This window comes from Rattus norvegicus, chromosome 13 (genome assembly GCF_021556685.1).
Source record: "Rattus norvegicus strain SHRSP/BbbUtx chromosome 13, alternate assembly SHRSP_T2T, whole genome shotgun sequence".
NCBI lineage: Eukaryota > Metazoa > Chordata > Mammalia > Rodentia > Muridae > Rattus > Rattus norvegicus.
Window position 1 is genome coordinate 28,510,186 of NC_141546.1, and position 72,089 is coordinate 28,582,274.

The following is a 72,089-nucleotide window of genomic DNA, read 5'->3' on the forward strand; positions in this document are numbered from 1 at the left end:
GTCCTTCCTTATTTTCTTAATGACTTTTGGTTGAATTTTATTTGATATTAGAATGACAACTCCAGCTTGTTTCTTCATGCCATTTGCTTGGAAAGTTGTTTTCCAGCCATTTATTTGAGGTAGTATCTGTCTTTGTGTCTGGGGTGTGTTTCCTGCATGCAGCAAAATGCTATGTCCTCTTTAAGCATTGATTCTGTGAGTCTATGTCTTTTTATTGGGGAATTGAGTCCGTTGATGTTGAGAGATATTAAAGAATAGTGATTGTTGGTTCCTGTTATTTTCGTTGTTAGAGGTGGAATTATGTTTGTTTGTCTCTCTCTTGGTTTCATTGCAAGGAAATTATATTCTTCCTCTCTGTATGCTGCAGTTTCTTTCCTTGTGTTGGAGTTTTCCATTTATTGTCCTTTGTAGGACTGGATTTGTAGAAAGATATTGTGTAAATTTGGTTTTGTCATGGAATATCTTAGTTTCTCCATCACAGTTAATTGAAAGTTTTGCTGGATAAAGTAACTTGGGCTGGCATTCATATTCTCTTAGGGTGTGTATGACATCTGTCCAGGATCTTCTGGTTTTCACAGTCTCTGGTTAGAAGTCTGGTGTAATTCTTATAGGTCTGCCTTTATATGTCACTTGACATTTTTCACTTACTGCTCTAATATTCTTTTTTTGTTTTATACATTTGGTGTTTTGACTATTATGTGACAGGAGGAAATTCTCTTCTAGTTCAATCTATTTGGAGTTCTGTAGGCTTCTTGTATGTTTATAGGAATCTCTTTCTTTAGGTTATGATGTTTTCTTCACCAATTTTGTTAAATATGTTTACTGGCCCTTTAAGTTGGAAGTCTTCACTTTCTTCTATATCTATTATCCTTAGGTTTAATCTTCTCTTTGTTTCCTGGATTTCCTGTATATTTTGGGCTAGGAACTTTCTGTGTTTTTACATTAATTTGACAGTTGTGTCAAATAAGATTACTTATTTCCTTTCACCTCTTTGTTTCTTTGTTTTTCTTGCTTTTTTTTTAAAGAAAGGATTTATTCATTTCTTCTAATTGTGTTTTACTGGATTTCTTTATGGGATTTATCTTTTTCCTTTCTAAGAACCACTATTAGTTTTATAAAATGGGTTTTTAGGTAATTTGCTTGTGCTTCAGTTGAGTTGTAATATACAGGGCTTCCCACAGTAGGATAGCTTCCTCAGAAGTTTGGGGATTTATTTTACCTCAACATCCAGCTATAGCGTATGTTACTCTTTGGCATATATCTAATAGGTGCTCCGTCCTGCCACAAGAACACTTATTCAAATCTATTCCTTGTGGCAATCTATTCATAATAGCAAGAATGTAAAAACAATAAAAGCTAAGCTATCCTACTGTGGGAAGCCCTGTATATTACAACTCAACTCAAACAAAAGTAAATATGAAAAGCAACCAGTACCAAAAGATAACAAAAGAATCTTTACCTTATTCTCCATAAAAGGTAGGTAGAAGTATGAAATGTGAACTGTCATCTGACCTGGCTTCTTTTGTGGACTTATGCTTCACCTTGAGATGCTCCTAGAGATGCAAAGACACTGTTCAGGAAAGTATAATTTAGAAGACAATGTTCCGATTTTGCCACAAAAACTTGATTTTAAAAGCCAAATATTTCATTGTGATTGAGATGTTTCATGATGAAAAAATACACTAAACCATCAAGAACATAAAAAATCTTATGCTCTTTCCACCTTTTAAGTAACTCTCCATATTAGTGTCAATTTTAAACTAGCAAAGCTTTCTGTTGTTGCAAATAGAGAGATAAGAATTGACAAGATAAATGTTTTTAAAATAATTACAATGATATCTCACAGATTAGAAATATTATATAAAACATTTGACTAAATAGAAAGTAATAGCATATTTTTAAATTGATTTTTCATAAAAATATTTTTCTACAACATATTTTGATCATAATTGTTTCTTCTCAGATTACTTATATATCATGCCCAGATCACTAGAGAGCCAAATATACATGATTTTCTTCTCTTTATTTTTTGAAAACAAAGAAAGAAAACAATACTTGAGCAAATCATAATTTAAAACAAAGGAAACACATAAACTACATAAACACAAAACTAAAAACTTTAAAAACCCAACAAAATATACTAAACATACTAAACAACCAAAAGACTAAGAGAAAATAAAAATACTAAAGTGAAGCAATGAGACAAATATGTATAGTAGACTCTCTTGTTCATTTTGTGTTGGTTATCTTTCGTTGTGCCTGGGGCCCTACCGTTAAATGTGGTTAATATATCTAGTGATATTCCATTGGAGAAAACTATTTTCTTCCTTTGGAAGATGTTGTTACTTATAGATACCATTCTGAATCGACCTGGGAGCTCTGAGGAACTACATATGGCTTTGACTTAAACACTCCCTGTGGATCATTTCACAGTCTCTGTGAGTTCATGTGTGTGTCAGTCTTGTGTTTAGAAGAAACATTTTACTTGGTGTCATCTATCCTTTCTGGCTCTTAAAAGTTTTCTACCTCACTTTCTACATAATTTCTTAAGCTCAGAGGGGAGACATTCCATTTAGGATGGAGTGATCAAAAGTTACCCACTACTCTCTGTACATATTCCACTTGAGGACCTTTGTACTTGTTACAATCTACTACAGCAGGAAACTTTTCTGGATAATCCCAACAAAGACATTCATCTATGTGTATCAAAAAATAGAATTGTAAATAATTTTATTGCTATGTTTCTTGAAAAGAACAGTAGTATTTAATTCTTTTTAGGTCCACAGCCAATCCAATCTCAGATTCTTTACTGTTTAAGCTGACATAATAGTCAGTCACTGGTTATGGCTTATAAAGTAGACCTTATATCCAATTTTAGAATGATTAGTTAGATAAATATTTTTGCTGGTATTGTACCAGCATATCTTGCAGATAAGTTACCTACTATAGATTAAGACATTTGTAGCTGGGATGAATTACAATTTTCTTCTAAGACTATGTAGAATACCTCTAAGAAGCATAAACAGTACTAAGTAGATTTGAAACATCTATTAAGAAACTAGCTAGGCTTATCAATTTTTAATGAATTATGTCTTCATTGTCTCGAACAATAAAGTTTATGGAGTGCAAGGAATGGTTTTAGTAGTAGCCTGAAATGCTTCAGGGTTTCCTAAGAGTGTTGACCAACAAATCCAATATTGGTAATGTAGCACTCAATGTTTAATATGATAACAAAAAAGTCTAATTCTTGCATGGTCTTCCCCATATTTTAGTTATTCTACTTACTATATATATATATATATATATATATATATATATATATATATATATATATACAGAGATATGTACTCATTCATATTCATTGTTTCTTTACTGATAATAGCAAGAAGTTGAAAATAGACTAGATTCCCATACACTGAGGCATAGACAATGAAACTATGGTATCTTAACAAAATGAAACATCATTCAGCTAATGAAATTATGATAATTACAGAACTTATTACAAAAATGAATGGAAGTAGAAATAATCATTCTAATAAAGGGAACTCTGACCCAAATTGACAAGCATTGAATGTATTCTCTTAATTCATTGTTATGCTCTCTACAGTCTGTATAACAGAGCCTAGATATAGAATAAAGGACTAAAGGTGTGTGGGTTATTTCCCAAATAATAGAAAATAAAATATATAGTTATGGAATTATGGAGGAGAGTTAAATAAAAAGGGGAATATAAGACAGGAGTAAAAGGAATCAATATGAGAACTGACAGCCAATACTGAGGGATATTTAAAGGGTTACATAGGAAAATACTTCTGGAGAAGCATCTCAATATCATCTCTCAATGCTTCTGTGATAGTAAACACTATTGCCTCTGTGGTTAAAGATGCTTCATTCTTATTTAAAATCTATGATGTGGATGGTGATGGTAATGATGATAGTGATGATGACGACGACGATGATGATGATGAAGAAGAAGAAGAAGAAGAGGAAGAAGAAGAATTTAGTAGTAAAAAGTATCTTCTTTATACCAATAGTGAATTAACAAATACCAATTCCTTTTGTAAAATATGTTCAAATTTATTTTAAAAGCAAATATTCCCTGTTCAATGCACAGCCTGCAAAGTCAATTAGAAAGTATTTGAATGCTTTTAGTAAAACCTTCATGAGAAAGTATGTCTTTTCACCAAAATTTAATTGACATTGATCACTGGCAAATACCCTGTTATTACAGGGTCATAATATTGTTTTAGTATTCTTTTTATTTTTATATATGAAAGGAGTAAATAAATGAAAGTTCACATTTAGCCAACCTCACCAATCTTGAGGGTCAAATAACAAATTATTGAAAACTACATAAACACTATTATAAAGATTATTTCACTGTATCTTGATAGCTCCAGAGTTATTAAAAGTAAGGTTGTTATTATACAGGTACCTTCTCATATATCTGTTTTTGTTCTCTTTCAAATTCATGGCCTTGTTTTATATGAATTGTTCTTATGTGCATGCTTGTATAAACATAGATACACCTTAATATTCCTTAGCTCTTTGGTATAATATTACTTGTATGTATGTTGTCAAGGCTGATCATTGGTAAGTCCTACCATGATGAAGACTGTCACTTCTCTTAGCATTTCTTTCTTTCTTTCTTTCTTTCTTTCTTTCTTTCTTTCTTTCTTTCTTTCTTTCTTTCTTCCTTTTTTCTCTCTTTCTTTCTTTCTTTCTTTCTTTCTTTCTTTATTTATTTCTTTCTTTTTTTGACTACCATTCTTGATGAAATGTTGAAGTCCATTGTGGTTTTCTTCATTCGCTTTACAGGTTTGATTTGTTGGTCATTTTCATCTCTTATTTTGGTAGTCATGTTGGTGAGACTTTTGGGGCCTACTTTCTGATACTACTAGTAGCTATGATATCATAGTAAATTTCCTAATTCTGTAAGTCTTACAATATTCCTGCTCTAGTTAAAAAAAAGTTCCCAGTGTCTGAGATATGGAAGTTGTTTTGTAGGTGTATCCAATGGCACTGGGCTCCACAACTTTATTTTGATTTTCTGTGGTTTTCTTAATAATCTCTGCTTGATGCAAAAAAATCTGTTTTTATAAAATAAAAAAGGTAAATACAAAGATATAATATAGTACTAAAATGGATTGATAAGAGTGAGTTTCATTTTAATAAGCACACTTATTTTCCATAGTATAGAATGTAAAATCTGGGATTTGGAAAATATAGTTAACATTCTGTCACATTTGAACATCATCAATGGAAGCAACCATTGAAGGCAAACGTTTTGAACTGTTCACTTTTGTCTAATATGTTCTAATCGAGTATAAGAGCTCAGTATAGAGCACTTGCCAGGTACAAGTTTTATTTATCATCTACATTAGTAACCAATCCAAGATTCATTGGAATGCTCTCCTACATTTCAATTCTGTTACTTTTATGTTTTTTCTGTAATATATCTGTCAATTATTGTTTAACTAATTCTCTGAATTCCCCAACATTTATTTCCAAAATTTCTTGAAGATGAAATGTATTTTGCAAATGAGAAGTAGCCATATAATTTTAATTGTACATATTGGCATGATTTATATTAGATTACCTCTTATAGTTAGAAACTAGTTATACAAATATTAAAAGAAGTCAATTTATTCCTTCCTAGAATGTATTTTCTCATGAGTCTTCAGTTAAAAATTAATAATATTTATTTTCCTAAGGCTGTCATTCATTAACCATGTCGACAGAGCTAGGAAATTACAAAGAAAATAGACACTTTGCTCTTGCACTGGGGTTAGAACAACTTGATGGAAGACACAGATATGTGAGTAAGCCATTATAAGAGAGAATTGGAATAGGAATAGGAGATAGCTACTATCCACATACAAACACAATAGCATATGCACATTCATATTACCACTAAGGTCAGCAATAGCTTTAGAAGGAAATTGAATCTCAGTAATAAGAACCTTCAAGGAAAGCAAAAAATCCAACTCTGATTGCAAAAATAAGTGTTAAGTGAAAGCCCCAAATAATTTTGTTTAAAAGACATATGCTAAGCCAGCATGCTAAAAGGCATTGTGACACTCCTGTACACTATGAGACTCATATAAACTTATGTGGTTTACATGTAGATTATACATTAAAAGAAAGCAAAGTAAAGGCAGAGTGAAAAATAAACCAAGTTCACTGTGAGTAAAACATTAACATTAGCACCCATATTTTGAGTTGTCATGTGCTTCTCAGTATTAGGAAAGTTAGGAACCTGAATCTTTAGTCGGATGCTACAATGCAAATGTCTGTATTTATCTCAGGAAAGACATTCAAAGAAAGGGAGGACCACATATAAACAGGGGAAATGTTTGACCATGCCTACAGAGAACAAGTGGAAAGGACCTACATAATCCTATGTGAAGACACAAGAAAATCCAGGGATCAAGGTACACAAATTAAGTAAACAAATTGAGATATAAGGCAACTGAGAAGAAATTTTAGAACATAAGGAACAGAAAAAAAAACAATAACAAAGATCCAATAACTGAATAAAAAGATAATTTGTTTCCTTATATACTGCCATTTTAAGTTTATGTTTAACCATACAGTGTAGCCAAGAAGTATTTTCTGTGTTCATTCACTGCTTATTTTGGTCAGGGGCAACATCGTTTTATATGTTATTCTTGGAAGAACAGTAGTTTTGATGCTGCATACTGTGTTATATAGTCATATTTTATTGCAATATATGAAAAATTGTCTTCCACACATTAAAAAGCATATTTTTTATAAAAAGCAAAAATTGTTCACATATTTGAATATTGAAAGTTTGAGTATATATTAAAGTATTTTATTCTCCAAGCTTATGTATGGATTTCTCTTGATGAAAATCTATGTATAAATTATACAATTATGGCTGCATGTGTTATAAAATGTATGTAATACTAAAGTGCTCAAGAAAATAAATAAAATATATTTATGTGAAAATAAAGTTTGTATTTATGTGATGAATGTGCCAATTGATATTATTTTTAATATTTGAGATCAGAAATAAATAAAATGCAAAACTTCCTTTTTCTTTATTTCTTTCTGTCCCTGAGTCACTCTATTTTCTCCTTTTCTATCAGTCACAGACAAGCACAGACTCTCCCCTCCTCCCTTTCTCCCTCCCTCCCTCTCTCTCATTCTTTCTGTGTCTCTATCTTAAAATGCAAAATTTCCTAAGAAGTTTCAAGAGATAACATAGGTAAATTAATGGTTTGACATTGATTTAAAAAAATCATCTAAACTTTCTTAACAAAATAGTGGAATAAACTTTTGGAACCAGTTAAATTAGTCAGCAAATAACCTTCTGGAAAGAAGTCACTTGACCATTATTGGAAAACATTATTTTTCCCCAAACTTTCTAGCTCTTTTCACCTAAGGTCAATCACATCAAAGCAAAGGTTTTGCTGCTTTGAGTCTCAGAGGTTTTAGATATGAGTCATGCATGTGATCATACATGTCCCACCATGATGTCAGTTAGTCACTAAGGAATTATGACAGAACATTTTCCATTTTGCTAACTTTCATTGGGTTACAAAATGCTGAGTGTAGTTATCTCATTAAAATTATCAGAATGAATAAAATCTTTCCTTACAACAAACATTTCTTACTTAACCACTGTCAAAACCTTTCAGCTCCTCAGTTCTCACACTGGAATCACAAATTCTATTTCTGTAGATGCTGTGCTGTACTGCTTTTCAGGAGAACTTTAGAGTGGTTTGTCCCTAGGAGATGATACATATCTGTAATTTAGATGTCTGATTTCTGCCTCTAAAATAAGTTAAAATGGAGGACAAAAGCACTGGAAGCAAAACAGAAACCTGAACACTACATTTTGATATGTAAAGGCAAATAAATACAAAACCAGTAGGGTTATCCATATAAACAAAGGAAGAATAAACACTCTAGAAAGGAAATTGGAAATGTGCAAAGTTCAGTGATTAGTAACATTAAAGTCAGAAATTTGGGTAATATTTATTATTACAGAAAGAAGATAGATTTATTATTTATTTTAAAGAAACACAAAACTAGAAAAGTGTGGGGGGGGAACAAAAACAAAAAGACAAGGAGATACTTACTGAATTTTGAGTAAATAGTATCTGTTATTATAAAACCATAAATGGTCCAGGATGCTACACATGGGTAAATACATAAAATTTGATTGAATCTATGAATCATTTAAACATATTTTAAGAAAGAGACCTTAAAGGAAAACTAATCCTAGACACATAATTATCAAACTACTGAAAACAACTATAAAGCAAACTATCTTACCATAAATAAATGTGATAGAAGATATGCATCTCTCAAGAAGTCAACACATTTTAATCCTATAAGGTCTAATAATATAGCATAGTTACCAGTTTTCTGAATTGCAGAAAAAGACAAATTCATATAATGATGTTTAATATGAATCTTTTAACAATCACTAATCTGACATACAAAATCTGAAATGCTCTAAAATCTGACTCTAAGTTTTCATATGTACTAAAAAAAATCTTAACCTCAACCTTACATGATAAGTTATAATGAGCAAAACTCAAAACTAGTTTTAAAATATTGGGTAAAATTATCTCCAGGTTTTATCATACCTATTAACACTCTCATTATTGACTTCATACCCCAACAACAAAAAATATTTGATGAATATAAAAATTTCTCCCTCTCAAAACTCTGAAACATGAAGCACATTTCCCTGAACATTTAAAACAATAAATATTCAATCCATACAAAACCGTGTTTTATTTTAATTGGCTGTAGAAATAATAGATGAAAATTTCTTAGAGGAAACTGAAATACATAAAGTAAAAACGAAAGGTAATAATCTAATTTAAACTTCTGGGGAAAAGAAAGAATGTTGTGAAAGGTAGCAAATACGAATAGTTGAACAGTATGTTTTTGTTCATTCACTGTTTGAATACTTCAGAGAGCAATAAATTTATCTGTAGACTTACAAAGTGCTTTACTGTTACAGAAATATAGCAAAGGAAAAGATTTCATTCATTGTAGGAAAATCAAGTTATTATGCATTACCCATTGTGCATCTCTTAAATGTCAGACAATAGATCACACATTATTATATACAAATTTTATCAACCAAAGGATTATCTTTGTCTTTTACATACTACTTCAGGTTATCATTTAAACGTTTTTTAGTATATACTATAGGAATTGTTAATAAGGGACATCAATTTGTCATTGTTTTTGAATTCCTCAAATTCTTTACTAAACCTTTAAAGTTATTACTAAGAATAAATTTGCATAGGTACTAAAGGACAAATGCTCAAATAGAATCTTGATTAATATAATATCAATGGTATTTTTATTGTTTATAAATGCCATGCATCTATCTCATTGCATATGTTTTATATGTATTTAAACCTTTTTTTAATCTCCTATATCTCTCTGTCTACTGCTACATTCAGTAGAGACCATTCTATTTCATCCCCAATGTATTACTTGTTCTATGTCCTTGCCACCATTTGCCGTCATTTGTGCCATTAATTATAGCCTTTCTGAAAGGGGTAAAATGGAATCTCACAGTAATTTTGATTTTCATTTCTTCAACTGCTAAAGATGTTGAAGATTTCTTTAAATGGTTCCCTTCCACTTGCAATTCTTTCATTGAAAATTCTACATTTAGTTTTATATCCTCCTTTTTTAATTTGATTACTTGGATTGTTATTGTTTAGTTATGGTGTAGAATTAGTAAAAAAAAACATATTTTACCATTCTCGAGACTATAGTTTTCTCCTGTTGATGTTGCCCCTTGCTTTATTTTGCATTACTGATTAAGTCCAAATTTGTACAACCATATAGAAATCAATATGTAGTTCCTTAGAAACTGCTAGTCAATCTATCTCAGAATCCAAGACACCAATCTGTCCTACAAAGATGTTTGCTCAACTATATTTTCATAGTCTTTATTCATAGTAGCCAGAATCTGAAAATAAGCTTAATGTCTCTCAACTGAAAAATGGATAAAGGAAGTGTGGTATATTACACAACGGAGTATTATACAACTTTTAAAATGACATCTTGAAATTTGCAGGCACGTGAATAAAAAAATCAAATCAAATCAAAACAAAGCAAAACAAGACAAAACCAAACCATCCTGAGGGAGGTAACCAAGACTCAGAAAGATAAGCATGTTATATAAGTAGATGTTAACTCTTAATTAAGTAGTAGTTGTACAAAGATCCACAGACCCAGAAAGGCTAAGCAACAACGAGGTCTGTAGGGTGAAAGAGACATGGAATAGTTCTTGTGTATGGATTGTGGGTCAGTGTTGGTTGGAATGGGAAGAGAATAGGTTGCACAGGGACTACTGGAATTGGAGGCAATTTGTTGGGCAATATCGATATCTAATGCAGTAGAAACTCCCAGAATTTTATGTGGCTAGTCTTAGTGAAGATTGCTAGTGATGGAAGATAGGGGGCCTAAACTGGCTACCTTCTAAAAATAGGCTACTTCTAGTGGCAGAACTGTGTCATCAACACATCTTTAAAACACTCATCCTCTAATCTACCTTGCTTGTAAGACGAGCAGGAGCAATGTAGGTACAGAACTTGTAAGAGTGGTCAACAAATGACTGATCTAATTTGAGGCTCATGCCATAAAAAGGAGACAATACTAAACACTTCCTGGATAATCAAGAGACATAGCCTAAATAGTCCAGAGAACTGGGATGAAGAAAATTACTGAAATAATTCTTAATGATATTTGACTATACACATAAATCAATGTCAAGCTCAATTGTTAAGAGAGAGGTGTCCTCCAACAGCTAATAAAAGCAGATACAGAGACTTAGATCCAAAGATTAAGAGGAGAGAGAGTCCAAATTGGAGGATTCTCTTAGTTTATTCCCGTAGGAGTTTGAAAAACATAGTGAACGCTAGAAGAAGTACACCTCACCAGAAGAGGAGACACCAGGAGAATATGCCCCAGAGAAACAACTAAATAGCACTCCCAGGATCACCAAGATACCCTAATGGATATCACATGGAGTTGAGCTAAGTTCACCACATTCAAGATATGATTCTGTGGCTTGATGTTTTTTGTGGGACTACTAACAGTAGGAGTCTTTGTCTCCTTTGGCTGGAATTGGTGCCCTTTTCCTACATACTGGTTTTCCTCACCCATTCCTAGTACATATATGGTAATTTTAATATAATATAAATCTATTGTACTGGCTGCTTTTGCGTGTCAACTTGATACAAGCTGGAGTTATCACAGCAAAAGAAGCTTCAATTGAGAAAATGCCTCCATGAGACATGTTGTAAGGCATTTTCTCAACTAATGATCAAGGGAGAAGGACACAGCCCATTGTGAGTGGTGCCATGTATGGGCTAGTAGTCTTGGGTTCTATAACAGAGCAAACTGAACAAGCCAGGGGAAACAAGGCAGTAAGTAACATCCCTCCATGGCTTCAGGAAGCACCTGCTTCCTGACCTGCTTGAGTTCCAGTCCTGACTTCCTTTGATGATGAAAAACAATGTGGAAGTGTAAGCTGCATAAACCCTTTCCTCCCCAACAGACTTCTTGGTCATGATGTTTGTGTAGGAATAGAAACCCCGACTAAGGCACCTATATAGTAAATTAATATAATAGCTGTTCTTTTGCCTATTTCCTCAATAATGACACAGAAAGAGCAAGATTTCACTTTTCGACAATACTTGGGTGCGAATCCAGTGCCTGGGACTCTCCACATCGATCTCCAGCCCAGCTAGGTTCTTGGGTTCAGGTGAAGGGGAGAGAACTGAGGCAGGGAGGGCTACCTGTTTCTGCTGCCTCAGCATGCCGGTCCTGCTTCAGTCCTGCTTCAGTTGGTCAGGCTGACTGAGCCAGCAGGAAACTGATCAGCCAGCAAGGGGTGCAGCGGAGTTTCTGGTGGTGATTTCGGGAGAGCAGATCTTTTCCTTAAGCCACCGCTTAAGGAACAACTCTTATGACAGAAATTGTCAGACGATGGAATAATTCCTGCACACTTTTAATTTTGAACATGACTCTTAAATATAGTTTTTTTTTTTTTTTTGGATGACTTAGTGTCTGACAGCAGGTATTTACTATTGGTATGGCCTGAGAGCTTCCGAAGACCTCATCTACATATTTGGGGTGTGGTCCTGCTTCTATGTCTGATCTGTTTTGAGTCTATGACCTGTGGTCACATCCTCATCTGTGGAGGAGGGGCTTGGGGCATTGCCCTACGTGATTGGGCAGTCTCTAACCTCTATACAGAGGTTTATGGAGAGCTTCAGCTAGTGAGGCCTTGATCTTGGAGGCTGGGAATGTACCTACAGTCCCTATTAGGGTTTCAGGGAATATGACCTGTCTCGATCAGGAATCAGGGTCCCTTTTACAGCTTGTCACCTCACAAACACCCCTTTTACCTTTTTAAGGGGAGGTGTTATTTCTAGTGAAAAATTTGGGGTGGAATTGAAATATCAAAAGAAAACACTAAATAGGCCAGAGGGGTAGGGCAAATAAGCTAGAGTGATAACAAGGGATGAAGGTGGGGGTTGGGAGGACAAAGGATCTTTGAACCAAATAATTGTTCCATGGGTTGAGGGTATTAATTAGCATTGGTATTAAACAACATTAGATTCATCTAGCTAGACATCATGTTTTCCTTACTATCATGTAACTTTCCCCAGGGAGCCATTTGAATTTGGCAAGAGAGTTCATCTGTAGCTGGAAGGCACAAGTCTGTGGGCCTCAGCTGTCATCTGTGGATCTCAGCAAGTATCTCAGGAGTTGCCAGTCAGTTGAGGTGCCTGGAGAAAGGCAGCTTTGTTGTCCCAGGCAGGTCTAAGGAGATGGTGTTCAGTCTTAGCTGGATCTGTGGGACCAGCACTGTAGAAAAACATGTAGGGTGATCACAGCAGAGGAATAGAACCCCAGCAAAGGGTTGTATGCCTAGGGTGGGTAGTGTGTGTTAAGCGTGTGATGGTTTGCCTGGGAGCACATCATGGTCTGTTGTTTTGATTCTAAAAAGCAAGGGTATTTGAGGAGTTTAGTCAGGCCAGGCATCCTTTAACTCTGTGTTGGATGGTTGAGGAAGAAAACATGTTAATTATGTATCTTGGATAGCCAGTAACAGTTTGTCGGTGAAAGAAAACTTGTTGTTAATTAAAGAATGGTTATCAGTATAGTTTGTTTGATCTGTGGGAGTGTATTAGATGACTTTTAAACCTAAGAGAATATAGTGGAGGAGGGGGCCTACTCTGCCAGGCTGTGGCTTCAGTGGTTGTGTGCGCTAAGCAGACTGATCTCTGTTTTCTCCCTTTGTTTTTCCTTGACTGGCAAATCCTAAATGTAGATTGGAAGGAGATGAAAAGGCCAATTTGAAAGAAAGGTCAAAGGAAAAGTAGTGCAGAGGAAGTGAGAAGCAGTTGTTGGTTAATGGTTGGGTAGGGGGTCCTGCTGCCTGCTCTGCTGCAGAGCATGGCTAGGGGTCTGTGTCTGCCAGCAGGTACTTCCTATTGATATGACCTGAGAGCTTGGGAAGTCCTCATCTACATATTTTGGGTGTATTTAAAAAATTACATTTCATGATATTGATAGAGGACGTTAAGAAAGATATAAATAACTCCCTTAAATAAATAAAGGACAACTGAAGTTAAAAAAAAAAAGTAGAAGACCTTAAAGAGGAACCACAAAAATTTCTTAAAGAATCAGGTGAAGGAATTGAACCAAAAACATCCAGAATCTAAAAATGAAAACAGAAACAAGAAAGAAATCCAAAGGCAGACAACCCTGGAGATAGAAAACTGAGGGAAGAGATCAGGAGTCATAGATACAAGCAGAATCGACAGAATACATGAGATAGAAGAGAGATTCTCAGGAGCAGAAGATATCATAGAAAACATTGAGACAACTATCAAAGATAATGTAATACAGAGAAAAAAAACTAACACAAAACATCAAGGAACTCCAGGACACAATAAGATCAATCCTAAGGATAATAGGCATAAAAGAGAGTGAAAATTGCCAACATAAAGGGCTAGTAAGTATCTTAAACAAAAATATAGAAGAAACTCCTCTAACCTTAAGAAAGAGATACCCATAAATGTATAAGACAACTATAGAACTCCAAATAGATTAGACAAGAAAATAAATTCCTCCCATCACATAATAGTCAAAACACCAAATGCACAAAACAAAGAAAGCATATTTAAAGCAGTAAGAGAATAAGTCAAGTAAAATATAAAGGCAGACCTGTAAGAATTACACCAGACTTTTAACCAGAGTCGTTGAAAGCCAGAAGATCCTGGACAGATATTATACAGACTCTGAGAAAGCACAAATGCCAACCCAGACAACTTTATCCAGCAAATCTCTCAATTAACATAGATGGAGAAACCAAGAAATTCCATGTGAAACTAAATTCACACAATATATTTTCACAAATCCAGCCCTACAAAGGATAGTAGATGGAAAACTCCAAGAGAAGGAGGGAAACTACACCTTAGTTAAAGCAAAATAAAATAAAAAATTGTAAGAAACCCAAAAGAAAAGTGACAAATATAATTCCACCTCTAATAGCAAAAATAACAGGAAACAACTATCACTATTCCTTAATATCTCTTAACAATAGTGGACTCAATCCCTTACTACAAAGACATAGACTAACAGACTAGATATTTAAAGAGGACCCGAACCGCGGATCTCGGCCCGCAGCAGCTCTCTGCTCCCAGACCCGGTGAGAGAGAGACCCAACCGCCTGGTCAGGTGGGCACTCCTGAGGCTGCAGAGCGGAAGAGACCACCAACACTGCTCACCCCTGCCCACATCCCTGGCACAAGAGGAAACTGTATAAGGCCTCTGGGCTCCCGTGGGGGAGGGCCCAGGAGCAGCAGGACCCCTGCCAGAGACACCGCCGGAACCTGAAAGAAACAGACCGGATAAACAGTTCTCTGCACCCAAATCCCGTGGGAGGGAGAGCTAAACCTTCAGAGAGGCAGACAGGCCTGGGAAACCAGAAGAGACTGCTCCCTGCACACACATCTCGGACGCCAGAGGAAAAAGCCAAAGACCATCTGGAACCCTGGTGCACTGAAGCTCCCGGAAGGGGCGGCACAGGTCTTCCTGGTTGCTGCCGCTGCAGAGAGCCCCTGGACAGCACCCCACGAGCAAACCTGAGCCTCGGGACCACAGGTAAGACCAAATTTTCTGCTGCAAGAAAGCTGCCTGGTGAACTCAAGACACAGGCCCACAGGAACAGCTGAAGACCTGTAGAGAGGAAAAACTACACGCCCGAAAGCAGAACACTCTGTCCCCATAACTGACTGAAAGAGAGGAAAACAGGTCTACAGCACTCCTGACACACAGGCTTATAGGACAGTCTAGCCACTGTCAGAAATAGGAGAACAAAGTAACACTAGAGATAATCTGATGGCGAGAGGCAAGCGCAGGAACCCAAGCAACAGAAACCAAGACTACATGCCATCATCGGAGCCCAATTCTCCCACCAAAACAAACATGGAATATCCAAACACACCAGAAAAGCAAGATCTAGTTTCAAAATCATATTTGATCATGATGCTGGAGGACTTCAGGAAAGACCTGAACACACTTAGGGAAGCACAGGAAAACATTAATAAACAAGTAAAAGCCTACAGAGAGGAATCGCAAAAATCCCTGAAAGAATTCCAGGAAAACACAATCAAACAGTTGAAGGAATTAAAAATGGAAATAGAAGCAATCAAGAAAGAACACATGGAAACAACCCTGGATATAGAAAACCAAAAGAAGAGACAAGGAGCTGTAGATACAAGCTTCACCAACAGAATACAAGAGATGGAAGAGAGAATCTCAGGAGAAGAAGATTCCATAGAAATCATTGACTCAACTGTCAAAGATAATGTAAAGCGGAAAAAGCTACTGGTCCAAAACATACAGGAAATCCAGGATTCAATGAGAAGATCAAACCTAAGGATAATAGGTATAGAAGAGAGTGAAGACTCCCAGCTCAAAGGACCAGTAAATATCTTCAACAAAATCATAGAAGAAAACTTCCCTAACCTAAAAAAAGAGATACCCATAGACATACAGGAAGCCTACAGAACTCCAAATAGATTGGACCAGAAAAGAAACACCTCCCGTCACATAATTGTCAAAACACCAAACGCACAAAATAAAGAAAGAATATTAAAAGCAGTAAGGGAAAAAGGTCAAGTAACATATAAAGGGAGACCTATCAGAATCACACCAGACTTCTCGCCAGAAACTATGAAGGCCAGAAGATCCTGGACTGATGTTATACAGACCCTAAGAGAACACAAATGCCAGCCCAGGTTACTGTATCCAGCAAAACTCTCAATTAACATTGATGGAGAAACCAAGATATTCCATGACAAAACCAAATTTACACAATATCTTTCTACAAATCCAGCACTACAAAGGATAATAAATGGTAAAGCCCAACATAAGGAGGCAAGCTATACCCTAGAAGAAGCAAGAAACTAATCGTCTTGGCAACAAAACAAAGAGAATGAAAGCACACAAACATAACCTCACATCAAATATGAATATAACGGGAAGCAATAATCACTATTCCTTAATATCTCTCAATATCAATGGCCTCAACTCCCCAATAAAAAGACATAGATTAACAAACTGGATACGCAACGAGGACCCTGCATTCTGCTGCCTACAGGAAACACACCTCAGAGACAAAGACAGACACTACCTCAGAGTGAAAGGCTGGAAAACAACTTTCCAAGCAAATGGTCAGAAGAAGCAAGCTGGAGTAGCCATTCTAATATCAAATAAAATCAATTTCCAACTAAAAGTCATCAAAAAAGATAAGGAAGGACACTTCATATTCATCAAAGGAAAAATCAAACAAGATGAACTCTCAATCCTAAATATCTATGCCCCAAATACAAGGGCACCTACATATGTAAAAGAAACCTAACTAAAGCTCAAAACACACATTGCACCTCACACAATAATAGTGGGAGATTTAAACACCCCACTCTCATCAATGGACAGATCATGGAAACAGAAATTAAACAGTGATGTAGACAGACTAAGAGAAGTCATGAGCCAAATGGACTTAACGGATATTTATAGAACATTCTATCCTAAAGCAAAAGGATATACCTTCTTCTCAGCTCCTCATGGTACTTTCTCCAAAATTGACCATATAATTGGTCAAAAAACGGTCCTCAACAGGTACAGAAAGATAGAAATAATCCCATGCGTGCTATCGGACCACCACGGCCTAAAACTGGTCTTCAATAACAATAAGGGAAGAATGCCCACATATACGTGGAAATTGAACAATGCTCTACTCAATGATAACCTGGTCAAGGAAGAAATAAAGAAAGAAATTAAAAACTTTTTAGAATTTAATGAAAATGAAGATACAACATACTCAAACTTATGGGACACAATGAAAGCTGTGCTAAGAGGAAAACTCATAGCGCTGAGTGCCTGCAGAAAGAAACAGGAAAGAGCATATGTCAGCAGCTTGACAGCACACCTAAAAGCTCTAGAACAAAAAGAAGCAAATACACCCAGAAGGAGTAGAAGGCAGGAAATAATCAAACTCAGAGCTGAAATCAACCAAGTAGAAACAAAAAGGACCATAGAAAGAATCAACAGAACCAAAAGTTGGTTCTTTGAGAAAATCAACAAGATAGATAAACCCTTAGCCAGACTAACGAGAGGACACAGAGAGTGTGTCCAAATTAACAAAATCAGAAATGAAAAGGGAGACATAACTACAGATTCGGAGGAAATTCAAAAAATCATCAGATCTTACTATAAAAACCTATATTCAACAAAATTTGAAAATCTTCAGGAAATGGACAATTTCCTAGACAGATACCAGGTATCGAAGTTAAATCAGGAACAGATAAACCAGTTAAACAACCCCATAACTCCTAAGGAAATAGAAGCAGTCATTAAAGGTCTCCCAACCAAAAAGAGCCCAGGTCCAGACGGGTTTAGTGCAGAATTCTATCAAACCTTCATAGAAGACCTCATACCAATATTATCCAAACTATTCCACAAAATTGAAACAGATGGAGCCCTACCGAATTCCTTCTACGAAGCCACAATTACTCTTAAACCTAAACCACACAAAGACACAACAAAGAAAGAGAACTTCAGACCAATTTCCCTTATGAATATCGACGCAAAAATACTCAATAAAATTCTGGCAAACCGAATTCAAGAGCACATCAAAACAATCATCCACCATGATCAAGTAGGCTTCATCCCAGGCATGCAGGGATGGTTTAATATACGGAAAACCATCAACGTGGTCCATTATATAAACAAACTGAAAGAACAGAACCACATGATCATTTCATTAGATGCTGAGAAAGCATTTGACAAAATTCAACACCCCTTCATGATAAAAGTCCTGGAAAGAATAGGAATTCAAGGCCCATACCTAAACATAGTAAAAGCCATATACAGCAAACCAGTTGCTAACATTAAACTAAATGGAGAGAAACTTGAAGCAATCCCACTAAAATCAGGGACTAGACAAGGCTGCCCACTCTCTCCCTACTTATTCAATATAGTTCTTGAAGTTCTAGCCAGAGCAATCAGACAACAAAAGGAGATCAAAGGGATACAGATCGGAAAAGAAGAGGTCAAAATATCACTATTTGCAGATGACATGATAGTATATTTAAGTGATCCCAAAAGTTCCACCAGAGAACTACTAAAGCTGATAAACAACTTCAGCAAAGTGGCTGGGTATAAAATTAACTCAAATAAATCAGTTGCCTTCCTCTATACAAAAGAGAAACAAGCCGAGAAAGAAATTAGGGAAACGACACCCTTCATAATAGACCCAAATAATATAAAGTACCTCGGTGTGACTTTAACCAAGCAAGTAAAAGATCTGTACAATAAGAACTTCAAGACACTGAGGAAAGAAATTGAAGAAGACCTCAGAAGATGGAAAGATCTCCCATGCTCATGGATTGGCAGGATTAATATGGTAAAAATGGCCATTTTACCAAAAGCAATCTACAGATTCAATGCAATCCCCATCAAAATACCAATCCAATTCTTCAAAGTGTTAGACAGAACAATTTGCAAATTCATCTGGAATAACAAAAAACCCAGGATAGCTAAAGCTATCCTCAACAATAAAAGGACTTCAGGGGGAATCACTATCCCTGAACTCAAGCAGTATTACAGAGCAATAGTGATAAAAACTGCATGGTATTGGTACAGAGACAGACAGATAGACCAATGGAATAGAATTGAAGACCCAGAAATGAACCCACACACCTATGGTCACTTGATTTTTGACAAAGGAGCCAAAACCATCCAATGGAAAAAAGATAGCATTTTCAGCAAATGGTGCTGGTTCAACTGGAGGGCAACATGTAGAAGAATGCAGATCGATCCATCCTTATCACCCTGTACAAAGCTTAAGTCCAAGTGGATCAAGGACCTCCACATCAAACCAGACACACTCAAACTAATAGAAGAAAAACTAGGGAAGGATCTGGAACACATGGGCACTGGAAAAAATTTCCTGAACAAAACACCAATGGCTTATGCTCTAAGATCAAGAATCGACAAATGGGATCTCATAAAACTGCAAAGCTTCTGTAAGGCAAAGGACACTGTGGTTAGGACAAAACGGCAACCAACAGATTGGGAAAAGATCTTTACCAATCCTACAACAGATAGAGGCCTTATTTCCAAAATATACAAAGAACTCAAGAAGTTAGACCGCAGGGAAACAAATAACCCTATTAAAAAATGGGGTTCAGAGCTAAACAAAGAATTCACAGCTGAGGAATGCCGAATGGCTGAGAAACACCTAAAGAAATGTTCAACATCTTTAGTCATAAGGGAGATGCAAATCAAAACAACCCTGAGATTTCACCTCACACCAGTGCGATTGGCTAAGATCAAAAACTCAGGTGACAGCAGATGCTGGCGAGGATGTGGAGAAAGAGGAACACTCCTCCATTGTTGGTGGGATTGCAGACTGGTAAAACCATTCTGGAAATCAGTCTGGAGGTTCCTCAGAAAATTGGACATTGAACTGCCTGAGGATCCAGCTATACCTCTCTTGGGCATATACCCAAAAGATGCCTCAACATATAAAAGAGACACGTGCTCCACTATGTTCATCGCAGCCTTATTTATAATAGCCAGAAAATGGAAAGAACCCAGATGCCCTTCAACAGAGGAATGGATACAGAAAATGTGGTACATCTACACAATGGAATATTACTCAGCTATCAAAAACAACGAGTTTATGAAATTCGTAGGCAAATGTTTGGAACTGGAAAATATCATCCTGAGTGAGCTAACCCAATCACAGAAAGACATACATGGTATGCACTCATTGATAAGTGGCTATTAGCCCAAATGCTTGAATTACCCTAGATCCCTAGAACAAACGAAACTCAAGACGGATGATCAAAATGTGAATGCTTCACTCCTTCTTTAAATGAGCAAAAAGAATACCCTTGGCAGGGAAGGGAGAGGCAAAGATTAAAACAGAGACTGAAGGAACACCCATTCAGAGCCTGCCCCACAGGTGGCCCATACATATACAGCCACCCAATTAGACAAGATGGATGAAGCAAAGAAGTGCAGACCGACAGGAGCCGGATGTAGATCGCTCCTGAGAGACACAGCCAGAATACAGCAAATATAGAGGCGAATGCCAGCAGCAAACCACTGAACTGAGAATAGGTCCCCTATTGAAGGAATCAGAGAAAGAACTGGAAGAGCTTGAAGGGGCTCGAGACCCCAAAAGTACAACAATGCCAAGCAACCAGAGCTTCCAGGGACTAAGCCACTACCTAAAGACTATACATGGACTGACCCTGGACTCTGACCTCATAGGTAGCAATGAATATCCTAGTAAGAGCACCAGTGGAAGGGGAAGCCCTGGGTCCTGCTAAGACTGAACCCCCAGTGAACTAGTCTATGGGGGGAGGGCGGCAATGGGGGGAGGGTTGGGAGGGGAACACCCATAAGGAAGGGGAGGGGGGAGGGGGATGTTTGCCCGGAAACCGGGAAAGGGAATAACACTCGAAATGTATATAAGAAATACTCAAGTTAATAAAAAAAAAAAAAAAAATAAAGAGGACCCAACATTTTGCTGCATACAGGAAATACACAGTGACAAAGGCAGACACTAACTCAGAGTAAAAGATTGGAAAACAATTTTCCAAACAAATGGGCCCAAGAAACAAGCTAGAGTGGAATTCTAATATCCAATAACATCGACTTTCTTCCAAAGCTTTCTAAAAAGATAAGAAGGGACACTTTATATTGATCAAAGGAAAAATCTACCAAGATGAATGCTAAGTCCTAAATATCTATGCTCCAAATGTATAGACACCTACATTCATAAAACAAATCTTACTAAAGCTCAACGCACACATTGTACCTCACACAAAAATAGTGGGAGATTTCAAAACTCCCTCTCATCAATGGACAGATCAACTAAATAGAGAAATAGAGAAACTAACAGAAGTTTATTTATACAACATTTCTTCTTAAAATAAAATAATATAAATTCTTCTCAGAACCTCATCGTACCTTCTCCAAAATTCACTATATAATCAGTCACAAAAGAGGCCTCAACGGATACAAAGTGTGATGGTTTGCATGTGATTGGCCCAGGTAATGGCACTTTTAGAAGGTGTGGCCTTTTTGGAGGAAGTTTGTCACTGTGGGGGTGGGCTTAGAGACCCTTGCCTAGCTGCCCATGGATGCTCAGTCTGTTCCTGGCTTCCTCTGCGTAAATATGTAGCAGTCAGCTGCACCTGCACCATGCTGGATTGGATACTGTCATGCTCTTGACTTGATGATAATGGACTGAACCTCTTAACCTGTAAGCAAACCCCAATTAAATGCTGTCCTTTATAATACTTGCATTGATAATAGTGTCTGTTCATAGCAATAAAACCCTCACTAAGACACAGGGAGATTGAAATAATGCCATGAGTCCTATCAGATCACCATGGACTGAGGCTGGTCTTCAATAACAACAACAACAACCACAACAAAATCAACAACAACAAAACAAAAACAGAAAGTCAACATATGCGTGGAAGTTGAACAATGCTCTAATTAATGATAACTTAGACAAGGAAGAAATAAATAAATTAATTAAGGACTTTTCAGAGTTTAATGAAAATGAAGGCAAAACATGCCAAAACTTAAGAGACACAATGAAAGTAGTGCTGAGACGAAAACTCATAGCCCTGAGTGCCTGCAAAAAGAAACTGGAGAGAGCATACACTAGTACCTTGACAGTACACCTAAAGGGTCTAGAACACAAAGAACAAATACACCAATGAGGTTTAGTTGACAAGAAATAATCAAACTTGGGGCAGAAATCAATCAACTAGAAACAAGAAGAACCATAGAAAGTATCAACAAACCAGGAGCTGGTTCTTTGAGAATATCAACAATATACATAAACCCTTATCCAGACTAACCAGAGGGCACAGAGAGATTATCAACATTAACAAAAACAGAAATGAAAAGAAAGACATAGCAACAGAATCTGAGGAAATTAAAAAAAATCATCAGAACTGACTAAAAGGGTCTATATTTAACAAAATTGGAAAATCTGGATGAAATGATATCTATAAAGATAGCAGGTAAAAAAGATAAATCAGGATCATGTAAACCTTATAAATAATCTTATAATTCTTACATAAATAGAAGCAGTTATTTTAAAATTTGCCCATGATCAGATGGGATTCACGGAGCATTCTATCATACCTTCATAGAAGATCTAACACCAATCCTGCCCAAGCTATTCTACAAAATAGAAACAGAAGACAAGCTAGGCAATTCCTTCTATGAAGCCACAATTTTACTTATATCTAAACCACAAAAGTCCCAACAATGAAAGAGAAATTTGGACCAATTTCCCTTATGAATATTGATGCAAAAATACTCAATAAAATTCTCCCAAAAGGAACCCAAGAACATATCAAAATGATCATCCATCATGATCAAGTAGACTTAATCACAGGGATGCAGGGATAGTTCAATACATATGGAAATCCAGTATATGCAAACATAATCATCTCATTAGATTCTGAAAAAGCACTTGACAAAATTCAACACATTTTCATTTAAAAAGGCTTGGAAAGATCAGGAATTTAAGGCCTATACCTAAACATTTGCAATATACAGGAAACAAGTAACAAACATCAAATTAAATGTAGAGAGACTTGAAGCAACCCCACTAATATCAGAGACTAGACAAGGCTGCACACTCTCTCCCTGCTTATTCAATATAGTATTCAAAGTCTTACCCAGAGCCATCAAACAACAAAAGGAGATCAAAGGGATACAAATTGGAAAGGAAGAAGTCAAAATATCACTATTTGTAGATGATATGATAGTATTCTTATGTGTTCCCAAATGTTCCATCAGAGAAATGCTAAACCTGATAAACAACTCCAGCAACATTTCTAGACATAAAATTAACTCAATCAAATTTGTAGCCTTCCTCTACTCAAAAGATAAAAATACAAGAAAGAAATTAGGAAAATGACATACTTCACAATAGTCATAATTGACAAAAAATACCTCCGTGTGACTCAACCAAGCAAGTGAAAGATCGACATGACAAGAACATCAAGTTTCTGAAGAAGGAAATTAAAGAAGATCTCAGAGGATGGAAAGATCTCCAAGCCTCATATATTGGCAGGTTCAATACTGTCACAATGGCCACCTTGTCCAAAGCAATCTACAAATTCAATGCAATCACAACCAAAATTCTAACTCAATGCTTCATAGAGTTAGAAAGAGCAATTTGCATATTTACTCAGAATAACAGAAAACTCAGGATAACAAAAACTATCCTCAAAAATAAAAGAACTTCTGGGGTAATCACCATCCCATATCAAGCAGTTTTAGAGAAGAATTGTGATAAAAAAACTGTATTGTATCAGTACAATACAGGTACAAGGCAGGTAGATCAACGGAATAGAATTCAAGATTCAGAAATGAACATACACACATCTATAGTCATTTGATTTTTTTTTTTGGTTCTTTTTTTCGGAGCTGGGGACCGAACCCAGGGCCTTGCGCTTCCTAGGTAAGCGCTCTACCACTGAGCTAAATCCCCAGCCCTAGTCATTTGATTTTAACAAAGGAGCTAAAACCATCCAGTGGAAAAAAGATAGCATTTTCAACAAATGGTTCTGGTTTAACTGGAGGTCAGCATGCACAAGAATCCAAATCAGTCCATTCTTGTGGCCCTTTACATACCTTAAGTCAAAGTGTATCAATGACCTCCACATAAAACCAGATCCACTGAAACTAAAAGAGGAAAATGGGTAAACCTTGAACACATGGGCACTGTGGAAAATTTTCTGAACAGAAAATCATTGGCTTATGCTCTAAGAATATGAATCTACAATTAAATTGCAAAGTTTCTGTAAAGCAGAGGACCCAGTCATTAGGACAAAATGGCATCCAACAGATTGGGAAATGATCCTTACCAATCCTAAATCTGATAGAGTGCACTTATCCAATATATAGAAAACCCAAAAAATGTTAGACTTCACAGAATCAAATAACCCTATTAAAAATGGTGTATAGACCTAAACTAAGAATATGCAGCTGAGGAATATTAAATGGCTAAGAAGGATTTAAAGAAATGTTCAAAATCCTTAGTCCTCAGGGAAATGCAAATCAAAACAACCTTGAGACTCCACCTCATACTAGTCAGAAAGGCTAAGATCCTAAACTCAGATGACAACAGATGCTGGTCAGTATATGGAGAAAGTGGAACACTCTTCCATTGGTGATGGGATTGCAAGCTTTTACAACCACTCTTGAAACCATTCTGGAGGTTTCTCAGAAAAATGGGCATAGTGCTAACTGAGGACGCAGCTATACCACTCCTGGGTGTATACCCAAAATATGCTCTTACATATCAAGGACATATGCCTCAATATGTTCACAGTAGCATTATTTATAATAGCTAGAAGCTAGAAAGAACCCAGATGTCCTTCAACAGAAGAAAGGATACAGAAAATGTGGTACATCTACACAATGGAATACTACTCAGCTATGAAAAACAATGACATCATGAAATTAATAGGCAAATGGTAGGAACTAGGAAATGTTAATCCTGAGTGAGGTAAAGCAATCCAAAAGAGTACAGATAGATGGTATACACTCACTGATAACTGGATAGTAACTCAAAAGCTTGGATTACCAAAGATACAATCCACAAACCACATGAAGAAAAAAAAAACAAAAAACAAAACAGGATGATCAAAGTGTGAATACTTCATTCTTATTTGAAAGGGGTAACAAAAACTCATAGTAGGAGATATGGAGACAAAGTTTGGAGCAGAGACTGAAGGAATGGCCATTTAGACACTGCCGCACTTGGCGATCCAGCCTGTATACATACAGCCACCAAATCCAAACAATATTGCTGATGCCAAGAAGTGCGTGCTGACAGGGGCCTGATATACCTGTCTTCTGATAGGCTCTGCTAGATAATGACAAATACAGAGACAAATGTTAGCAGCCAACAATTGAACTGAGAACCGGATGCCCACTGGAGGTGTTAGAGAAAGGATTGAAGGAGTTGAAAGTGATTACGACCCCATACGAACAACAGTATCTACCAACCAGAGTTTCCAGGGACAAAACTACCATCCAAAGAGTACATGTGGACAGACCCATGGTTCAGCTGCATATGTACCATAGAATGGCCTTGCTGGGCAACAATGTAAGGAGAAGCCCTTGTTCCTGTCAAGGATGGATCCCCCAGAGTAAGGAAATTTCAGGGCTGTTTGATGGGAAGGAGTACATGGTTCAGTGTGGGAACACCCTCATACAAGAAGGGGGAGGGTGAGGGGATATGGCGTTTATGGACAGGAAACTGGGAAAGGAATTAACATTTGAAATGTAAATTTAAAAATATCAAATTAAAAAATCTTTGTTTTGCTCTGTACCCATGTTTAATTGGATTAACTTCTGGAGTCTAACTTCTTGAGTTCTTTGTATATATTGGATATTAGACATCTATCAGATTTAGGATCGGTAAAGACATTTACCTAATATGTTGGTTCCCATTTTTTTTCCTATTGACAGTGTCCTTTGCCTTACAGAATCTTTGCAATTGTATGACATATCATTTGTTGATTCTTGATCTTAAGGCATAAATAATTGGTGTTTTGTTCTGGAAAATTATCCCTGTGGTTTTGTGTTTAAGGCTCTTCCACACGATCTCTTTTATTGACTTCAGTGTATCCAGTTTTACATGGAGGTCTTTGAGCCTCTTGGACTTGAAGTTTGTACAAGGAGATAATAATGGGTTGATTTGTAGTTTTCTACATGGTGACCTAAATTATTGTATTAAAGTTGATTATTTGTGTGATATGACACTGTATTTCTGAACTCATTCTATAATTAAAATGTATGTTGATAAATGAGGAGGATTTAGAGTTAGGGAAAGAAATGAACAAGCTGAAGGGGTTTGTAACCCCATAAGAATAATACCAACCAACCAGACTCCCAGAGCTCCCAGGAGCTAAATTACCATACCCAGAGTACACAGGAATGGACCTAAGGCTGCAGTCACATATGTAGCACATGATGGCCTTGTAGGGCATCAATAGGAGGAGAGGCCCTTGTTGCTGTAGAGGTTTGATGTCGAGTATAGGGGAATGTCGGGGCAGGGAAATGGGAGGGAGTAGGTAAACATTTATTTGTTATGAACATTTATTAATTTTTAAACCTGTTAAGTCCTGGAAAGTTTGGGTTATCAAAAACTGGAAAGGATGGGATCATTGGATAGGAAGTCCAGGAGAGCCTAAAAACTACTATATAGACTCAGGGAAAATATTTTTTAGCACATCAACTTATAAACTGGAAGATAATAATAGAAACTCAGGCTATTTTATTTCTAAAATATACTTAAAAAAGGCAAAATCATAATTAGTAAGTACTTGCCACATTAGTATGTAACTTTACTTTCATTATCTATTAATTATTTTATCATTTGCTAGGTTGTGTGGTCAGGAGATAAAATATTTTCCAATATTATTTAATTTAAATTTTTAAAAAAATATTGAAAAGGACAGTTATTTTCATTGGCATTTCTCATTTATTCGGAATACAATATGAATTTAAATTATGACAAATAATTTACATAATTGCTTTAGGGAATATATTATATATAATACTCATGAGCATTACTTTATTCTTATCAAAAGATTACTTTAAAACTAAAACTTCGAGTCCCACACCCGCGGATCCCGGCCCGCAGCAGCTCTCTGCTCCCAGACCCGGTGAGAGAGAGACCCAACTGCCTGGTCAGGTGGGCACTCCTGAGGCTGCAGAGCGGAAGAGACCACCAACACTGCTCACCCCTGCCCACATCCCTGGCCCAAGAGGAAACTGTATAAGGCCTCTGGGCTCCCGTGGGGGAGGGCCCAGGAGCGGCAGGACCCCTGCCACAGACACCGCCGGACCCTGAAGGAAACAGACCGGATAAACAGTTCTCTGCACCCAAATCCCGTGGGAGGGAGAGCTAAACCTTCAGAGAGGCAGACAGGCCTGGGAAACCAGAAGAGACTGCTCCCTGCACACACATCTCGGACGCCAGAGGAAAAAGCCAAAGACCATCTGGAACCCTGGTGCACTGAAGCTCCCGGAAGGGGCGGCACAGGTCTTCCTGGATGCTGCCGCTGGAGAGAGCCCCCGGGCAGCACCCCACGAGCGAACTTGAGCCTCGGGACCACAGGTAAGACCAAATTTTCTGCTGCAAGAAAGCTGCCTGGTGAGCTTGGGACACACGGAAGCAGAATTTCTCTAGAACCGGGCACGTTCTGTGTTTACCGGAAGTCCCACACCCGCGGATCCCGGCCCGCAGCAGCTCTCTGCTCCCAGACCCGGTGAGAGAGAGACCCAACCGCCTGGTCAGGTGGGCACTCCTGAGGCTGCAGAGCAGAAGAGACCACCAACACTGCTCACCCCTGCCCACATCCCTGGCCCAAGAGGAAACTGTATAAGGCCTCTGGGCTCCCGTGGGGGAGGGCCCAGGAGCGGCAGGACCCCTGCCAGAGACACCGCCGGACCCTGAAGGAAACAGACCGGATAAACAGTTCTCTGCACCCAAATCCCGTGGGAGGGAGAGCTAAACCTTCAGAGAGGCAGACAGGCCTGGGAAACCAGAAGAGACTGCTCCCTGCACACACATCTCGGACGCCAGAGGAAAAAGCCAAAGACCATCTGGAACCCTGGTGCACTGAAGCTCCCGGAAGGGGCGGCACAGGTCTTCCTGGTTGCTGCCGCTGCAGAGAGCCCCTGGACAGCACCCCACGAGCAAACCTGAGCCTCGGGACCACAGGTAAGACCAAATTTTCTGCTGCAAGAAAGCTGCCTGGTGAACTCAAGACACAGGCCCACAGGAACAGCTGAAGACCTGTAGAGAGGAAAAACTACACGCCCGAAAGCAGAACACTCTGTCCCCATAACTGACTGAAAGAGAGGAAAACAGGTCTACAGCACTCCTGACACACAGGCTTATAAGACAGTCTAGCCACTGTCAGAAATAGCAGAACAAAGTAACACTAGAGATAATCTGATGGCGAGAGGCAAGCGCAGGAACCCAAGCAACAGAAACCAAGACTACATGCCATCATCGGAGCCCAATTCTCCCACCAAAACAAACATGGAATATCCAAACACACCAGAAAAGCAAGATCTAGTTTCAAAATCATATTTGATCATGATGCTGGAGGACTTCAGGAAAGACCTGAACACACTTAGGGAAGCACAGGAAAACATTAATAAACAAGTAAAAGCCTACAGAGAGGAATCGCAAAAATCCCTGAAAGAATTCCAGGAAAACACAATCAAACAGTTGAAGGAATTAAAAATGGAAATAGAAGCAATCAAGAAAGAACACATGGAAACAACCCTGGATATAGAAAACCAAAAGAAGAGACAAGGAGCTGTAGATACAAGCTTCACCAACAGAATACAAGAGATGGAAGAGAGAATCTCAGGAGAAGAAGATTCCATAGAAATCATTGACTCAACTGTCAAAGATAATGTAAAGCGGAAAAAGCTACTGGTCCAAAACATACAGGAAATCCAGGACTCAATGAGAAGATCAAACCTAAGGATAATAGGTATAGAAGAGAGTGAAGACTCCCAGCTCAAAGGACCAGTAAATATCTTCAACAAAATCATAGAAGAAAACTTCCCTAACCTAAAAAAAGAGATACCCATAGACATACAGGAAGCCTACAGAACTCCAAATAGATTGGACCAGAAAAGAAACACCTCCCGTCACATAATTGTCAAAACACCAAACGCACAAAATAAAGAAAGAATATTAAAAGCAGTAAGGGAAAAAGGTCAAGTAACATATAAAGGGAGACCTATCAGAATCACACCAGACTTCTCGCCAGAAACTATGAAGGCCAGAAGATCCTGGACTGATGTTATACAGACCCTAAGAGAACACAAATGCCAGCCCAGATTACTGTATCCAGCAAAACTCTCAATTAACATTGATGGAGAAACCAAGATATTCCATGACAAAACCAAATTTACACAATATCTTTCTACAAATCCAGCACTACAAAGGATAATAAATGGTAAAGCCCAACATAAGGAGGCAAGCTATACCCTAGTAGAAGCAAGAAACTAATCGTCTTGGCAACAAAACAAAGAGAATGAAAGCACACAAACATAACCTCACATCAAATATGAATATAACGGGAAGCAATAACCACTATTCCTTAATATCTCTCAATATCAATGGCCTCAACTCCCCAATAAAAAGACATAGATTAACAAACTGGATACGCAACGAGGACCCTGCATTCTGCTGCCTACAGGAAACACACCTCAGAGACAAAGACAGACACTACCTCAGAGTGAAAGGCTGGAAAACAACTTTCCAAGCAAATGGTCAGAAGAAGCAAGCTGGAGTAGCCATTCTAATATCAAATAAAATCAATTTCCAACTAAAAGTCATCAAAAAAGATAAGGAAGGACACTTCATATTCATCAAAGGAAAAATCAACCAAGATGAACTCTCAATCCTAAATATCTATGCCCCAAATACAAGGGCACCTACATATGTAAAAGAAACCTTACTAAAGCTCAAAACACACATTGCACCTCACACAATAATAGTGGGAGATTTCAACACCCCACTCTCATCAATGGACAGATCATGGAAACAGAAATTAAACAGTGATGTAGACAGACTAAGAGAAGTCATGAGCCAAATGGACTTAACGGATATTTATAGAACATTCTATCCTAAAGCAAAAGGATATACCTTCTTCTCAGCTCCTCATGGTACTTTCTCCAAAATTGACCATATAATTGGTCAAAAAACGGGCCTCAACAGGTACAGAAAGATAGAAATAATCCCATGCGTGCTATCGGACCACCACAGCCTAAAACTGGTCTTCAATAACAATAAGGGAAGAATGCCCACATATACGTGGAAATTGAACAATGCTCTACTCAATGATAACCTGGTCAAGGAAGAAATAAAGAAAGAAATTAAAAACTTTTTAGAATTTAATGAAAATGAAGATACAACATACTCAAACTTATGGGACACAATGAAAGCTGTGCTAAGAGGAAAACTCATAGCGCTGAGTGCCTGCAGAAAGAAACAGGAAAGAGCATATGTCAGCAGCTTGACAGCACACCTAAAAGCTCTAGAACAAAAAGAAGCAAATACACCCAGGAGGAGTAGAAGGCAGGAAATAATCAAACTCAGAGCTGAAATCAACCAAGTAGAAACAAAAAGGACCATAGAAAGAATCAACAGAACCAAAAGTTGGTTCTTTGAGAAAATCAACAAGATAGATAAACCCTTAGCCAGACTAACGAGAGGACACAGAGAGTGTGTCCAAATTAACAAAATCAGAAATGAAAAGGGAGACATAACTACAGATTCGGAGGAAATTCAAAAAATCATCAGATCTTACTATAAAAACCTATATTCAACAAAATTTGAAAATCTTCAGGAAATGGACAATTTCCTAGACAGATACCAGCTATCGAAGTTAAATCAGGAACAGATAAACCAGTTAAACAACCCCATAACTCCTAAGGAAATAGAAGCAGTCATTAAAGGTCTCCCAACCAAAAAGAGCCCAGGTCCAGACGGGTTTAGTGCAGAATTCTATCAAACCTTCATAGAAGACCTCATACCAATATTATCCAAACTATTCCACAAAATTGAAACAGATGGAGCCCTACCGAATTCCTTCTATGAAGCCACAATTACTCTTATACCTAAACCACACAAAGACACAACAAAGAAAGAGAACTTCAGACCAATTTCCCTTATGAATATCGACGCAAAAATACTCAATAAAATTCTGGCAAACCGAATTCAAGAGCACATCAAAACAATCATCCACCATGATCAAGTAGGCTTCATCCCAGGCATGCAGGGATGGTTTAATATACGGAAAACCATCAACGTGGTCCATTATATAAACAAACTGAAAGAACAGAACCACATGATCATTTCATTAGATGCTGAGAAAGTATTTGACAAAATTCCACACCCCTTCATGATAAAAGTCCTGGAAAGAATAGGAATTCAAGGCCCATACCTAAACATAGTGAAAGCCATATACAGCAAACCAGTTGCTAACATTAAACTAAATGGAGAGAAACTTGAAGCAATCCCACTAAAATCAGGGACTAGACAAGGCTGCCCACTCTCTCCCTACTTATTCAATATAGTTCTTGAAGTTCTAGCCAGAGCAATCAGACAACAAAAGGAGATCAAAGGGATACAGATCGGAAAAGAAGAGGTCAAAATATCACTATTTGCAGATGACATGATAGTATATTTAAGTGATCCCAAAAGTTCCACCAGAGAACTACTAAAGCTGATAAACAACTTCAGCAAAGTGGCTGGGTATAAAATTAACTCAAATAAATCAGTTGCCTTCCTCTATACAAAAGTGAAACAAGCCGAGAAAGAAATTAGGGAAACGACACCCTTCATAATAGACCCAAATAATATAAAGTACCTCGGTGTGACTTTAACCAAGCAAGTAAAAGATCTGTACAATAAGAACTTCAAGACACTGAGGAAAGAAATTGAAGAAGACCTCAGAAGATGGAAAGATCTCCCATGCTCATGGATTGGCAGGATTAATATGGTAAAAATGGCCATTTTACCAAAAGCAATCTACAGATTCAATGCAATCCCCATCAAAATACCAATCCAATTCTTCAAAGAGTTAGACAGAACAATTTGCAAATTCATCTGGAATAACAAAAAACCCAGGATAGCTAAAGCTATCCTCAACAATAAAAGGACTTCAGGGGGAATCACTATCCCTGAACTCAAGCAGTATTACAGAGCAATAGTGATAAAAACTGCATGGTATTGGTACAGAGACAGACAGATAGACCAATGGAATAGAATTGAAGACCCAGAAATGAACCCACACACCTATGGTCACTTGATTTTTGACAAAGGAGCCAAAACCATCCAATGGAAAAAAGATAGCATTTTCAGCAAATGGTGCTGGTTCAACTGGAGGGCAACATGTAGAAGAATGCAGATCGATCCATGCTTATCACCCTGTACAAAGCTTAAGTCGAAGTGGATCAATGACCTCCACATCAAACCAGACACACTCAAACTAATAGAAGAAAAACTAGGGAAGCATCTGGAACACATGGGCACTGGAAAAAATTTCCTGAACAAAACACCAATGGCTTATGCTCTAAGATCAAGAATCGACAAATGGGATCTCATAAAACTGCAAAGCTTCTGTAAGGCAAAGGACACTGTGGTTAGGACAAAACGGCAACCAACAGATTGGGAAAAGATCTTTACCAATCCTACAACAGATAGAGGCCTTATTTCCAAAATATACAAAGAACTCAAGAAGTTAGACCGCAGGGAAACAAATAACCCTATTAAAAAATGGGGTTCAGAGCTAAACAAAGAATTCACAGCTGAGGAATGCCGAATGGCTGAGAAACACCTAAAGAAATGTTCAACATCTTTAGTCATAAGGGAGATGCAAATCAAAACAACCCTGAGATTTCACCTCACACCAGTGCGATTGGCTAAGATCAAAAACTCAGGTGACAGCAGATGCTGGCGAGGATGTGGAGAAAGAGGAACACTCCTCCATTGTTGGTGGGATTGCAGACTGGTAAAACCATTCTGGAAATCAGTCTGGAGGTTCCTCAGAAAATTGGACATTGAACTGCCTGAGGATCCAGCTATACCTCTCTTGGGCATATACCCAAAAGATGCCTCAACATATAAAAGAGACACGTGCTCCACTATGTTCATCGCAGCCTTATTTATAATAGCCAGAAAATGGAAAGAACCCAGATGCCCTTCAACAGAGGAATGGATACAGAAAATGTGGTACATCTACACAATGGAATATTACTCAGCTATCAAAAACAACGAGTTTATGAAATTCGTAGGCAAATGGTTGGAACTGGAAAATATCATCCTGAGTGAGCTAACCCAATCACAGAAAGACATACATGGTATGCACTCATTGATAAGTGGCTATTAGCCCAAATGCTTGAATTACCCTAGATCCCTAGAACAAACGAAACTCAAGACGGATGATCAAAATGTGAATGCTTCACTCCTTCTTTAAATGAGGAAAAAGAATACCCTTGGCAGGGAAGGGAGAGGCAAAGATTAAAACAGAGACTGAAGGAACACCCATTCAGAGCCTGCCCCACATGTGGCCCATACATATACAGCCACCCAATTAGACAAGATGGATGAAGCAAAGAAGTGCAGACCGACAGGAGCCGGATGTAGATCGCTCCTGAGAGACACAGCCAGAATACAGCAAATATAGAGGCGAGTGCCAGCAGCAAACCACTGAACTGAGAATAGGTCCCCTATTGAAGGAATCAGAGAAAGAACTGGAAGAGCTTGAAGGGGCTCGAGACCCCAAAAGTACAACAATGCCAAGCAACCAGAGCTTCCAGGGACTAAGCCACTACCTAAAGACTATACATGGACTGACCCTGGACTCTGACCCCATAGGTAGCAATGAATATCCTAGTAAGAGCACCAGTGGAAGGGGAAGCCCTGGGTCCTGCTAAGACTGAACCCACAGTGAACTAGTCTATGGGGGGAGGGCGGCAATGGGGGGAGGGTTGGGAGGGGAACACCCATAAGGAAGGGGAGGGGGGAGGGGGATGTTTGCTCGGAAACCGGGAAAGGGAATAACACTCGAAATGTATATAAGAAATACTCAAGTTAATAAAAAAAAAAAAAAAAAAAAAAAAAAAAAAAAAACTAAAACTTCATAAGTAATAAGCACTTCTGAAATAAACTGTTTTGTGAGGTTATCTGTGGATGAATTTATACTGATATCACTCATGGCCACAATCTGAGTGAACTGGCTTGACAATATATAGTAAAAAAAAACAGTATGTGGCCTAAGTGCAAACAATGAGCAATGAGCAGGAAGAATATCCTTATATGAAACATCTCAACCTATCCTGGAGTGAAAAGAAGAGATGTAGCAAGTCAGTCAGTCAGTCAGTCAGTCAGTAAGTAAGTAAGTAAGTCAATAAGTCAATAAGTAAGTAAGAAAGAATAAATCTACAAGCAGAAACCAAGTACTACCTCAAGGTGGTGTTCTTTTATTCTTTTTTTAACATTCTTTCTTTATTGGATTTTTTATTTACATTTTTAATGTTGTCTCCCTCCCAGGTTTCCCTCCAGAAACCCGTTATTCCATCCCCCTTCCACCTGCTTCTATGAGGGTGCTTCCTCACCTACCCACTCCCTGCACTGACATCTCCCTACACTGGGGCATCAAACCTTCACAGAACCAAGGCCCTCTCCTCCTATTGATGCCTGACAAGACCATCCTTTGCTACATATGCAGCTGTAGCCATAGGTCCATCCCTGTGTATTCTTGGGATGGAGGTTTAGTCCCTGAAGCTCTGGGGTTCTGATTGTTTGATATTGTTGTTATTATGGGGTTGCAAACCCCTTTAGCTTCTACAATTATTTCGCTAACTCCTATACTTAAACCACTCTCCGAAGTCACTTACGTTAGAATCTGCAGGTGGTTTTTAAAACTCTTTTACTGCAGTAAAACATAATCACAGATTTGGAAATAATTGTAGAAATTGGTATCATGTTAAAATTAGTATATAAGAGGCCATTTCAAAATATCACTGAAACAATGACTCCTATTCTTCCCCAGATCTTTAATTGAAATTGCCATGAACTGTGACAAATATAAAGCATGGGTATAAAGCCTTCTTCCTTTCCTTGTTCATGAAAGAAATACAGGATGCTTCCCTTTGCAATGTGTGCTGGTAATCTATGTGATTGACATAACTCACTGTTTGCCTGGAGAATTTCAAAGGAGAGATTTAGTGATATATAACCACTATTGCCATTTTCAAGTCAATATTTTTCCAAATAATAGATTTAGTAACTAGAGCTATTTAAAGATTTCAATACTGAGAAGCATTTTCTTTTGTTGTTATTGATGAAAAGAATAATGAGCATGGTGGCATCTTATATATTTGCTAACCTAGGATCATGTAGTTTAGTGTTTCTGAAAGTCAGTAAACCTGGAAGCTCTAACTGGAACTTCAGTGGCAAAATTGGGCCATTCTTTCTATGTAAATCTTTCAGGATTTGTCAGATACTCCACGGGAATCTACCAACAAAAGTATGCAGACAAAGACGGATCAGAGTTGTTTTGTTTCATTAATACAAATTATCTGAAATTTTATTTGTGTACTATTTTATGACAGAGTATGGATATTGTGTTTGACACTGAATGGGGTACTTTTTGAGTGCAGTTGGTGCACTCTATGGAGTCAGAAGGCAGATATTTCAAGAGAACTTTGGGAATGTATGACAGCAGATACTCAAAACAAGGATAAAGATGCATGGTGGGTGTGGTGGGTATAGACTATCCTTGAATATGTGATATAACAGTTTATGCATCTAAAAATTTCCTCTTGTATCTATGTCTGTGTTTCATTTTCTACATTTGAATCCAGAACAATAAGTTCTTGTTGATATATGTATACAGTTCTACCATCATTGATGTGGTAAAACATATCTATTCTGCAAATATAAAGCATGGGTTTTGTCTTGATTGAGGCAAAATATTTGTAGTAGATAATGTTTGACATTACAGGAATATTATGCTATGAACCTGTAGTAGTTTGGTAATAACTTTTCTCAAATCTAAATCACATGCTAATCCCAGAGAGTGATTCTTAGCTCCCTTAGCATTCATATCTGATGCTGCAGAAAAGTTAAAATGATAAAACTAGAAAGATGAATTTAGCCTGAAGTTCGGATTGGAAATCAAAGAAAAAGCATAGCCTGGAATTCGACTATCTGTGTCCTACCTTATTAGGTTATATCTACAGAGAAGTACTTCCATTTTCTCAAACAACTAGAGATGGTTACATTTCTGAATGTAAGCTTTCATAAAGTTGTTGAGTCATAAATGTCCATTATAGCATTTTAGGCTTTTGTTTATGAAAATATTCTCTATGTTTCTTTAAAGGTAGAATACAAATTAGGTGCCAGAACTTACAACTGATCTGAAATAATAATGTACAAACATATAACATTTATTTTGAAAACAGTGTGTACAAATATAATCTGAATGTGACTTACTCTGTGCATTAAAGATAAAGAGAATATGCCACACAAATAACTATAAGAACACAATTATTCTGGTGGAATTTTGCATAAGGAAAAGTGAACATCAAATTTATTGTTTAAAAACTAGGAGAATAGTTGACAGATTCCTGCAATACTGCAGTGCAAAAAAGATTAACAATAATCTAATTTCCAATACATATTGATATTCCTCAAAAATAGCATCATAGCACATCCAGCAGTAAATCAGAACATAGAAACAGAGGGGGCTCTAAGAATGCACAGGTCAAAGTTTCTGAGATATATTCATGATAGATGCAATGCATTTATAGGAAACACAACTAAGAAATTATGTATTTCCACTAAGCTTTAAGAAGCAATTGATTCAGAGAAATAAAGAGCGCATGGTCATAATAAGTGTTGGCTAATTACAATGTAAGAGATATTGGTGCTTCCTGAAAATTATTTTCAAGAGAACCACTTGCAGAGTTTGTGATAAAACAACTGTATGCGTTAATTTTTAATAATATTCAGTTGTGTTTTCATGTAAAAAGTGATTCACACCTATTACTTTGAAGAATGTAAATACTCTTTCATAGAGAAAAGCTAATGAATATGCTGCCAAATTTATTATAAATATACCCATATTACAAAATACATCAAATTTACAATGTGTATTGTCTTCAAATTCATTATGACTTATCCTACAAACATTTTCTGCTAAGAAAATTAGAACATAGCTCTTGCTTATGTCAAATAAATAATATACTCACTGTTAAAAGAAAATTTAGGGGGTTTGGGATTTAGCTCAGTGGTAGAGCGCTTGCCTAGGAAGCACAAGGCCCTGGGTTCGGTCCCCAGCTCCGAAAAAAAAAAAAAATTTAGAACTGATGTCTAATGAAATATTTGGACACCAACAATACATCTATGAGATTCTTTCTCCATTTTAATCATTAACCTATAATTATTGTAGCTCAGTCTCATTTATTTGATTTTTTCTTTTTTATTAATCATTTTATTCATTTACATTTCAAATAATACCACCCTTTCCAGGGTAACTCTTCCTATCCTATCCACCCTACCCCCTTACCATTTGCCTCTATGAGGGTGCTCCTCTACTCACTCACTCACTACCTCCTTACCACTCTAGCATCCCGCTCTGTTGGGGCATCAATCTTCTACAAGACCAAGGACTTCCTCTCCCACTGATGTCAGATAAAGTCCATCCTTTGGTACATATTTATTGGGGCCCATGGATCCCTCCATGTAAACCCTTTGGTTGGTTGTTTATTTTCTGGGAACTCTGGGTCGTTTAATTTGTTGATAGTATTCTTACTATAAAGTTGCAATCCTCTTCAGTTCCTTTAGTCCTAGCTCTTCCATTGGGCTGCCTTATTTCAGTCCAATGATTAGCTGTTACTGTTCTGCATCAGTATTGGTCAAGTGCTGGTGGAATCTCTCAGGGAACACACATAATAGGCTCCTGTTGGCAAGATCTTATTGGAAGTAGGATAGTGTCTGGGTTTGTTTTCTGAGATGATAAAGAAAGACAGAAAGAAAGAAATAAGTAAAGAAGTGAAGGAATAGATGGAAGAACTGAAGCTAGTGAAGAGTGAAGAAGAATAGAAAGAAAGAAGTTTGAAGTAAGGATGCATTTGATCATCCAGTCTACCCCTCTACTTGCAATTGTGGATCTCTAATCCATTCCCAGAGCCATGGCTGAGCCTGCTTTACTCATGGGCAGCTTCCACCTGGAAGAATCAACAATGAGTGCTTACTTCCCTGAATGCCTGATTTCATCAGGGATTATGGGCTCCACCTGCTATCCCAGAAGCCCAAATCATATCATGGACTACCAGGCCAGCGAACATCAGTGGGCTCAATTCACTAATAAAAAGACACAGGCTAAAAGAATATATTTGTAAATATTTTCCATCATTAGGTTATATATAAGAAATAAGCCTCAGCAACAAAGATAGACACTGTCTCTCAGTAAAAGGCTAGAGAAAAGATCTTCCAATCAAATAGACACAAAACAAGCTAGAGTAGCCATTCCTATATCTAATCAAGTTTACTCTCATCTAAAAGTATTCAAAAGGTTGATGAAGAACACTTCATACTCAGCAAAGTAAATCTACCAAGGTTACTTCTCAATTAACTATTTTCCAAGTGCAAGGCCATCTGTATTTCTGAAAGAAACATTACTAAACCTTCGTTCTCTCAAAGAACCCTATTCATTATTAGGGGGAACATTGACATCCCAGTATCACCAATGGAAAGGTGATCAAAACAGAAACCAAACAGAGAAGTTAGGAAAGAGATGACATGAAAAAAATAGACCTAACAGATGACTGCAAAATATTTAATCTAAACTTCTATAAAATAGATCATATACTTTGTCACAGAGCAAGCCTCAACAGGTACGTGAATGTTTTAATAACCCCTTGTTCTTATCACATAACCATGTATTAGAACTGGACTTTGACAACACCAGAAAGTTCAAAAAACTTACGAACTCATGGAAACTGAAAAACTTTCCACTCAAAGATCACTAAATCAAAGAAGAAAGAAAGGCACATAACAAATTCTAAAATTCAATGAACATGAAGACAGAATATACTCAAACTTCAGGAACACAAATCATCAAACACAAAAGGAGAAGGAGACAGCAGGAAAAAAAAAACAATACAAAAACAACCCATGACTGAAACCAATGAATTATAAACAAAGAGAACAATACAAAGAATGAATGTAACCAAGAGCTGGTTCTTTGAGAAAATTAACCAGATAGTTAACACTTAACTATATTAACTAAAAGACATAAAGACAGTTTCCAAATTAACAAAATCAGAACGAAAAAGGAAGTCACATGAACTGATATCGAGGAAATTGAGAAAATCATTGTATTTCACTTCAAAAGTCTGTACTAAACAAAATTGGAAAATCTAAAAGAAGTAGATGATTTTCTAGAAACATACCTTTTACTAAAATTAAATTTAAATCAGGTAAAAAGTTAAGTAGTCATATAACCTGTACACAATTAAATATTTTAATAAAGGCCCAGGGGGCCTAATGGTTTTCGCACAGAATTTTACCAAACCCTCAATAAAAAGCTAACACCAATACTCTTCAAATTATTCTTTAAAATAGAAACAGAAGGAAAATTGTCAAGCTCATTCTATGAGGCCACAGTCACACTGATACCTAAACAACAGAATGACTCAAGAAAAGATAAACTCAAACTAATTTCCCATATGAACATCAATGTAAAATCACTCAATATGTAAATCCAAGAATACATGAAAAATATCATTCACCATTATCAAGTTGACTTCATTCTAGGGACACAGGGATGTTTCCATATATGAAAATCTATTAACATACTACAGTTTATAAACAAACTCAAAGAAAAAATTACATGATCATGTTGTTAAATGCTAAAAATGTCTTTGAAAAATGCCAAACATCTTCATGTTAAAAGTCTGGGAGAGATCAGAGATACAGATATACAAGGTGCATTCCTAAACCCAGTAAAGTCAAGCCAATAGCCAGTATCAAATTAAATGCAGAGAAAACTTCAAGCAATCATGTGAAAATCATAGGCAAGGAAATGTCTACTCTCTTTGTAACTCTTCAATATATTCCTTGACAATCTTCCCTCATCAATAGGAAAAGAAAGAAGGTCAATTGGAAAAGAAGTCAATGTAATGATATTTGCAGATAAAATGATAGTATACATACATGCCACCAAAAATTTTACCAGAGAACTCTTTTAGCTGATAAACATCATGAGTAACATAGCTGAATACAAAATTTTCTAAAAAAAAATCAGTAGATCAGTAGCCTTTCTTTATACAATCAATAGACAGGGTGAGAAAGAAATCAGAGAAACAATACCCCTGAGAAAAGAATCAGAGAAATAAACACAATGGCCATGAATAATATAAAACATCTTAGTGTAACTCTAACCAAGCATGGGAAATATGACAAAACTTCCAAGTCTCTGAAGAAAGAAATTGAAGATAACAGACGAAAAGATCTACCATGATTATAGATTGTTAGGATTACAATAGACAGATGGCCATCATACCAAAAACAATCTTCACATTCAATGCAATAAATCCTATAAAAATTCAAACAAAATATTCTATGGGCCTTAAAAAAATTCTCAACCTCATGTTGAAAAAAAATCCTCCTTACTGTACAAGAAAAGAAAATCTGATGAATCACCATCCCTCATTTCATGCTTTACTATAGGGCAATAGCAAGAATATCTGCATTATACTGGTACACAAATAGACAAGTTGATCAGTGGAATTGAATTGAAGACCCTAAAATAATTGGCATAACGAAGGTCACTTTTGACAAAGCAAAACAATATAATGGAAAATATCATGACTAAATGGTAAAATTTGAACAGTACGTCTGCATGTAGAAAATGCAAATAGATCAATATTTATCATTCTGCACAAAACTCAAGTTCAGGTAGAACAAAACCTCAACATAAAACATGAAATGCTTAATCTAATATAAGAGAAAGCAGGGAATAACCTTGAATGCAGAAGACAACTTACTGAACAGAGCACCAATGACTCAGGCACTAAGATCAATAATTCATAACTGGGACCTCATGAAACAGAGAACCTTCTGTAAAGCAAAGGACATATCAACAACCAAACACCCAAATGGGGTACAGCAATAAACAGAATTATCAGCAAAGATATATGATATGGACAACCAGCACTTAAAGAAATGTTCAATATCCTTAGGCATCATGGAAATACATGTCAAAACAATTCTGAGATTCCTCCTTATATCCATCAGAATGGTTAAGGTAAACTCACTAAAATCAGGGACTAGACAAGGTTGCCCACATTTTCCCTACTTATTCAATATAGTACTCGAAGTCCTGTCCAGAGCAGTCAGACAGCAAAAGGAGGTCAAAGGGATACAAATTGGAAGGGAAGAAATCAAAATATCACTATTTGCAGATGATATGATAGTTTACTTAAGCAACCCCAAAAATTCCACCAGGGAACTACTTAACCAGTTAAACAACTTCAGCAAAGTGTCGGGGTATAAAATTAACTCAAACAAATCAGCAGCCTTCCTCTACTCAAAGGATAAACAGGCTGAGGAAGAAATTAAGAAAATGACACCATTCACAATAGTCATAAATAACATAAAATATCTTGGTGTGACTTTAACCAAGCAAGTGAAAGATCTATATAACAAGTACTTCAAATCACTGAAGAAAGAAATTGAGGAAGATCTCAGAAAATGGAAAGATCTTCCATGCTCATGGATTGGCAGGATTAATAAAGTAAAGATGGCCATTTTGCCAAAAGCAATCTACAGATTCAATGAAATCCCCATCAAAATTCCTACTCAAATTTATAGAGATAGAGAGAGCAATTTGCAAATTCATTTTGAATAACAAAAAACCCAGGATAGCAAAAACTATACTCAACACAAGAAGAACTTCTGGGGGAATCACCATCCCTGACCTCAAGCAGTATGACAGAGCAGTAGTCATAAAAATTGTATGGTACTGGTACAGAGACAGGGAGATAGATCTGTGGAACAGAATTGAAGACCCAGAAATGAACCCACTCACTTATAGCCACTTGATCTTTGACAAAGGTGCTAAAACCATCCAATGGAAGAAAGATAGCATTTTCAACAAATGGTGCTGGTTCAACTGGAAGTCAGCATATGGAAGAATGAAAATCGATCCATTCTTATCACCCTATAAAAAGCTTAAGTCCAAGTGGACCAAGGTCCTCCACATCAAGCCAGATACACTCAAATTAATAGAAGAAAAAATGTGGGGAAGAGACACATGGGCACTGGGGACAATTTTCTTAACAAAACAACAATGGGTTATGCTCTAAAATCAAGAATGGTCAAATGGGACAATATAAAACTGGAAAGCTTTTGTAAAGCAAAAGACACTGTCATTAGGAAAAAATGGCAACCAACAAATTGGGAAAAGATCTTACCAATCCTACATCTGATAGAGGGCTTATATCCAAAACATAAAAAGAACTCAGGAAGTTGGACTCCAGAGAGCCAAATTCCCCTATTAAAAATGGGGTACAGAGCTAAACAAAACATTCTCAGCTGATAATTATCGAATGGCCAAAAAGCACCTAAAGAAATGTTTAACATCCTTAGTCATGAGGGAAATGCAGGCCAAAACAACCCTGAGATTCCACCTCACACCAGTCAGATTTGCTAAGATAAAAAACTCAGTAGACAGCAGATGCTGGCTAGGATGTGGAGAAAGAGGAACACTTCTCCTTTGTTGGTGGGATTGCAAACTGGTACAACCACTCTGGAAATCAGTCTGGAGCTTCCTCAGAAAATTGGACATACCTGAAGACCCAGCTATACTGCTCTTGGGCATATACCCAAAAGATGCTCCAACATACAACAAAGACACATGCTCCACTATGTTCATGGCACCCTTATTTATAATAGCCAGAAGCTGGAAAGAACCCAGATGGCCTTCAACAAAGGAATGGATTAAAAATGTGGTACATCTACACAATGGAGTACTACACAGCTATCAAAAACAATGACTTTATGAAATTCATAGGCAAATGGAATGAACTAGAAAATATCATCTTGAGTGAGGTTACTCAATCACAGAAAAACACACATGATACGCACTCATTGATAAGTTGATATTAGCCAAAAATTCAAATTACTCAAGATGCCATACACAGACCACAGGAAGCTCAAGAAGAAGGATGACCAGAATGCAGATGCTCCCACTCCTTCTTAAAAGGGGGAAATTTACCATAGGTGGGGATATGGAAGCAAAGTTTAGAGCAGCAACACAAGGAATGGCCATTCAGAGCCTGACACACATATTGCCCATATATATACAGCCACCAAAACTAGACAAGATTGATGAAGCTAAAAATGCATGCTGAAAAAGACGATATAGATCTTTCTGAAAGACCCATCCAGAGCATGTCCAATTCAGAGGTCAATGATAGCAGTAAACCACACTGAGAATAGGACCCTCTTGGGGGGAATTAGAGGAAGTATTGAAAGAGTTAAAGGAGCTTGCAAACCCATAAAAACAGCAATGCCAACCAACCAGAGCTTTTAGGGACTAAATCACTACCAAAAGACTACATGGACTGACCCAGGGCTCCAAGTGCTTATGTACCAGAAAATAGCCTTATTGGGTGACCAGTGGAAGGTAAAGCCCTTGGTCTTGCCAAGGTTGGACCCTCAGTGCAGGGACTATGGGGGGGCAATAAGGGTGATGTACAGAGGAATACCCACATGGGGGAGGTGAAGGGGAGGGATTAGGGGCTTATGGACAGGAAACCGGGAAGGAGAATAACCTTTGAAATGTAAGTTGTTGGGGGGAGGGCGGGAATGGGGGGAGGATGGGGAGGGGAACACCCATAAAGAAGAGGAGGAGGAGGGATTAGGGGATGTTTGCCCAGAAACCGGGAAAGGGAATAACACTTGAAATGTAAATAAGAAATACTCAAGTTAATAAAAAAAAGTAAAAAAATAAAATAGCATTTGCAAGATAAAAAAATAAAAGATGTGAATATATTTATTAATTTGAGAGTCTACATTTTACAATACACTTTAATTTTCAAAAATATTATTTATTCTATTATAAAACATTGTATTTATCTACAAAATTCTACCAAAATTTAAGCTACTTTCAGGAAAATTAAATGAATGCATAATGGAAAATCTGGGATTTTTTTAACAAAATTAACTTACATTGGATAAAATGTGGCATGGTTATTTATTTGTAGTCTGTTGTCTGTTTTTCTTAACCTCAAGAAACATTTTAAGCAAATATATAAATTTTCGCTGTTTCTTTATGCAACATAAATGTAGAAAAAGAAAATAAACTACTACCTCTTCTCATTCTTCAATATTTCAGATACAATATATTTCTAGGGATTCAGAAATTTTTCAAAGGACTTGAAATTAATATGTTACAGAACAATTTTATTTGAATTTTTTCTTTTTTCCACTTAAAATCTATCTAGAACTATTAATTCACCTAATATTTACACATCTTATGAGTTTGGTTGAAATTGTGTAATCACCTAATTGGGAAAAAATCCTATAACTTCCGAGTTGATTAACCTAACATGCAGCAGTTACCCATGAAGAAGTAATCATTAACTATAATTTTTTTTTCTGTTTTTGCCTTCCGAGTTTGTTAAAAGGTTACTTCTGATCTTTTATCATCAAGCTTTATTTGCTTGTTTTCATCTATTTTAATACATATGGCTTTGGATATGAGAACTTCCAGTAAAATTAAGAGTTATAGAGCTGTAGAGAGTCACATGATGAAACATAAAAACATATGAAACATATTCCTAAAATTTAGATATTATGCAAATGTACCTATATCTCAGTCTATATTATACACAGACATGTACATTATACATACATATATATATATTTGTGTGTGTGTTTGTGTGCATGTGTGTTGTGTGTATGTGCATGTGGATTTATGTGTGAGTGTGTGTCCATGTTCATACACCTGGAAATGGGTTCTATATTTGTGGCTCTTTCTTTTTCAATGGTTTCTTTGTTTTGTTGTTGCCACCAATGACATTAATAAGAAAATTTCCATGTCAATAACAGTTTATAAGCCCTTGAATCTTTTTGATTAGGGATTGGAAGATAATGAAGTTTCCTCTATTGGTTTCAGGTTTCAGTAATTGATAAAATACTGGATACACTATGTTACTTATATTACACCAAAGTTGAATCAAAGAAAGAAATTCTAACTAGTTCATCTTGATATTATAAAATTTACCCAAATAAAAAGTATTATCTTACATACAATGCAATATTTTCATTGATGTGTTTACTAAGCTGATGAGAATCTATTTAGCATTAAATACTAACTTTGTTTTAGTCGTAGATTTGCACTTTAGAAACAATGTAAATAAATATGATGGATGTGATGAGTTAATAAATTTAATCTATATAAAATGATTAGTTGTATTCTAGACAGACCCAAAGCCCATAGACTTGAAAGCTAGAAAGCACCAAGTTGTGTCATTATTCTGTACCATGAAAACCTTCCATCAGGAAGGCAGCAGATCTAGGACCTGGGTAAGCCTTTTTCTAGTTTGTATCTAACCTTCTTCCTGAATGTGCTAACACAGAGAAAAGAATGATTTCTCTTCTCATAAGGGCATCAGTTCTATCTTTATGACTGCACCTTTATGATCACCTAAAAACCTGGTTCTCTTAAAATTCTGATATCCAAGTCACAAATTTGTTAGCTTTCAGCATGTGGATTTTGATGTGGACCGAATTTATTCTAGAAAACTATTTTCAAAGTATACTTGTTAAACTTCTGTGTTAAAGACAATTATGTTTGGTACTAGATATTTTCTTCAGAACAGTATGATTCAACAATGTCTGCCTTACAAAATCTATCATATTCTAACCTGAATGTAATTTCCTAATGTCAATTTTCAGTAAAGACCCTAAAAACAAGAATGTGACAGTTTAAATCTACTGTATTTTTTTGATAAAGATGAGTTATTTTAATTTGCTTAACATATTTTCTTTCCTTGGTTTTTGAGTATCCATATCAGGAGAAGATTGTTTAGATACCTGCCAATGTAATCCATGCTTTATTTCTTTGAAGTAAGTGATATTTGACATGTTAAATTACATAACTTTCAAAGGAAGTTTATCTTGACTTTTGCAAATGATGGCATTTATAGAAAATAAAGGGAATAAAAGTATTGTTTTCTCAGATATCATAAACATTTATAGAGGCTTATCTTCCAATACAAAAATGAAAATATACAAAAATTTAGATGTTTCAAATATTAGAATAATTTAATAATGTTATAAATTTCTTGTTCTCAGTTGGAATTGTGATTGAATTAGCTTTTACTTTATATAGTTCTAGAAACAGTTTTAACTCTCATTTTATACAAATTGTATGATTAGTGTTTGAGTAGGCAGGACATTTATATTCAACTTTTAATAAGAGAATGAATTACAATGGTATTGAAGTTTGGCAGTATGAATTCAGCCAGGGTTTGGAGAAGTATGACTCAGCATGCAATTCACAAAAAAAAGAAAGAAAACAAAACAAAACAAAACAAAACACCACAAGCCAGCCTTTAAGAAGCTAATTTTTCAGAACCAGACATGAATAGCCCTAATGTTTCCAAGTTGCTGATTTGAAATTAGATCATAGGAATGCCATTTTGAAACAAAATTCCCTTTATACTCCATGGCCTTAGCCTTGGGATATGAATCTTCCTCTATGCAACATTTCAACATAAGTGTAGTGTTTGTCACAAGATGGAAAACAAAATTCTCAAATAACAAAGAAATGTGATTGGAGGATGTTCATGAAAACATCACTATTTTGCTCCTAAACATTTACTAAGACTATTTGAGCATTAATGTGTAAGGTAAATATACATATAAGTCATAATTTATAGAGAAAGTATAGTAGGAGGAATGATAGAGAGAAACTGATGATGTAGTGATAGGTAGAATAGGAGAACAAGAAAAAAGAAAGCTTGGTGGTGTGGGTTCTCCTTTGAACTTTTCCTCTAACTCTTGAGATATATATTTGGGTATGCATTGTGTATGTAATATATATATATATATATATATATATATATATATATATATTTGTATATGCATTGTAAAAGCAGAACATCAGTCTGACAAATGTATTACCATTTACTCTTAGTAAGATTTTTTCACTTTCCATGATCCCATGTTAACTGAACTGGAGACATATTTTTGAATGGTTCAAAATACTAATCTGTCTCTCCACAGAGTTAACTATTTGTTATTTGTTAATATTGCTCCAATTTGGGGTTGGGGATTTAGCTCAGTGGTAGAGTGCTTGCCTAGCAAGCGCAAGACCCTGGGTTCAGTCCCCAGCTCCGAAAAAAAAGAAAAAAATATTGCTCCAATTTTTCTTTTTTTCCTCCTAATGTACTCACTTTGTTTATTGAAAATACCATTATGAATACATGTGTGTTCAGCTACATGATTGTAATAATCTCACTAATTTTACTGTTCCTCACATTTTTCTATAAAATACATGTAATGTGTGCTTTGACTTCTTGATGCTGGCTGGGCAAGTGCTTGAGAGATAAATAAGAAGAGTTTCCATGTTCTTTAAACACTAATAACAACAATTAAATTAACTGGAATAATCTAAGACAAATGTGATTATTGACACAAATTTACTATTTTTAGGTGCATAGATATGGAGACACTGAAATTCAAGGTATCACAAAATTACCATGGTTCATTCCAAGGAGGTTGGGAATGGCTAATGTACTCAAGAGATGGTAAATATCCTGACTGTCATCATGACCTGTCACTGGAAATCACAGTCTTCATTTTATTTATTTGTTTTATTTTTGGAGAGAAAAACAACTGCCACTAATAACAACGCCAACAAAATCTCCATGATACGGCTATGTTGATAAATGTCAAATATTATTATCATGTAATGGCATTACCTTGAGCCCTCTGAGGGATAAGAAGAGTTTATCCTTAAAAAATCACTTATGTAAGGGGCACAACAGATCAAGTTACCAAATAAATTTTTAGAGCTGTGAATGTCCCAATTACTTATATTTGTTTGTACAAATGAATATTAATTATTGGTACCAGGAAAATGGTAGCAATATAATATTTGTAATAATTTTTATTACACGATTATGGAGAAATAAAAGGGAACTTCTCAGAATTGTGTTGTATATGTAGAACCCAAGGAAAGGTAAGTGGAGTACAATTAAATAACTAACAGTCTTTGTATAGGACCATAATTGAACTTCTCGGTTAACTAAATAGTGTAATAGTGATCAAATGAGTGGAGAGAAAACAAAGATAATTCTGGCCTGGAATATTAAACAAAAGAGAGGGAAAGGACAGTGAAAAGAAATACAAGGCAGAAAGTGATATGTGAGAGCAAGAATTTCAATAAAAATTAACTCAAGAACTAACCCAGAGCAGAGTATACTCTCACTTAATGAGCACAAGGGGACAAAGTAAAAAAAGAATATCTTTACACACATAACAATAAAAATATGTTCTACTTGGAGGCAAAATGGCTTTAAGTTTAGTTAGATATTATCTTTAGTTATAATCAAGTTATTTAAACCTTTTAAACTGAGTTTTATTCTACTATAAAATTATAACAATAATGAAACTTATATAAAGTTAAATGGAAAAAAAAACAAGTATAAGGACCTTAAAACTCAGCTTGTCCAAACTGTTAACCAGTGGCTCTATAAAAGCACAAAATTCTTCTAATAATTGAAGAGAAACCTGAAAATTATTTCAGTGTAAACTTCCAGCTTCTGGTATGGATAATACCCTGAGTTATGTCCTCATAAGGCCAAAATATAAAACCAGTCTCTCACATTGTATGAGACATAAACAAGAGAAATTTACTTCAAACATTTTTCACTCTCTAAAATTTTTTATTTCATGCCTACACTTCTTTCTTCCTTTCTTTCTCTCTTTCTTTCTCTTTCTTTCTTTCTTCCTTTCTTCCTTCCTTCCTTTCTTTCTTTCTTTCTTTCTTTCTTTCTTTGTTCCTTCCTCCCTCCCTCCCTCCTCTTTTCTCCCTCCCTTTCTTTCTCTCTCTCCATCTCTCCATTCCTATTTTGCTTCCTCCTTCTTTTTCCATGTTGTGACTTGCTTGATAACGTTTAACTAGCTCCAAAGCAATGGTCAAACTATCACATAATTGAAAGTTATCTAACATTATCTTGCAGACTTCGCCTGCATTGCTTACTATTTTCTTCAAATCCCCACTGTTACATAGATACTCTATTCTTTTTCTTTATGTGCTGGATATCCAGGTGGGGCATTCTTTGGATAGCCTATACTTAATTCTCTGCTCCAAACTTTTTCTCCGTATGTACTCCTATGAATATTTTTGTCCCCCTTAGAAGAAGGACTAAAACATTCACCATGGTCATCCATCAGCTTGAGCTTCATGTGGTCTGTGCATTGTATCAGGGGTAATCTAGCTTTTAAGATAATATCCACTTATCTGTGGGTGCATACTATGTGTGTTTATTTGTAATTGCCTTACCTCACACAGGCTGATAATATCCAGTTGCATCTACTTCTTATGAATTTCATGAAGTCATTGTTTATAATAGATGTATAGTACTATATTGTTTAAATATATCACATTTTCTGCATCCATTCCTCTGTTGAGGGACATATATCTGGGTTCTTTCCAGTTTTGGCTATTATAAGTAGGGTTGCTATGAATATAGTGGAGCATGTATACTTGGTATATGTTGGAGCATCTTTTGGTTATATGCCCATAATAGTATGACCAATATTCTGAGGAACATCAAGACTGATTTCCTGAGTGATTGTGCCAGTTTGCAATGCCACCAACAATAGAGGAGTGTTCCTCTTTCTCCCCATATTCGTGAGCATCTGCTATCACCTGAGTTTTTGATCGTAGCCAGTCTGACTGGTGTAAGATATTATTTCAGTTTGTTTTGATTTTTCTCTCCCTGGTGACTAACGATGTTGAACATTTCGTTAGGTACTTCTGAGGCATTTGATATTCTTCAGTTGAGAATTCCTTGTTTAGCTCTAGACCTCAGTTTTAATAGGGTTATTTGGGTCTCTGGAACATAACTTCTTGAATTTTTTGTATATATTGAATATTAGCCCTCTGTTGGATGTAGGATTGCTAAATATCATTTCCCAATCTGTTGGTTGTCATTTTATCCTAAATACAGTCTGCTTTGCTTTACATAAGCTTTGTAGTTCTATAGGTCTCATTTGTCAATTTTTCATCTTAGAACATAAGCCATAGGTGTTTTATTCATGAAATGTTCCCCAGTGTCCAGGGTTCAACTCTCTTCCCCACTTTTTCTTCTATTAGTTTGAGTGTATCTGATTTTATGTGGAGATCCTTGATCCACTTGGACTTAAGCTTTTTACAGGGCAGTAAGAATGGGTCTGTATGCATTCTTCTACATGCTAACATCCAGTTGAACCAGTACCATTTGTTGAAAATGCTATCTTATTTCCACTGGATGGTTATAGCTCCTTTGTCAAATATCAAGTGACCATAGGTGTATGGATTAATTTCTGGGTCTTCAATTATATTCCTCTGATCTACTTCCCATCTCTGTAGAAATACCATACAATTTTTTATCACTGTTGCTCTGTAGTATAACTTGGGGTCAGGGATGGTGATTCACCCAGAAGTTCTTTTATTGTTGATGATAGTTTTTGTCATCCTGAGTTTTTTTTTTTTCTGATTCCAAATGAAATTGTAAGTTGCTCTTTCTAACTCTATGAAGAACTTAGTTGGAATTTTGATGTGGATTGCATTCATTCTATAGATTTCTTTCAGCAAGATCACCATTTTTACAATTTTAATTCTACTAATCCATGAGCATGGGAGGTCTTACCATCTTCTGAGTTCTTCTTCAGTTTCTTTATTCAGAGATTTGATATTCTTGTCATACATATTTTCATTTGCTTGGATGAGTCACACTGAGGTATTTTATATTGTTTGTGAGTATTGTGAGGGTGCCCATTCACTAATTTCTTTCTTGGCATGCTTATTCTTTGAGGAGAGGTAGGCTACTGGATTTGTTTGAGTGAATTTTATATCCAACCACTTTGTTGAAGTTGTTTATCAGGTTAAGGAATTCTCTGGTGGAATTTTTGGGGTCACTTAAGTCTACTATTATATCATCTGCAAATTGTAATATTCTGACTTCTTTTTTTAATTTGTATTTTTTTAATTTGACCTCCTTTTGTTGTCTGATTTATCTGGCTAGGACTTTGAGTACTATATTGAATAAGGAATGAGAAACTGGGCAGACTGTTTCAGTCACTGATTTTAGTTGAATTGGTTCAAGTTTCTATTTAGTTAAAGTTGGCTACTGGTTTTCTGTATATTGCTTTTACTCTATTTAGATATGGGCCTTGAATTCCTGATCTTTACAAGACTTTTAACATCAAGTGGTATTGAATTTTTAAAATGCTTTCTCAGCATCTAATGAGATGATCCTCTTTGGTTTTGTTTTTCCTTTTTCTGTGTTTACATAGATTATCTTGATGAATTTCCATATATTGAACCATCCCTGTATCTCTGGGATGAAGCCTACTGTATCATGATGGATGACTATTTTCATGTGTTCTTAGATTCTGTTTGGGGAAAGTTTTTGACTATTTTTGCATTAGTATAAATAAGAGAAATTGTTCTAAACTTTTCTCTTTTAGTTGTGTCTTTGTGTACTTTAGGAATAAACATAATTGTGGATTCACACAAGGAATTAGGCAGTATTCCTTCTCTTTCTATTTTTGGAATAGTTTGGACAATATTGGTATTATGCCTTTTATGAAGATCTGATAAAATTATGCATAAAACCCATCTGGTCCTGGGCTTTTTTTGGTTGGGAAAAATTTTGGTGACTGATTCTATTTTTTTAGGAGTTATGGGACTGTCCGGATGGTTTATCTGATCCTGATTTAACTTTGGTGCCTAGTATCTTTCTAGAAAATTGTCCATTTTATCATTATTTTCCAGTTTTGTTGAATATAGGTTTTGCAATCAGACCTGATGATTTTTTTAATTTCCTCAGATTCTGTTGATGCCTTTTTATTTCTGATTGTTTTTAATTTGGATACTCACTTTGTGCCCTCTGGTTAGTCTGGCAAAGGGTTTTGATATCTTGTTGATTTTCTCAAACAACCAAAGACCTCCAATGCTCATTTTTGATTCTGTATATTCCTTTTTGTTTCTATTTTGTAGATTTCAGACCTGAGTTTGATTATTTCCTGACTACTACTCCTCTTGCATGTATTTGCTTCTTTTTGTTCTAGATCTTTTAGGTAGGTTGTCAAGATCTCTTCAGTTTCTTTTTGTGGGGACTGAGAGCTATGAATTTTTCCTATTAGCACTGCTTTGCTTATGTCCCATAAGTTTGTGTATGTTGTGCCCTCATTTTCATTAAATTCTACAAATTCTTTATTTTTTTCTTTATTTCTTCCTTGACCAAGTTATCACTGAGAAGAGTGTTGCTCTACTTTGATGTTTATCATTTGTCTGTCCTTTTTGTTGTTATTTAAGACCAGTTTTAGTCAATAGTGATCTGATAAAATTCATGGAAATATTTCAATATTTTTGTATTTGTTGTGGCCTGTTTTGTGATCTATAGTATGGTCAATATTGGAAAAGGTACCATGAGGTGCTGGGAAGAAATTATTTTTTTTTTTCTTTTACAATGAAATGTTGTATAAGTATCTGTTAAATCCCTTTGGTTTATAACTTCTGTTAGTTTCTCTGTGTCTCTGTTTAGTATCTGTTTCCATGATCTATCCATTAATGTAGTATGGTTTTGGAGACTCGCACTAATATGGGGTGGGTTGCAATGTATGCTTTGAACTTTAGTAAATTTTCTTTTGTGAAAGTATCCACTTTCCTTGCATTTGGAGCATAGATATTCAGGATTGACAATTCCTCCTGGTAGGATTTTTTCTTTGATGGATATGAAGTTTCCATACTTATCTTTTTGGATAACTTTTATTTGAATGTCAATTTTATTTGATATTAGGATGGCAACTCCAGCTTGTTTCTTCGGACCATTTGCTTTGGAAATTTTTTTCCCCAGCCTTTTACTCTTAGGTAGTGTCTGTCTTTGTCACTTAGGTGTGTTTCCTGTATGCAGCAAAATCCTGTGTCCTCTTTACATATCCAGTCTGTTATTTTATGTGTTTTTATTGAGGAAACTGAGTCCATTGATGTTGAGAGATATTAGGGATCAAGGATTGTTGTTTCCTATTATTTTTTTGTTTTAAGATGTGGAATTATGTTCATGTGGCTCTCTTCTTTTTGGTTAGTTGAAATTAGATTACTTCTTTTTTTTTTTTTTTTTTTTTTTTTGGTTTTTTCTAGGGTTTAGTTTCTCTCCTAATGTAATTTTCCATCTACTGTGCTTTGTAGGGTTATATTTATGGAAATACATTATATAGATTTGGTTTTGTCATGAAATATATTGGTTTATCCATCTATGTTAACTGAGAATTTTGCTTGATATAGTAGCCTGGGCTGGCATTTGTGTTCTCTTAAGATCTGTATGACACCTACCCAGGATATTCATAGTCTCTGGTGAGAATTCTGGTGTAATTCTGATATGTTTATATCTTTATATGTTAAGTGAATTTTTTCCTTACTACGTTTAATATTCTTTCTCTGTTGTAAGCATTTCGTGTGTTTTATTATTATGTTACTATTTCTGTTTCAGTTGGGAGTTCTTGTATGTTTATGGCTTCTTATATCTTTATGGGCACTTATATAGGTTAGGGAAGCTTTTTGCTATAATTTTGTTAAAGGTATTTACTAGTCCTCTAATTTGAGAATCTTTGCTCTCTTCTATTCCTTTTATTCTTAGGTTTGGTCCTCCCAATGTGTCCTTGAATTCCTGGATGTTTTTGGGTTAGTAGCTTTTTGAGTTTTACATTTTTTGACAGTTTTCTCAATGTTTTTTATGGTATCTTTTGCCCTTGAGATGTTCTCTTCTATCTCTTGTATTCTGTTGTTAATGCTTGAGTCTATGACTTCTCATTTCTTTCCTATCTCGTACGTTGTCTACCTTTGTGCTTCCTTTATTGTTTATATTTCCATTTTTAGAACCTAGATGGTTTTGTTCCATTCCTTCACCTGTTTTGTTGTGTTTTCCTGTACTTTTTTAAAGGTTTTTTTTTTTTGTTTTTGTTTTTGTTCTTTAAGGGCTTCTATCTGTATACCTGTGTTTTCCTGTATTTCTTTCTTTTTTTTTTTTTTCGGAGCAGGGGACCGAACCCAGGGCCTTGCGCTTACTAGGCAAGCGCTCTACCACTGAGCCAAATCCCCAACCCCCTGTATTTCTTTAAGGGAGTTATTTATGTTCTTCTTAAAGTCCTCTAACATCATCAAGAGTTGGGATTTTAAATCCAAATCTTAATTTTCTGGTGTGCTGGGTTATCCATATTTGCTATTGTGAGGGAACTGGGTTCTCAAGATGCCAAGTGGTCTTGGTTTCTATTTCTTCGGTTGTTGGTACATGCCTCTTGCCATCTGCTTATCTCTGGTTTTAGTTGGTCTTCCTGTCTCTTACAGTAGATTGACTCTCCTGTAAGCCTGTATGTCAGCAGCATTGGAGACTGTCTTCTCCCAGCGGGATCTGGGTACAGAGATTTGTGGCACAGGGTCAGCTCCTGGCACAAGTGGAAACTTCAAGGATCCTGTCCCAAACGGATCCATGGTCCTGTGTCCAGGGGGTTCCAGGTAGGTTACTCTTGGGCCAGGAATGTGAGCAGAAGTGGTGGCCGCTCCTGTAGTCTCAGGGTTTTCTGTACTACTGAGAATTCTTTTCATTCCCCACTGGATATGCACAGAGATCCGTTGCACAAGGTCAGCTCTGGGCATAGGCAGAAACCAGAAGGATCGTGTCCCTGACTGCTCCTGACTTCCTGTGTCATGAAGTCTCTGGGCGGGTGTCTTGGAGCAGAATTGGTCGTTTTACCTGTGCTCTCAGGCATGTCAGCACTTCTGGAGACTAGCTTTCTCCCAGCAGGATATGAGTACAGATAGCTGTGGCACAGGATCAGTTCTGGGCGCAGGCAGAAATAGGGAAGATCCTGTCCCAGACTGCTCCTACGTGCCTATGCTCAGAGGGCTCCAAGTTGGTTCCTCTTGGGACAGAAGCAAGAGCCAAAGTGGTGGTCTTACCTGTGCTCTTAGGTTGTCTGTATTTCTGAGAATCTAACTCTTTCCCCATGGGAACAAAGTACAGAGAGCGCTAGCACAGGGTCAGCTCTATGTGCAGTTTAAAAATATCTGAAATTTAAGTAATTTAATCTTATTTTTATGTCATGTGACAATGGAGAAGGTGCTAAGTGTATACTTAAAAATAAAATTCACATGTCTTATCTATTTAGAAGCATTTGCTTCTCATTTTTCGGATCAAGCATGTGTTTTAGTATCATTTTTATTAAAATAATTTCATAACTTTTAGTCTGATAATTCTTTTCCCTCACCCAACTTTTCCTTTATACATTCTGCCTCCTTATCCCCCAAATCCATCTACATTCTCTATCTCTTTAGAAACAAAATGAACAAACAAATTTCTTAAAGCTATAGGAAGCATACACACACCACAAACATGCATACACAAAACCAATAACAATACAAAATTTTAAACCAAAAAGCAAATAAGGCTAAATGTGCTTAAACAAAGAAATGTAACAATTTATATTTTACTCTAAAGAAAACTAATGAAGGAGATGTAGTATAAATTGCTCAAATTAACCTAAGGAAGACACTAGTGAATATGTTGTTTTAACTATTGTTTTCTCATGCAGACATATCTTATCTACCTGTGAATGTTTTCTTTATATTGTGAGGAATTTGTTGCTAGAATAAGCTGAATAACTTTTCCATAGAGTAATAGAAATTATGATGACTGTGCAAAGTGTCATAAAATTGTGAAATAGGCCTTTGTCTCCAGTCCCAATCAGATTTGAAAACAATGATGATATGTACTGTCAGCATTCAAAAATACTTTTATGACTTTTTTGTTAATTTGTATATCAGAATAAAGACCCAACTATAAAAGAGTATCTTAATTTAGGGCTACTTCTACGTTGCCTGTCATAGTATCTGGTCTTGTTGAAGTTCATGATGGTAAAAATATTTGAAATCTTCCTTAATCAGATAACAATACCCTGATTTTACAGAAGAAGAAGGCGGTTCACAGAAAGAAGTGATAGGTGAGAAGCCAAACCTACTCTATCTTGGGACAAGCCTCAAGTTAAAAAAAAGAGAAAAAAAGCCTGAGAACTTGACCTGCAACTGAACCCAAGCTGCACACAAGTTCCAGGAAGAACTGGTTTGTCACTGGCACATACCGCAGAGTTACTCCCTAGGTATTCCTTAATAACAGCTGATCAAGATTAGTCTGGTAGTTCCAGTTGTACTTTCAAACCTTTTGTGATTGTTCATGGATTTGATTCAGGGTACTCACTTGTTGGCTTATAATAGTCATTAGATGTTTGCCAGGCTGATAACTCCCTCAATTGTTCACCATATTCTACTAAAGTTTGTACTGCTGAAGGCTCAAACCTTCACACTTCTGTCCTACTTTGTCAGAGTAAGCATTGAGTCCAAACTTTATCTTGAACAAAGACAGTAGTGCCATTGCAACATAATCTGGTCTTTCGTGGTATTTTGTTATTTTTTAATGCTAATTGAAGGGGCCGGGAAAAGGAATGATGATTATCCCCAAATTAACAAAAATTCAAAACTAGAAATTTGGAACAGAGAACTGTCAATACCGATTTTGCAAAATCTCTTTCCGTGATGCATTCCACAATACTCCCTTAAACAGTCAAGGTGGAGTCATTAAAGCAAAGAGCTAGAAAGTATGGAATTGAAAAAACAAGAAAATCAGGACACTTCCTGTTTCTGCCAGCCTCCAGAGAGTAAACTGCTGCCACAGCAATGTGTACACAAATCCGTTGTGGAAGAGAGCTGGACTCTAAGAGGTGAGGACAATTCTGAGAGCTCAGGGGAGACTGCCACTTCTGCTTACATTTTTGACTGAAGAGGAACCCGCCTAGTACCCGCTGGATATAGGAACATAGGAGGTGTAAGCAGTAGGAACCTTCTGGTTTCTGATTGCACCAAGAAGCAAAAGCCTGTTGCCTGGAGCACTGACACATATAAGAGCAGATGAAAGACCAACTCTTGAATTGAGTGAGTCCCATAGCTCTCTGTATCCAAATCCAATGTGGGAGAAAACTGGACTCCGAAAAGTGCAGACAATCCTGAGAAATCAGGGGAGATCATCACTTCTGCTCACATTCCTGGCCCAAGAAACAACTGCCTAGTGTCCTCTGGATATGGAAACAAAGAAGCAGCCAGAAGCAGGACTCTTCTGGTTTCTGATTCCACCAAGAGGAAAAAGCCAGTTGCCTGGAGCACTGACACACATGACAGTAGATGAAAGAACTACTCTTCTGCTTGAAGCAACCTGCCTGAAGGCCTCAGGACACAAAAACATAGGAGCAACTCTCTGTTCCCAGATCCAGTTGAAAAAAAAACAGGTCTACAGGAGTACTGACACACAGGCTTACAGGAAGGTCAAGCTACAGTCAGAGATAGAAAAACAAGCTAACATCAGAGATAGCCTGATAGCAAGAGGCAAGTACAGGAGCCTAAACAACAGGGAAAAAAGACTATTTGGAATCATCAGAGACTAGTTCTCCCACCAAAGAAAATTCTGTATATCCCAACACTCCAAAAGAGCAACGTTTGGATTTAAAATCAAATCTCATGATGATGGTAGAGGACTTAAAAAGGACATAAATTATTCCCTTAAAGAAATACAGGACAATACAGGCAAACAAGTAAAACCCTTAACGAGGAAACACAAAAATCCCTTAAAAGTTATAGGAAAACACAACCAAACAGGTAAAGAAATTGAAGAAAACAATCCCGGATTAAAAATTGGAAATAGAAAGAATAGAAACAATAGAGACAATCCTGTAGATAGAAAAACTAGGGAAGAGATCAAGAGTCAAAGATGCAAGCATCAACAACAGAATACAAGAGAGAGAAGAGAGAATCTCAGGGACAGAAGATACTATAGAACACATCAACACAATTGTCAAAGAAAATGTAAAATGCAAAAAAAAACTTCAAAAACAAAATCATCCAGGAAATCCAGGACACAATGAGAAGATCAAACTTAATGGTAATAGGTATTGAAGAGAGTGATGATTCTCAAATGAAAGGGCCTGTAAGTAACTTCAACAAGATTATAGAAAACTTCCCTAACTTAAATAAAGTGATGCCCATAAACATACTAGATTACCGAACTCCAAATATATTGGGCCAGAAAAGAAATTCTTCTGGTCATATAATAGTCAAAACACCAAACACACAAAACAAAGAAAGTCTATTAAAAGCAGTAAAGAATAAAGGTCAAGTCACATAAAAAGGCAGACCTATAGAATTACACCAGACTTCTCACCAGAGACTGTGAAAACCAGAAGATCCGGGGCAGATGTCATAGAAATCCTATTAGAACACAAATGCCAGGCCATGCTACTATATCCAGCAAAATGCTAAATTAACATAGATGGAGAACCATAATAGTCCATGACAAACTGTTTACACAATATCTTTCTCCAAATCCAGCTATACAAAGGATAATAGATGGAAAACTCCAACCAAAGTAGCAAAACTATACCCTAGCAAAAGCAAGAAAGCAAGAAAGTAATCTCCTTGCCATGGAAGCAAAAGAAAAAGGAAACACAAACATAATTCCACCTCAACAAAAATAATAGGAAACAACAATCACTGTTCCTTAATATCTCTTAACATCAATGGACTCAACTCCCCAATAAAAAGACAGACTGAAAGGCTAGATATGTAAAGAGGACCAAGCATTTTGCTAAATACAGGAAACATACCTCAGTAACAAAGATAGACACTACATCAGAGGAGAAGCCTGGAAAACAATATTCCAAGCAAATGGTCCCAAAATACAAGCTGGACTAGCCGTGCCAATATTAAATAAAATTGTCTTTCAATCAAAAGTTTCAAAAAAGATAAGGAAGGAGACTTCATATCCATCAAAGGAAAAGTATACCAAGATTAATTCTCAATCCTGAATATCTATGTTGCAAAAGCAAGGACAACTATTTTAATAAAAGAAATCTTCCTAAAGCTCTAAGAACACATTGTGCCTCACACAATAATTGTGGGAGATGTAACCTCCCCATTCTCATCAATGGACATATCATGGAAACAGAAATTAAACAGAGACATAGAAAAAACTAACAGAAGCTATGAATCAAATGGATTTAACAAACACTTATACAATATTTCATCCTAAAACAAAAGAATATACCTTCTTCTCAGCACCTCATGATAGCTCCTCCAAAATTGACCGTAGAATCATTCACAAAACTGGCTTCAAGAGATATATGGAGATAGAAAAAAATGCCATGCATCCTATCAATTCACCATGGACTAAAGCTGGTCTTCAATAAAAACAACAATCACAGAAAGTCTACATATACATGGAAATTGAACAAAGATAATTATCATTGAACAATGATAATTGGTCCAGAAATAAATGAAGAAAGAAATTAAATACCTTTTAAAAAATGGGTCTTTATTTACATTTCAAATGTTATTCCCTTTACCAGTTTCCTGTCTCTAAACCTCCTACCTCTTCCCTCTCACCATGCCATCACCCCCTTACTGGTCAACCCCATAAATGTCCTACACTAGGGGGTCCAACCTTGTCAGGACCAAGGGCTTCTCCTTCCACTAGTGCCCAGAAAGGCCATCCTTTGCTACACATGCAGTTGGAGCAATGGGTCAGCCCATGTATAATCTTTGGGTAGTGGTTTAGTCACTGGAAGCTCTGATCGGTTGGCATTGTTGTTCTTACGGGGTTGCAAGTCCATTCATCTAATTCACCTTTCTATAATTCCTCCAACCGGGGTCCTGTTCTCAGTTCACTGGTTTGCTGCAACCATTCACTCTGTATTTGACATGTTCTGGCTGTGTCTCTAAGGAGAGATCTATATCCAGTTCCTGTCAGCATGTACTTCTTAGCTGCATCCATCTTATCTAGTTTTGGTGGCTCTATATATATGGGCCACGTGTAGGGCGGGCTCTGAATGGCCAATCCTTCAGTATGTGCTATAAACTTTGCCTCCCTATCCCTTCGTATGGATATGTTCATTCCCCTTTCAAAGAAAGAATGAAGCATCCTCATATTGGTCATCCTTCTTGAGTTCCGTGTTGACCATTCCTTGCATCTTTGGTAATTCAAGCATTTGGGATAATATCCACTTATCAAAGTGTGCATACCATGTGTGTTTTCCTGTGATTGAGTTACCTAACCCAGGATGATATTTTCTAGTTCCATCTATTTGCCTATGAATTTCAAGAAGTCATTGTTTTTCAGAGCTGATTAGTACTCCATTGTGTAGATGTACCACATTTTCTGTATCCATTCCTCTGTGGAAAGGCATCTGGCTTCCTTCCAGATTCTGGGTATTATAAATAAGGCTGCTATGAACATAGTGGAGCATGTGTCTTAGTTGTATGGTGAGCCACTTTTGGGCATATGCCCAGTAGATGTATAGCTTTGTCCTCAGGTAGTGCTGTATCTAATTTTCTGAGGAACCTCCAGACTGATTTCCAGAGAGGTTGTACCAGTTTGCACTCCCACCAACAATGGAGGAGTGTATCTCTTTCTCCACATCTTCTCCAGTATCTGCTGTCATATGAGATTTTGATCTTAGCTATTCTGACTGGTCTGAGGTGGAATCACAGGGTTGTTTAGATTTGCATTTTTCTTATGACTACGAATGTTGAACATTTCCTTAGGTGCTTTTCAGACATTTGATATTCCTCAGCTGTGAATTCTTTGTTTACCTCTGTACCCTATTTTTAAATAGGATTATTTGGCTCTCTGGAGTCTAATATTGTGAGTTCTTTTTATATTTTGGGTATTAGCCTTCTAACAGATGTAGGATTGCTAAAGATTTTTTCCCAATCTATTGGTTGCTATTTTGTCACAATGACAGTATACTTTGCCTTACAGAAGCTTTGCAGTTTATTGAGGTCCCATTTCTCGATTCTTGATCTTAGAGCATAAGCCATTTGTGTTCTGTTCAGGAAATTGTCCCCAGTGTCCATGTGTTTGTGACTTTTTCTCACATTTTCTTATGTGGAGGTCCTTGTTCCTCTTGGACTTAAGCTTTGTACAGGGAGATAAGAATGGTTAGATTTTCATTCTTCTACATCCTGCCCTCCAGTTGAACCGGCACCACTCGTTGAAAATGCTATCTTTTTTTCCATTAAATGTTTTTTGCTGCTTTGTCAAAAATCAAGTGACTAAAAGTGTGTAGGTTCATTTCTGTGTCTTCAATTCTGTTCCACTGCTCTATCTGCTTCTCTCTGTACAAATACTATACACTTATTTATCACTATTGCTCTGTGATACTGCTTGAGGTCTCGGATGGTGATTCCCCCAGAAGTACTTTTATTGTTGAGGGTAGTTTTAGATATCTTTGGTTTTGTATTTTTCCAAATGATTTTGAAAATTGATCTTTCTAATTCTATGAAGAATCGAATGGGGATTTCGATGGGAATTGCATTGAATCTGTAGATTGCTTTTATTAAAATGGCCATTTTTACTGTATTAACCCTGCCAGTCCATGAGCCTGGGAGGTCTTTCCATCTTTTTGAGATCTTCTTCAATTTCTTTCTTCAGAGGCTTGCAGTTCTTGTCATACAGATCTTTCACTTGCTTGGTTAAAGTCACACAGAGGAATTTTATATTATTTGGGACTATTATGAAGGGTGTTATTTCCCTAATTTCAGTCTCAGCCTGTTTATCTTTTGTGTAGAGGAAGACTACTGATTTGTTTGAGTTAATTTTATACCCAGTCACTTTGCTCAAGCTGCTTATCATGCTTAGTAGTTCTCTGGTGGAATATTTGGTGTCACATAATTATACTATCATATCATCTGCAAACAGTGATATTTTGACTTCTTCTTTTCCAATTTTTATCCCTTTGACATCCTCTTGTTGTCTGATTGCTCTGACTAGGACTTTGAGAACTATCTTGAATAAGTAGGGAGAGAGTGGGCAGCCTTGTGTAGACACTGACTTTAGTGGGATAGCTTCGAGTTTCTCTCCATTTAGTTTAATATTAGTTATTGCTTTGCTCTATATGGCTATTACTATGTTTAGGTATGGGCCTTGAATTCCTGTTCTTTCCATGACTTTTATCATGAAGTGGTGTTGAATTTTGTCAAATGATTTCTCAGCATCTAATGAAATGATCATGTGGATTTTATCTTTGACTTGTTTATACAGTGGAATAAATTGTACCATCCCCACATACCTGGGATGAAGCCTACTTGATCATGATGGAACACCATTTTACTGTGTTCCAGGATTCCATGTGAGAGAATTTTTATTGAGAATTTTTGCATCAATAATCATAAGGGAAATTGGTCTGAAGTTCTCTTTATCTGTTGGGACTTTGTGTGATTTAGATATAAGAGTAAGTGTGGCTTCATAGAAGGAATTTGGTAATGATCCTTCTATTTCTATTTCATGGAATAGCTTGGAAAGTATTGGTATGAGGTCTTCTATGAAGGTCTAATAGAATTCTGCACTGAACCCATATGGTCCGAGGCTCTTTTTGGTTGGGAGATTTTAATAACTGCTTCTATTTCTTTAGGAGTTATGGGGTTGTTTAGATGGTTTATCTGTTCTTCATTTAACTTTGGTACCTTGTATTTGTCTAGAAAATTGCCCATTTCCTCCATATTTTCAAGTGTTGTTGAATATAGGAAGTTTTGTCGGAGGATCTGATGATTTTTTGAATTTCCTCAGATTCTGTTGTTGTGTCTCCTTTACATTTCTGATTTTTATTAATTTGGACACACTCTCTGTGTCCTCTGGTTAGTCTGGCTAAGGGTTTATCTATCTTGTTGATTTTCTAAATTAAAAACAAACCCAGTTGTTGGTTCTGTTGATTCTTTGTATAGTCCTCATTGTTTCTACTTGGTTGGTTTCAGCACTGTCTTTGACTATTTCCTGACTTCTACTCCTGTTGGGTATATTTGCTTCTTTTCGTTCTACAGCTTTTAGGTGTGCTGTCAAGCTGCTGATGTATGCTCTCTCCTTTTTCTTTCTGCAGGCACTCAGAGCTATGAGTTTTCATCTTAGCATAGCTTTCATTGTGTGCCATAAATTTAGGTACGTTATACCTTCATTTTCATTCAATTCTAAGACATCTATAATTGTCTTTTTTTATTTCTTCCTTGACTAGATTATCATTGAGTACAACATAGTTCAATTTCCATGTATATGTGGTGTTCTGTTCATTTATTATTGTTATTGAAGGTCAGCCTTAGTTCACAGTGATATGATAGGATGCATCTGATTATTTCTATCTTGTTGTATCTGTTGAGGGTTGTTTTGTGACTGATTATATGGTCAGTTTTGGAGAAGGTACCATGAGGTGCTGAGAAGAAGTTATATCTTTTTCTTTTAGGATGGAGTATTCTATAAATATCTGTTAATTCCATTTGGTTCATAACGTCTATGAGTGTCTCTATGACTATGTTTATTTCTGTTTCCACGATCTGTCAATATGAGTGTGGAGTGTTGAAATCTCTTACTATTATTGTGTGAAGTGCAATGTGTAATTTGACCTTTACTAAGGTTTCTTTTATGAATGTATACGCCGTTGTGTTTGCAGCTTAGCTATTTAGTATTGAGAGTTCATCTTGGTGGTTTTTTTCCTTTGATGAATATTTAGTGTCCTTCCCTGTCTTTTTGATTACTTTTGGTTGAAAGTCAATTTTATTTGATATTAGAATGGCTACTCCAGGTTGCTTCTTTGAGCCATTTGGTTGGAAATTGGTTTTTCAGCCTTTTATTCTGAGGCAGTGTCTGGCTTTCTGTCTGAGGTGTATTTCCTGTATGCAGCAAAATTCTGGGTCATTTTTACATATTCCGTTTATTAGTCTATGTCTGTTTATCGGAGAATTGAGTTCATGATGTTGAGAGATATTAAGAAATAGTGATTATTGTTTCCTGTTAATGTCATGTTTAGAAGTGGGATTATGTTTGGGTGTCTCTTCTTTTGGTTTTCTTAGAAGGAGATTACTTTCTTGCTGTTTCTAGGGTGTAGTTTCCCTCCTTGTTTTGGGCTTTTCTATCTAATATCCTTTGTAGTCCTGGATTTGTAGAAAGATATTTTGTAAATTTGATTATTTCATGGACTATCTTGGTTTCTCCCTGTATGTTAATTGGGAGTTTTGTTGGATATCATAGCCTAGACTGGCATTTGATTCTCTTAGGTTCTGTATGGCATCTGTCCAAAATTTTCTGGCTTTCATAGTCTCTGGTGAGAAGTCTGGTGTAACTCTTATTGGTCTGCTTTATATTTGACTTGACCTTTCTCTTTTAATGCTTTTAATATTCTTTTCTTGTTTTGTGCATTTAGTGTTTTGATGAATATGTGACAGGAGGATTTTCTTTTCTTGTCCAATCTATTTGGAGTTGTGTAGGCCTCATGCATGATTAAGGACATCTTTTTCTTTAGAGTAGGAAAATTTTCTTTTATGATTTTGTTGAAGATATTTACTGGCCCCTTAAGTTGGGAGTTTTTACTCTCTTCTACACCTATTATCCTTAGGTTTGATTGTCTTATTGTGTGCTGGATTTCCTGTACATTTTCGTGTAGGAACTTTTTCTATTTACAATATCTTTGATTGTTGTGTTGATGTTTTCTATTTTATCTTCTGCTTCTCAGATTCTCTCTTCTATCTCTTGTACTCAATTGATGATGTTCGAATCAATGACTTCTGATCTTTTTCCTATGTTTACTATCTCCAGGGTTGTTTCCTTTTGTGCTTTCTTTATTGTTTCTATTTCTACTTTTTACTTCTACATGCTTTTGTTCTATTTCTTCTCCTTTTCAGTTGTGTTTTCCTGTAATTTTTAAAGGACATTTGGGTTTCTTCTTTAAGGGCTTCTACCTGATTATCTGTCTTGTCCTGTATTTTCTTTCATTTTTTTCTTTTTCTTTTTCTTTTTCTTTTTTTCTTTTTTTTTTTTTTTAGGAGCTGGGGAAAGAACCCAGGGCCTTGCACTTGATAGGCAAGCACTCTTGCACTGAGCTAAATCCCCAACCCCTGTATTTTCTTAAGGGATTTATTTAATACCTTATTAAAGTCCTCCATCCTCATGATAAAATGTGATTTTATATCTAAATCTTGCTTTTCCAGTTGGTTTGGATATCCCGCACTTGCTTTGGTGGGAAAACTGGGCTCTTTTTTTTTTTTTTTTTTTTTTTTATTATTAACTTGAGTATTTCTTATATACATTTCAAGTGTTATTCCCTTTCCCGGTTTCAAGGCCTAGTTATCTTGGTTTCTTTTGCTTGTTTTCCCATGCTTGCCTCACCATCAGTTTATGTCTGGTGTTAGCTTTTCTTGCTGTTTCTGAAGGTGGGTTTATGCTCCTGTAGGCCTCTGTTTCAGCACTCCTGTAGACCTGTTTTCCTGATTTCTTTCAGCGGCTTCTGGGAACAGAGTTTTCTACTCTCAGGCATGTAGTTGCTCCTGGATGCTGGCTTTCAGATCTCAGATAGGGCAGGAATCATAAAGGACTGCTCCTAATTCCCTGTGCATAGGGGCACAGATGCCACTAGGTGTTTACTTGTTGGTTTGGGAATATGGGCAGAGAGTAGTCTCCTCTAATTTCTCAAACATTTCTGCACTTCTGAGGGTCCAGCTCTTCCCTCCACAGGATTTGGGTGCAGGGAGCTGTTTGACTGGTTAAGTTCAGTTATGGGTTCAGACCTGGACCATAGGTTCTTGCAACTGACTCTTCCTATATTCCTGGGTCCAGAGGCAGTATGCAGTTTCTTATTGGGCCTGAGATGTGGGTAAAACTGGGCAGATGTGGCAGTCAGTCCTGCGGTATCAGGATTGTCAGCATTTCTGTGTATTCAGCTCTCTTTCACAGGATCTAAAGATTTTTAGAATTTAATGAATATGAAGGCACAATATACCCAAACTTATGAGACAAAATGATAACAGTCTTAAGAAGAAAGCTCATAGCTCTGAGTGCCTCCAAAAAGAAACTGGAGAGAAAATACATTAACAGCTTGACAGCACACCTAAGAGTTCTAAGAAAACAAAACAAAACAAAACAAAACAACAACAACAAAATACACACAAGAGGAGTAGAAGGCAGGACATAATCAAACATCAAACTCAGGTTTGAAATTTACCAAGTAAAAAAACAAGCAAGCAAACAAACAAACAACAACAGCAGCAGCAACAACAACAACAACAACAACAAAAACTATACTGTAGGGAGCCATTTTGAGCTATACAGTCACAAAGGATGTGGGGAGCAGATGTGGCGGCAGACCCAAGATGGCACCCGGGACTGCAGTTAAGTCTCATGACTAGCACTTGACTTCCTCACTCACCTGAAAGTAGCCACGTCCAGTGTGAGAGCTGCTCAGGCACACCATGATGCAAGATCAGGCCATGTGATGTGGACCTATGAACTGAGATTACATAGTCTGGACTGAGGAGGCAGAGTTGAGAAAGGGATATAAGGGAGTGTGCTCGGGGGCTGGAAAAAAGGAGGGAGAGGAAGAGAAGAAAAGGGAGATTGCTGCTTGCATTCAGAAAGAAAGGTTCCTGAATAAACTGCTTCGAGAAGAACGTCGTGGTGTCACTCCTTTCTGTGGGACAGAGACGGAGGCGACACTATACAAGGAATAAAGAAAGCCAGGATCTTTTTCTCTGAGAAAGTCAAAAGACAGGTAAAGCATTAGCCAGACTAACCAGAGGGAACAGAGGTACTATCCGTATTTTAAAAATAAAAAAGGATAAGAGAAACATAAAAACAGAATCTGAGGAAACTTTTAAAATAATCATCAATCCTGCTATAAAAGTCTATCATCAAGAGAATCTGGTTGAAATGGACAATTTTCTAGACAGATACCATTAAATCAGGATCAGACAAACCATTTAAACAGTCCCATAACACTTAAAGAAATTGAAGCAGTTATTAAAGTCTCCTTACCGAAAAAAAGCCATGGACAAGAGTGAATTCCTTTACAGAATTCTATAAGATCCTCATAGAAATGCTAATACCAATAATGTCCAAATTATTACACAAAATACAAACAGAAGAAATGCTACCAAATTTGTCCTATGAAGCCACAATTACACTTATACCTAAACCACATAAAGACCCAACAAAGAAAGAGAACTTCAGGCCAATTTCCCTTAAATGTATCAATGGAAAAATATTCAATAAAATTCTCAAAAACTGTATCCAAGAACACGTCAAAATAATCATCCATTATGATCAAGTATGCTTCATCACTGTCCAGAGACAGTGTTGCTGGGATGGTTCAATATATGGAAATCCATCAAAGTAATCCACTAGTAATCAAACTCAAAGAAAAAAAAATGATCATTTCATTAGTTGCTGATAAAGCACTTGATAAATTCAATACCCCCCTTTTAAAAAAAAGGGGGGGGTTAAAAGATCAGGAATTCAAGAGAACATAACTAAACATAGTGAAAGCAATATACACCAAACCAGTAGCAAATATCAAACTAAATGGAGAGAAACTTAAAGCAATCCTACTAAAATCAGATACTAGACAAGACTGCCCACTCTCTCCCTACATAGTCAATATAGTACTCGAAGTCCTAGGCTGAGCAATAAGACAAGAAAAGGAGGTCAAAGGCATACAAATTGCTATGGGACAAGTCAAAATATCACTATCTGCAGATGTTATGGTAGGATACTTAAATGATAACAAAAGCTCCACCAGGGAACTGCTAAGCCTGATTAACAACTTCAGCAAAGTGGATGGGGATAAAGTTAACTCAAACAAAAGAATAGCCTTCCTCTACTCAAAGGATAAACAGGCTGAGAAAGAAATCAGGGAAATAACACCCTTCACAATAGTCACAAGTAACATAAAATACCTTAGTGTGACTCTAACCAAGCAAGCTAAACATCTATATGAAAAGAACATCAAATCTCCAAGGAAGAAACTGAAGAAGATCTCAGAAATGGAAAGACCTCCCATGCGCATGGATTGGCAGGATTAATATAATAAAGATGGCCATTTTGCCTAGGGAAATCTACAGATCCAATAAAATACCTATCTAAATTCCAACTCAATTCTTCATATAATTAGAAAAGCAATATGGAAGTTCATTTGGAGTAACTAAAATACAGGATAATAAAAATTGTCCTCAACAATAAAAGGACCTCTAGGGGAACCACCATTCACAAAATCAAGAAGTGTTACAGAACAATAGTGATAAAACGTGTATGGTATTAGTCCAGAGACAGGCAGGTAGATCAATGGAATAGAATTGAAGACCCAGAAATGAACCTACGCACCTATGGTCACTTGATGTTTGACAATGGACCTAAAAACGTTCTGTGGAAAAAAGATAGCATTTTCAATAAATGGTGCAAATTCAACTGGAGGCCAGCATGTAGAAGAATGTAAATCATTTAACGTAGGACCTCCACATAAAACCAGATACACTCAAACTAATAGAAGAATACAATCTACAGACCACATGAAGCTCCAAGAAGAAGGACTTAGATAATGCTGACGCTTCAGTCCTTCCTACTAGGGGGACAAACATATTCATAGGAGGGGATATGGAGAAAAGTTTGGTGCAGAGATGGAAGGAATGGCCATTCAGAGCCTGTCCCACATGGTGATCCAGCCCATATATATACAGCCACCAAACCTAGAGAATATTCATGAAGCCAAGACATGCATGCTGACTGGTGCCTGATATAGTTGTCTCCTGAGAGGCTCAGCCAGAGCATGACAAATACAGAGGCGGATTCTAGCTGCAAATCATTTTACTGAGAATGGGGTCCCCATTGAAGGAATTAGTGAAAGTATTAAAAGAGCTGAAGGGTTTTGCAACCCCATAAGAACAACAATGTCAACCAACCAGAGCTTCCAGGGACTAAACACCTTCCCAAAAACTATACATGAACAGACCCATGGCTCCAGCTTCCTATGTAGCTGAGGATGGCCTTGTTGGGCACAGATTGGAGGAAAAGCCCTGGGTCCTCTCAAGGCTGTACCTCCCAGTGTAGTAGAATGTCAGGATGGGGCAGCGGAAAGGGGGTGTTTTCAGGGAAGGAAACTCTCTTATATAAAATTGGGAGGGGAATGTAATAGGGGATTTATGGGCAGGATACCAGAAAAGGGAAAAACATTTGAATTGTAAATAAAATATATCCAATGAAGAAGAAGAAAACGGAGAAGAAGAAGAAGAGGAGGAGGAGGAGGAGAGGAGGAGGAGGAAGAGGGAGGGGAGGAGGAGGAGGGAGAAGAAGAAAAAGAAGAAGCGGAGGAGGAGGGGAGGAAGAGGAGGAAAAGGGGAAGAAGAGGGGGAAGAGGGGAGGAGGAGGAGGAGGAGGAGAAGAGAGAAGAAGAAGAAGAAGAAGAAGAAGAAGAAGAAGAAGAAGAAGAAGAAGAAGAAGAAGAAGAAGAAGAAAAAGAAGAAGAATAAGAAGAAGAAGGAGAAGAAGAAGGAGAAGAGGAGGAGGAGGAGGGGGGAGTAAGAGGGGGAAAAGGGGAGGAAGAGGGGGAAGAGGGGAGGAGGAGAGAGAGAAGAAGAAGAAGAAGAAGAAGAAGAAGAAGAAGAAGAAGAAGAAGAGGAGGAGGAGGAGGAGGAGGAGAAGGAGGAGGAGAAGGAGGAGGAGGAGGAGGAAGGGAGGAAGAGGGGGAAAAGGGGAGGAAGAGGGGGAAGAGGGGAGGAGGAGGAGAGAGAAGAAGAAAAAGAAGAAGAAGAAGAAGAAGAAGAAGAAGAAGAAGAAGAAGAAGAAGACGAAGAAGAGGAGGAGGAGGAGGAGGAGGAGGAGGAGGAGGAGAAGGAGGAGGAGGAGGAGGAGGAGGAAGGGAGGAAGAGGGGGAAAAGGGGAGGAAGAGGGGGAAGAGGGGAGGAGGAGGAGAGAGAAGAAGAAAAAGAAGAAGAAGAAGAAGAAGAAGAAGAAGAAGAAGAAGAAGAAGAAGAAGAAGAAGAAGAAGAAGAAGAAGAAGAAGAAGAAGAAGAGAAGGAGGAGGAGGAGGAGGAAGGGAGGAAGAGGGGGGAAAGGGGAGGAGGAGGAGGGAGAGGAGGAGGAGGAGGAGAGAGAAGAATAAAAAGAAGAAAAGAAGAAGAAAAATGAGAAAAAGACCCCATAGGAAGGAAAAATAGAAAAGAAAAAGAAAAGAAAAAAGAAGAAAAATATTTGTTAACATAGTCCAAAGCAACTCAAGTTCTTTCAGATTGCTCCAGACAGGCACAATTCCTAGTTGTCAGTCATCCCAACCGTGTTTGTCATTCATGGAAAAAGTTAATGATTGTAAAAAATATAAAATTGCTTTCCATATGTGCACATTTTAAAATGAAAAATAGTTGGTGATTTAGCTCAGTGGTAGAGCGCTTGCCCTGGGTTCAGTCCAAAGAAAATTAAAAAAAAAAAACAAAAAAAACCCAAAAATAATATGAAAAATAGATCATACAATAATTTTTGGGTCTTATTTGCATTTCAACAAAATTGCTAAATTGTGCTGATGGAGATAAGGGATTGTGTTAGGGAGCTGTGTGTCTACAGATATTACATTTTTAAAATAGCAAGTAAAGACTTGCAGTGGCTCTTATGTTTAGGTGAAAATTATCAGGCTTTTGTAAATATTTGTCATGAATTATGTTGTATTAACTAAATCCAAGATAGTTTAATATGTTTATTGATACTGAATTACTTGATAAAAATTAAAATTTAGGTCAATTAGTTGTGAGGTATATTGTGGAAAATATTGTTTTTTTTTTCCAAATTGAAATCTTGATGAGATGTTACTTTAATTATTGTAGACATAAGGAAGCAGTGATATAAATGCCTTATGTCACTCCCTGATACCAAGACTAGCATGGTTGTGGGAGTAGCATATGGCTTGTGTTGCTATACCTAGAGCAGAGCCACCAAGACATGAGTCTTCTCAAGTAGTCACAGTTGGTATAGGTATAATTCTTGATTTTATAATAATGTATATATTTTATGTTATGTTCCTCTTTTAGAGAATGTTCTTACTGTAAAGGATAAGGAATCTATGATAATCAGAGACAACATAATTCCTCGAATGGAACTTATGTCTGGTGTTCTTTATTTCCTTCCTAAATAAGAGATTCAGAGAGTGGTGAACTAAGGGTAAGATCCCATGGAGCTAAGCTTATTGTTTGTGTCTGCAATGTTGGGGCCTGGAGTTAGCTGTGCACTGACCACTTCGCTACCAGTTTTGAATATAATGGCAATTTATTGAACACTTTCAGACTGATTGATCAAGAGCAGAAGAAGCAATCACCTAATTGTGGCATCATTCAAGACAAACTTTGTGTATGAAAAGTCCTTTTCAAAAGTTTAAAGTATAACAGTGAAGTGCAGTAATCTGGTAGAACATTTCTGGTTAACACGGTTGTCCTAGGTGAAGAAAGAGGGGAGGTTGTGAGAAAAGTTCTAGTACATTGAAATAACAGAGTATAACAGGTTATAGGTAATTCAACCATAATTTTGTGGTGTATTAAAAACATTCTTGTCAGCTAAATTAATAACTCCTAAAAAGTGGATGAACTTGAGAGACCAGATATTGGGTTCAGACATCATTTTAGAGATCCACACCTAAGCTTGAACTCAAGATAACCAACAACCTGACACCTAGCACTACTTTCCAGGTTACTCCCCAACAATCCTACATCTATTACTAGTTTCCA